The sequence below is a fragment of the Arctopsyche grandis genome, chromosome 8 (genome assembly GCF_051622035.1).
Source record: "Arctopsyche grandis isolate Sample6627 chromosome 8, ASM5162203v2, whole genome shotgun sequence".
Taxonomy (NCBI): domain Eukaryota; kingdom Metazoa; phylum Arthropoda; class Insecta; order Trichoptera; family Hydropsychidae; genus Arctopsyche; species Arctopsyche grandis.
In genome coordinates, this window is record NC_135362.1 from 27226994 (window position 1) to 27299082 (window position 72089).

The 72089-nt window shown below is 34.9% G+C and overlaps 5 protein-coding genes across 7 annotated transcripts in view; 3 read left to right on the top strand and 2 right to left on the bottom strand.

Moving 5' to 3' along the window:
* Positions 1 to 10426: 10426 nt before the first annotated feature.
* Vamp7 (Vesicle-associated membrane protein 7) lies at positions 10427 to 14157 on the bottom strand. Of its 2 annotated transcripts, none has more exons than XM_077436033.1 (5): positions 13952 to 14157; positions 13633 to 13842; positions 11755 to 11983; positions 11477 to 11544; positions 10427 to 11402 (listed from the first exon to the last, which is right to left on the bottom strand). In XM_077436033.1, the coding sequence occupies exons 2-5, from the start codon at positions 13834 to 13836 to the stop codon at positions 11247 to 11249; spliced, it is 657 nt and encodes a 218-aa protein (XP_077292159.1). In that variant the 5' UTR covers positions 13837 to 13842; positions 13952 to 14157; the 3' UTR covers positions 10427 to 11246. The 2 variants fall into 2 exon arrangements, with proteins under 2 accessions (XP_077292159.1, XP_077292160.1); XM_077436034.1 differs by having other exon boundaries at positions 10429 to 11402; positions 13633 to 13863; positions 13952 to 14115.
* A 1304-nt stretch (positions 14158 to 15461) lies between these two features.
* LOC143915220 (uncharacterized) lies at positions 15462 to 17021 on the top strand. The gene is made up of 3 exons (XM_077435759.1): positions 15462 to 15632; positions 15706 to 15910; positions 16055 to 17021. Exons 1-3 carry the CDS (start codon positions 15580 to 15582, stop codon positions 16691 to 16693), a joined length of 897 nt encoding a protein of 298 aa, XP_077291885.1. The 5' UTR covers positions 15462 to 15579; the 3' UTR covers positions 16694 to 17021.
* Positions 17022 to 22843: 5822 nt separating this feature from the next.
* LOC143915697 (kelch-like protein 12) lies at positions 22844 to 30311 on the top strand. Of its 2 annotated transcripts, XM_077436444.1 has the most exons (12): positions 22875 to 22990; positions 23472 to 23561; positions 25598 to 25740; positions 25812 to 25972; positions 26050 to 26252; positions 26324 to 26521; positions 27753 to 27929; positions 28008 to 28160; positions 28231 to 28391; positions 29205 to 29412; positions 29488 to 29668; positions 29740 to 30111. In XM_077436444.1, exons 2-12 carry the CDS (start codon positions 23535 to 23537, stop codon positions 29853 to 29855), a joined length of 1728 nt encoding a protein of 575 aa, XP_077292570.1. In that variant the 5' UTR covers positions 22875 to 22990; positions 23472 to 23534; the 3' UTR covers positions 29856 to 30111. The 2 variants fall into 2 exon arrangements, with proteins under 2 accessions (XP_077292571.1, XP_077292570.1); XM_077436445.1 differs by lacking the exon at positions 23472 to 23561 and having other exon boundaries at positions 22844 to 22990; positions 29740 to 30311.
* Positions 30312 to 32102: 1791 nt separating this feature from the next.
* Positions 32103 to 42702, top strand: snz (sorting nexin snazarus). Its single transcript, XM_077435471.1, has 17 exons — positions 32103 to 32258; positions 33076 to 33304; positions 33387 to 33697; positions 35135 to 35307; positions 35382 to 35568; positions 35643 to 35910; positions 35982 to 36191; positions 36267 to 36441; positions 38130 to 38293; positions 38376 to 38549; positions 38619 to 38753; positions 38834 to 38974; positions 39052 to 39185; positions 39265 to 39576; positions 40663 to 40796; positions 40874 to 41022; positions 41820 to 42702. The coding sequence occupies exons 2-17, from the start codon at positions 33077 to 33079 to the stop codon at positions 41874 to 41876; spliced, it is 2952 nt and encodes a 983-aa protein (XP_077291597.1). The 5' UTR covers positions 32103 to 32258; position 33076; the 3' UTR covers positions 41877 to 42702.
* Positions 42703 to 48372: 5670 nt separating this feature from the next.
* The window catches only part of Lrp4 (LDL receptor related protein 4), a 31652-nt gene continuing 7935 nt past the window's right edge, over positions 48373 to 72089 (bottom strand). Inside the window, exons 6-30 of the mRNA XM_077436740.1 lie at positions 62546 to 62652; positions 61841 to 62000; positions 61610 to 61760; positions 61212 to 61534; positions 60954 to 61140; positions 59821 to 59974; positions 59360 to 59751; positions 59014 to 59177; positions 58693 to 58933; positions 58470 to 58620; positions 58229 to 58390; positions 57928 to 58143; positions 57566 to 57852; positions 57332 to 57494; positions 55946 to 56079; positions 55777 to 55864; positions 55596 to 55701; positions 54011 to 54655; positions 53817 to 53940; positions 52557 to 52654; positions 52237 to 52480; positions 51817 to 52075; positions 51517 to 51744; positions 51255 to 51430; positions 48373 to 48622 (exon numbers count right to left, since the gene is read on the bottom strand). Of these exons, the coding sequence (XP_077292866.1) occupies positions 48458 to 48622; positions 51255 to 51430; positions 51517 to 51744; positions 51817 to 52075; positions 52237 to 52480; positions 52557 to 52654; positions 53817 to 53940; positions 54011 to 54655; positions 55596 to 55701; positions 55777 to 55864; positions 55946 to 56079; positions 57332 to 57494; positions 57566 to 57852; positions 57928 to 58143; positions 58229 to 58390; positions 58470 to 58620; positions 58693 to 58933; positions 59014 to 59177; positions 59360 to 59751; positions 59821 to 59974; positions 60954 to 61140; positions 61212 to 61534; positions 61610 to 61760; positions 61841 to 62000; positions 62546 to 62652 (5125 nt within the window). The 3' untranslated portion in view covers positions 48373 to 48457. The remainder of the gene's footprint in view (positions 48623 to 51254; positions 51431 to 51516; positions 51745 to 51816; positions 52076 to 52236; positions 52481 to 52556; positions 52655 to 53816; positions 53941 to 54010; positions 54656 to 55595; positions 55702 to 55776; positions 55865 to 55945; positions 56080 to 57331; positions 57495 to 57565; positions 57853 to 57927; positions 58144 to 58228; positions 58391 to 58469; positions 58621 to 58692; positions 58934 to 59013; positions 59178 to 59359; positions 59752 to 59820; positions 59975 to 60953; positions 61141 to 61211; positions 61535 to 61609; positions 61761 to 61840; positions 62001 to 62545; positions 62653 to 72089) is intronic.

Sequence of the window (72089 nt, forward strand, 5' to 3'; positions counted from 1 at the left end):
TTATTTTTGAAATGTTGAAGAGTAATATTATTCGAATCCAATTATTCTATATTTGGACGTAGGAATTGAAATTTCCAAAAAGTCAAAATGATCGCTTTATTTGTCACAATGATCCCGACATTCTTAGAATACCGTTCAACAACAATTTCAAAATATTTCAATGACATCAAAGTCTCTTTAAAGTTCTAGTTAATTGGTTGAACATGTTTGATAGTACAAAGCGAATCTTTTAAATCCAAGTATAAATATCAACTCAAAACAAAATTAAACAGATTTAACATAAATGTCGCACTCAAAGACCCTTATGAGATTCAAACGCTGAAATTTTCCGTCATCACTTAGGGGCGAAACGAAGTTTATAATTGAAAAAGTTTTCCCGAAAATTCTTATGAAAAACGATTTCGGTCAAGAAACGGTCGCCTTTTCATTTTTTTTTAGACTTTCAAGTCGCTCTTTAGGGGTACGGCCAAAAACGAATTCTTCCATCTTCCAAAGGCAAAAAAAGGTAAAAGCTTTTCACATAAACCATAATAAAAGTATAAGGAAATGAGAAAAACGCCCGTAAAAGGATTCCGCACATGAAATATTAACACATTTATATAGATTTGCGAGCCGGAACGCTAGAGTACGTTATTTAGACAACTCAATTGACAAGTCGGTTATCGAATATGCATATTGCAAGTTGACGTATGTGTGTAACCCAACTCTCATATCTACATATGTTTGTAATAATGTAGTACCTACAATAATCCTGTCTGAACTAGCCAATGCCAAGAGCTATCGTATTTCGCGTTCCCTTTCCTCTAGTTGCAGTGTCTTTGGTTAAAGATTTATCGCTTGGAACGGATACTCATTAATGTTCATTCCAATAAATCCAACAAGTAACAAAAAAAACCTCTCCAGGTCTTATCCCTGTTCCTACGTAGGTGGTCGAAATCAACAGACAGCTTTTTGTAGCCTTTCGTAGCTACATACATACATATATAGCTGGCTGGCCGTGATATATGTGCTCTGGAATATAATTGAAAATCTTCAAAGAAGGATATTTACTGCCCTATCAATGGAAAAAGTCTCCAGTGACCGTCGTCCTTTCCACAATATATTACAGTATATATCAAAAAAAAATCTACATCCATACAATACACTTACATACATATATGTATAAAAATATGTGCCCTAAATAGGGAGGAATTTATTTCATCGTTCATAACTTTCAACCTTATAATGCAAAATTATAAATTATAATTCATATTTTTTATTTTATTTCGTAAAATTTGAACACTCGCCTTTACAGATCGATCCAATATATATGTACATAAGCATTTAATACAATGAGAAAATTGTAAATAGGTTTTTGAGCTCTTTTTCCTATTATGCTGTACATTAACATTAGAATAATATAATACTATGATTACTAACCAAATTAAATTTAAATTGTAAAATAGAAAATAATCAGTAGATCAGTAGCTATTAAAATAGATATAAGATGTAGTGTGAACATAATTTCGTAATAATAAAAACCATTTAAAAATCAAAATACAATGAAGTACAAGCATCCACAGTGATATCTATAGAGAAATTTTTTCAGCATTTTATAATCAAATTGCCAAACCCCAAGACGCTGAATAACTTAAGATTAGCAAAAGAGATAGAAAAGGAGAATCCCATTTTACAGGAATCGTTTCAATTAAAACCAGAAAAATTGGCAAACTCTGATAAAAAGTGATCGACCTTGGAGTCACAAACCAAGGTCTGGCCTGCAGCGGAACTCTAGTGGGACTCGAACCCGTGACAATCTGCTCGAAAGCATAATATGCTAACTACTAGTCCACGCCGCTGATTATTTGTATTTTGTGTATTATTCGTCGGGGTGATCGGATACAAACTTTCAAAGATGCTCAAGAGGACCTAATGCAATAGAATTCCACGAAAAAGCGTCAAAGGGTATCTTTACATATGTTATCCCAACCTTTTTGCGGAAATCTATTGCGTAAGTTCTTCTTGAGCGTCTTTGAAAATTAGGATTTCTCGAAACTGCGTCACTATTGAGTGCAATTCACTGCATTATTCCGAGAACCATTCATCGGATGTTCGAATAAAATCGAACACGAAAAAGGCGGACAAGAAAAATGTAGACATCGAAAAAACGAACACATAAAAACACGTGCAAAAATACGGATATAAAAAATTTTCTGCACACGGACAAACCGCGTGCAGAAAAATCCTCATTCATTTTTTCATTAAAGTGCGAATAAATGCTTTTGTTTTAAACCTTTTCTTCAAAATTATGAATTGCATTGATTTCTAAACTATATATGTACAGTTTTAATATTGTCATTGTAGAAAGCCTCGGGTGAAATGTACTGGTCAACTTGTAATGTAAGGGATGTAAGGTATTTCACGCTCGAGGTTATTATCACTAGCGGATGATTAATACACACAAATCAGAATATTCTTAGTGAAAATTCCATAAATGCTTGAAGAGAAAAATTAAAGAGTGTTTTGCCTTCAACAAAACGCCTATACATAACAATTCGCCATTACTGCGAAGGGAACAATATTGAGACGGCGTGTCCGTGCAAGCGAACGACGCGGCGCACCATACCATACATTCCACTACCACTACCTCAAGTAGGGCCGATTTCCGAACTTAATTCGCAAATCCGGGTGAACAATATCAATATGGACAACGATTTGAATTTATTGTAGTTGAATTTTTGATATTTATTGTATTAAAATTTTAGTATACTAGCCGAGTCGCGATAATACATCTTATATATAATTTCGAAAGAGACTTTATATTACAAATACTGAGCGAAGCCGGGTAAAACAACTAGTATACAATATTATATTAACACAACAAGAATAAGATCGTAAGTGAAAGTAAGAAGAGGTTAGTAAAAAATAGGCCAGCTTTCAATTCGGTGCGAATTCATCAAAACAAAGGATGTGAAAGATATTAAGTTTCTCAAATGTGTGTACACATAAAATCGATATTCCAAACATACATTCAAGTAAGAAAACATCTCCTTCCTTCATATATATTATATATATTATAGAATTACATTGTTGACTTTTATTTAGGTATTATATTTAAATTTCTATTAACAAACCGCAAACTCAAACCACCGATCGTTAGTTAATTACTCAAAGTCTTCAAAATAATTACATACATACTGGAGATGAAATATTATATAATACATAAACACCAGCCTCCATTAAAGAGAGGGCACACGCGATGACGAAAATTGATTCCGACATCAATTTGTTTACACTCATCATAAAAACACACCCTCGACAACAATAAAACAAGAACGTTATCTAAAATTGAACCCCCCAACCTTTCAAAAAATCAAATGGAACCATTTTAAAGCTGTACGAAACACGAATAATAATAGGAAGAGTACGTAGGTACATACATACATATTATACATATATCGGGGGAATGACTAAGTGCTATAACTTTTTTTTACATAGCAGTTATACAGAATAGGATGAGTCAGGACATCGAATCTGTACGATCGTACCATATTCCAGCTCGTATCATAGACGTGTATCTCAAAATACCAAGAAAAATCAGCGACTTGCCAAACTATGCAAGTTTTACTATCGAAAGTGTACAAGTCTTCAGTGAGTCATACGAAAAGTTGTTTTTATAGAAATGTATAATGCGGAATTTGTCATAGTATTCTCAAATAAACAACTATTTATATATGGATATATGGAAACGGAAATTGTAAAATTCCTATTGAATTACAGAGTAATGCTTAACTTAATTTAAGAGTTACCCCTCGAGTTAGCACGTTTACGGATTGAGTGCCACTACTATTTGTAAAAGAAGGGAGGGGAGAGGTTATTTTTTATCATTTTCATATTTTTTTCGTTTTACTATTTCGATTCACAGATGTTGGAGTGCGAGATCCGAATCGGTTTCGAGTGGCTCAAGAGATTCGAGACGAAACAAGAACCTTTACAGTAATGGCGAAATACACTTAAGACTGCACGAAAATTTCGATGGACCAAACGAATGAATGCTTTTAGTACGAAATTTTGGTACGATTTAAAAAAAAATACACATCAAATTTTAATTTAGTGTATGTATGTACATATGTTTTATAATTTTGTTAACATATTATTTTGAATCATTTATTTATTTACATATTAGAATACAGAATACTCTAACGCATCACTGTGACCAGACATATAAGCATAATACAAATACTATATATAAGAAAATCAGCGAGACATCTACATATATTATAGATAAGAAATCATATTCAAATAGTGGTGACATGGTGAGTAGGATGGTTTTTGCCAATTCGATGGAGGAACCGCTTCAACAATGAAATCAGATAAATCGGCAAACTCTGATATGAAATGACCGACTTTGAGTCACAAATATCTAAATCTGATCAGCAGCATTAAAGATTATACTCAGAATAAATTATTTTCTCAGAATTTTCACTCCGATTTTTCTTCTGGGGTTCCATTAAAACTGAACGCATAACAAAAGAGCACACGACTATTGAAGGCACGACAACTAAACACATGACTGTTGAACACAACGACATATGACATGTGAACTTATGTACATACATACATACAGCCAGCAGTTTGGCTTAATGGTAGCGTATATATTTAGCACCACTGCGATCGATGGATCGACTCACCAAACTGCTGGTTAGATTTGGGGTTTTGTGACTCCAAATCGATCGTTTCGCTATCAGAGTTTCCCAATTTTATCTGATCATTGTTGAAACGATTCCTGAAAATTGGTACTAGATCATTTCCTGTTGTCACAAATATCTATGTGTATAATTTGTAGAAATTATGCACAGAAATCTAAAATCTATAGATGTCTCTATAATTTCGTGTTTATTATGTGTATAAAAATTGTAATAATAATTGTGCACAAAATCTAAAAATAATCCATAGATGTCTCTATGATTATTATTTCTGTACTTGATTAATTATTGTATTCGATGTTTATTGAACGTACTGTATACGTTGTCTGACCGTTCTCGTACGCTCGTCGCATTGGAGCGATCTGTAATGACGAGTGTACATTGATTGTAATAAAAATAAAAATAAAAAAAATTATATATATACCACAAGGTAATTGGACTATTCGTCACATTGGGGTGGTCACAAAGACAATTTTTGCCATGAAAATCGCGAATACACAATATTTGGCACTCAAGTTCTCGTTACTATGATAGTTATCGTTAGTATGATTGACTTTTCGGCTGCCAAATGTTCCGTTATAGAGATTTTAGTGACTTTGTGACGAGTAATTTGTGACCAGTAATCACCGAACCATACCACAAATAAAGCCCGCAAAAAGTTCGAAATTGTACATTTAAATACTCACGTTCTTTTGACATGCGTTCAGTTTTCTGGTCACCATTTTTTTTAAATTAATTAATTTAAGAAGCCTGCTATTAAATTTATCGTGTCCAAAAATAAAATAAAACCATTGTCAATTTAAAAAAAGTACTTTGAATTCGTTCTCTCTCTAAAACAATACATATTTATTAAACCAATAGCTATTATTTTCAAAATAAGCCAACATTGAAGTAGCAATCAAAGGACTCATAATAGGTAAATGAGATAAAAAAACCCTAGAATATTTATTATGAAGGAAGCAATTCCGACCAAACCGCAACAAAAGCCAGCCAAAACTCTCAAAAGGGGAAAAAATCACAAAAAAAATAATTAAGCAGCTTCAATCGTAAAGCAGAATAGCCTTCTATTATTACATCTAACATCGACGATGTTTCCCTAAATGGAGGAGAGCAGTTTCGCGAAATAAACGAGCTTTCGTTCGCGTGCTTTGCTCTTCCGAGACCCAATAAGGACTCTCCCTCTTCCATTCCCACCACCACCCCCTATCCGTTCAGTATCCTTGCATCAATCTTCCCGACTCGGCTTTGTTTTGTCCCGGTTGGTTAAGGGAAATGCGTTTTCTCCCGTTTTATGTTTGTATGCTCTGGGTATTCTGGGTACATTATCCCGTTATTTATCCAACGAATTGTAGCCATCGCGTGTTATCGATTTCAACACGTTCAAATTGCTCTCATTTATGATTTGACTTCTTATATTCCACCTGCCAGTTTCGTGAATCATTTGAAGAAACAAATCAAGGTCATGCTATTAAACCTTCGACTGCCAGCCAACGCCGATCGGCGTTTTGCCAACAAGTCCATGGGCCTGAAAAACGCCGATAGGCGTTGCATATTGAGCATGTACAAAGTAAACAAGAATACTACTTGCTAAGCCTTTAAAGGTAGCATTGAAAAAAAAAATGCATTGAACATGGGTCATATAATCCGTGTCATTCATTTTTCAACGTTTATAAAGACTCGTTTACACCGAAATTTCTGAATTTATAACCATAGCAGAATTACCCGATGGAAATCCCTAACTGCCGAGTATTTTAGATTGTGGCTTGGCATTTAGATTGTGCACGTTACATTTTAACAAAAATGAACTAGTTTTGGAAAAATACATTCATTAATAGACTTCTTTTGTTTATTTTATATTGTTGCAAGATATATTAGAGAGTCTAAACACACCTTTACAAAAGTCGAAATTCTCGGCGGTAGTTAGCCTAGGATAATGATATAGGGTTTGTTTGAATTAGCTACAGTTTTTATACCTGCTTTCTATTGGATTTCTAAATAATTCTAGTTGGAAATACTGGCGAAATTTTCAGCATGGTGGGCTTTCAACGGAAAACACGTCAGCACTCAAAGGGTTAAGAAAAACTGAACTTTAACGTCTTATAAGATTCCGTTATGCTAATTGGAATGTCGGTTAATGTCACCAAACTTGCATATGTACATATGTACGAAGACTTTTGAAAACTAGATTGCAGCTTAAGTTCTAAATTTTTAAGTTACAATTTTTAAATTATTTTGCTGCATTCAAAAATTGACAATTTCCGGTAAATTTTCAATCCATTGTGGAAATTTAAAGTTTCTGGATGTGTTTGGATAGCCAAGTTTTATGATAGTCTTTCATCATTTAAAAACAGTAGGTGAAAATGGCGTTTTTTATATCCCAACATAAAAAATCCCATTAATTCGAAATATTGCACAATTTCAAAACGCCATAATCTGAAATCATAGCTACTAGTAAGTATTTACTTTTCAAAGTTTGAGCTTGCGGAAGGTCAAGAATTGAACAGTCATCCAAATTGAGTAAAAATCTTAGGAATTTTAGTTTTTATCTTCACATACTATACTCAAATTTTGGGTATTTCGTCATAGTCGAGTACCAATGAAACGTAAAGGAGGTATGTAAAAAAGAAGTCCATCCATAACCCTTTGAATGCTCACCAGTGCTGATCGACGTTTTGCCAACAAGTAATACACCGACAGGCGTTGTATTTTGAGTATGCTAAGACCCGCTACTTTCTACTTTCCAGGTAGATTAAAAAAAAAATGCATTGAACATGTAATCCGTGTCAATGTTTATAAAGACTGGTTTACACCAGAATTCATAACTAGTCACCGGACCCAGAAGGTGCCGCGTATTGTTCAAAGGTTGTAAATGCATTGTTAAAGGTTTGCCGAACCTTTTTTACAAAGGATTTACAACAATGGAACAATGGATAGCACTGTGACTATCCTACCTATATTCATAACCATAGCAGAATTTCTCGATAGAAATCCCTAACTGCTGATAATTTTAGATTGTGGCTTGGAATTTAGATGTGAGCATTAAATTTTAACAACAATGAAGAAGATGGAACTAGTTTTGGAAAAATACATTCATTAATAGACTTCTTTTGTTTATTTTATATTGTTGCAAGATATATAAGACAGTCTAAACACACCTTTACAAAACTCGAAATTCTCGGCGGTAGTGATATAGAGTTTGTTTGAATTAGCTACAATTTTTATACCTGCTTTCTATTGGATTTTTAAATAATTCTAGTTGGAATTGTTGGCGAAATTTTCAGCGTAGCGGGCTTTCAACAGAAAGACGTCAGCACTCAAAGGGTTAAAAATACTCTTAGGACAAAATAGATTTAAAAATATAACCAGGATTTAGAATGTTAATGGAATGTCACAATTATCTATATTATATATTACAATTAATAATCGTTAATTGTCTAACATTCAAAGAGAATGCAAAATATTAATTGGAGTCGGCTTGCAGTAAGATATCGGCAGTAGCAAGGAAATAGTCACTCCAACTAATTTGGTTCAAACGATTTCCCATACAATCACCTGTGTATATAATTTCTCTGAATTCTCCTATGGCATTTTTAAAACAAATCCAAAACTCAAAGAGTTAAAATTCATTAGAAATCTCCTTCAATTTCTACATCAGCACTTCCTGATTCGAACGACCGTCCCCAAAACCAAAGAAATACAAGATAATCTTACCATTGCGTGGGGAGTTCTTTAGTCTCGTCCAATCCAGAGGGGGTGGCCAGGGTATCCGTGTCTCCACCGTCAGCATTGGAGATATCCTGAAGCCTGGGCCTCTCGATAGTGGTGACTTCTTCTATATCGGAGTCGATGCCCTGAGCAAAGTCCATATAGAAGGAGTCCCTGGAGTCGCTGGAGCCGCGCCGCAGCTTCAGCGACAAGTCCGGCGAGCTGTCCTCCATTCCGGACTCTTCTCTTATCACATATTATTTCAATGAACACATAATAAACCTAAAACTAGTGGTGTTAGTGGTAGTGGTCGCGGCTTGAAAGAAACGACGGATCCACAAAGGCGGTTGACCCCCGAATCGTAGGAACCAGTTGTAGCCCGTAGTCGTAGTATCAGCAATAGTAAGCGCGCGAAAGAGACGGCGATACGTCCAGTCAATGGAGCGACACGTTGCCGTCCCTCTCTAGCGTACTAGTGTTTACATTTTCCGAGTGAGGTTAGGTTCGGGGGAGGGCGGCGGGGGTGGGGCTGCGCCACCGGGGCGGGGATGGGGGCGCCGCGCCGACATCCGGTTTCAGTTTCCGGTTCCCGAGCGGTTCCGGTTCGAAGTTATTATTCGAATTGGTTCGACGCGCGACAACCCGTCCGCCCTCGTCGCGGTCTCACTCTCGTGTGAGACTGAGCTTAGCCGAAGAGCCTGCCGGCTGTCAGCGAGGGCGAGTCGCCAGGGGTGCCACACTAACCGGCCCACACCCAAACTCACCCCAACTCTCACCCTTACCCTCGTCCTCACCCTCGCCCTCACACCCACTCTCCCTTTTCTCTCCCCGCCCAGGGGTGAGCAACCGGTTGTTGCGTACAATGTGGACAGAGCTTTCGCGTAAGCTCCGTGCAAGAATTGCGCTGCTAATTCAATACGGCTTGCTAAATTGCGAACTTCTTCTTTTGCTTTTCCCCTTTTCCCTATTTGGTAAATGCAAAACTTCACGTTTTCTAGTCGTGCAGAATTTCAGTACCGGATCACGTTTTAAGGTCTGTTCATACCTATCCAGCACGACCCGAATCCTGCAAGTACGGACAGTATTCTTTAGTACATTCTATATGGACGCGCATGAATGCGTAAATGCGCATGCGCGAACGAAATATGAATACGTCCATATAATGTACCAAATAATACTATCCGCACTTGCAGGACACCTGCAGGATACGGGTCGTGCTGGATAGGTATGAACAGACCTTAGATTCATATTCTATTCATAATTATTAGAATACTAATTATTTATCTACTAGCTGAATCCGGCTTGCGTTGCAATGCCATAATAAGCGCTGGTACACACTCGGCCGAGTGTGTACGCGTTCGGGCGCTTTCATACGATATCCAGTATCTCGAAGCGCGCACTTTAAAAGCGCCGAGTGTGTACGGGGGGTAAGGCATGCAATTCCCGTTCCCGTTGCGTTCCAGTTCCCATTTACATATATGTATAGTCGATCGTATATAGCATGCTGTCGCATTCGTGCAATGCGATGTTACATTGTAAGGACGTAAAACAATTTCTTCATTTTTAATTTAGGTACTAGCTGAACCCGGCATGCGTTGCAATGCCAGAATAAGACATGGAATTCCCGTTCCTGTTCAAGTGATGGTTGGAGCTCAACTCATGTCTCTTCAAAGCCGTGTAGTCATCATAAACCAACTGGTAACATGGTTACCAACGAACACATTTCCTTAACACAACTTCGGTTCGATCGATCACTCTTTTTCTTTTCAGATTTTTTCTATTTGAAGTTGCCGAGTAGATTGACTTGAAAAGTTTTGTAGTTAATAAGAAAGTGAGGTTTTAAAATCTTTCTTCTAAAATCGTATTTTGAATAAAAAATTCGTCAACAGGATCATTTTCTCGGAGATACCCTTGATTCTCTTTTTTACACCTTCTTAATGTGTCTTAAATTCAAGATAATATTAATTTAATTAAGTAGCCAGAATTGATAATAAATAATGACTTTTGGAATTTGGGTTTGAAAATAACAGATGTATGTAAATATGTAAATGTTTATTATTGCGTCTATCACTTGCGTAAAGTAATCTGGTACCTATACATTCGTTATCTGTTATGTTCACAATTTCTACATTGTTATCCACCATTAATTTAAAATAATACAAAAATTATTTTTTAAGAACATTGTAAAAAGAAAAAAAATACCAAATAATATTGCTCATATTATATTTTACATTTTTACAAAATTATATATTTACATACGAATTTTTTTATCGAAATGATGAAGCAAACGAGATAAATTTAATAACATATGCGAAGCAATTGCGTTCCTCAATATCAATTGTAGTATAAAATGATCAAATGTAAGATTTAATACATATAATACGAATATATCAATACATACATATAAATTTAAATAGTGAGAGATTAATATAAAAATATGTATATAATGCAAATGTGAATGTCCATTAAATATCACTCAAAATTTTATCATACGCTGATATACATACGTATTATGAATGAATATGTATAATTTTTAACCATACAATTTTTATATCATGATAACTTTAATACTCTTTCCTACTGCAAATAACGGTACAATATGTGAATCTTCATAGGAATTAGCCTAATGTATCATATGTAACGTCTAATTTGGTGATTATAATGCCGTTTTATTAAAAATTAATAATTAATTAACCATCAATGCATGGATTTTTCATATAAACTTAAAGTTGAGATAAAATTAGAGGTAATACAAAATATTAAAAAGAAATCATCCCTACCAACTAAAAAACTTAGAGAATACATACAACTAAAATAAGTTTATCACTTCGTAAAGCTTTGAGTATATAAGGATTTTCAGACACACGATTTCCACGCTAACCCTCCACAAGCCATTGATACAATAAAATACATAATGACAACAATAACCACTGCTAGAATTACATACAGCTTAATATTCTTCCAAAACATTGATCGGGCCAAATTCCTGGAGGTGCTTCGGAATGACACAGACTGAAAATTAAAAATATAAACAGTCAGAACAATACATACATCTTAATACAATATTTTCGAACTATAGGACTCACATTGTTGGCCAAATTTTCAGTTTTATTTACTAATAACTCAAGTCGTTCACCACGTAGAGAAACATTATCTGAAAAAGCAAACAAACAACGAACGATAACATTAAAATCATACAATCTATACCTTGCATGAAACAATGAAATGTATATTTAACATGCCTTATGAATATGCAATTAACTTTTATGTTTGCATGTTTACTTTCAAGTGTGTATGTAATGAACAATTGCATGTTGATCAAATATGTAATTAAATCTAAAATAATCCACACAAACAATCATACCTATATTCTTCACCATTATACTTTTTAGTTCGTCCAATTCTCCGTGTACCCTCGATATAGTGTCGATATCTCTAGATTCACTATAGTGTTTCATTTCGGCAGCGAGTACTCTTGAAAATTCACTATTCATCGCGTAAGCTATGGCCGTAGTGGCCGTCTCACCGAATGATGCATTGAATCTTCTTTTAATCTCGTACAAGAACAGAAACGCACGAGATCTTTCAAATTGCTGCAAATAATGTATGATCACAATTAATTCAATTTTCCTTGTACGATATGAAACATATGATAATTAGATGGTTTACCCAGTCAATTCACTCTAATGAAAACAATCACATAGTATGAAATCTACAGTGTAATATCTGTTTGGCTTAATATTGTTTCACAAAGACTGTTTTTTTTTTTTTGCTTTATAAAATGCTATAATATATGTTCATATGATATATGTATGTAAATGCAAACCGATATATGTATTGATTTCAATTCATAATATTTGGTAACAAGATAATGTATGTACAACAAAAAGAAAAGAATTTCAAAGGTTAAATTGGTTATCAAAATGAGACAAAAGTTGGCAGATATAAACTATTTAAACTAATACAATGTTATACATTTTTAAATACAATGAATTTATACAATTTATAATGAACAGGGCCGACTCAAAGGTGCAGCAGATTAGGCACGTGCTTAGGGCGCCATAGACAAGGGGCGCTGCGAGGCGCCCCCATTTTTCTTTTTTTGATTATTAAATTGAAAAAATAAAAATAAAATAATATGGCTTTCTTTGAACTTATAAAACATTATATATTCAACTTCATTTTTCTACTCGAAGTAACAAAACTGATTGCAAAATATTATAATTTACGAGGAACGCAGGAAGTTGACTGTCAAATGTCAACGACTCGCGAATAAAACTTGTAAAACAGCAAACTGTCGTCAGTACAATTGGTAATTTGGAATTGTATTTTATATAAAATACCGATGAAACATATGTATATATACATATACATATATCAGGGATGGATTTGTTTCACAAAATTAAATATCTAAAATATTTAAAAAAAGAAATGTAACTACAAAATTCTTCAATTCATTGTTGAATATAAATTGATGTCTTAAATATACCGAATTTATTCATAGTTACCCGTATTTTATTCATTTTTATACTAAAAATAAAAATTTTAAATACGATTATTTGTTTTTGTCTTAATATATTTTTCTTCGAAATAAAATTTTAAACACATCCATGAAATTTATTGTTTATAAATTTAAGGGGGGGGGGGGCTGAAATCAATCTGCCTAGGGCTGCCATGTAGCCTCGGGCCAGGCCTGATCATGAATATGTATTATTATTTAATCAACATAATCGTATATATAAATGTGTATTTACTAGCGTTTTGTCTGTTGATATTAAACGGGTAGTTTTAAAAAAATGATAACGTGTAATTTGAAATACGAAATGAATTATTTTGTAAAATGAAACTTTTCGATTTAATTTTCTTATTATTATAATTATATATATTCGAAAATATTATGGTAAAAGCCACAAAGAAAATATTACCACATACATATGTACATATATACTGTTCTATAATAAGTTTAAACTTACATATAATCAAAACAGTTGAAAATGCTATTTTAAGGGAACATTTTTGTTTCCATAAAATTTATAAATAATTAAAAAAAAAAATTGATCATTCAGACATTAAAAAAAAATGTTCATACATATGTATATATAATAGTTAAGAGTTTGCATAATTCTCGATAATTTACGTCCTATTCTGTTTGTGGGCTTATCTGGACTCATTTAACAATGGCCCCTGATTGGCCAAACGTCACTGTTCATAATATTATGAATCATTCAAGAACGGAACTCACATCGTCCGTAATGCAGAAGTAAATGATGCCATTCTCGCAGACGTAGTGGAAGAGATAGTTTCCATGGGAATATGTGAGCTTATCGTTGTGTGGCGCTATCTTCGATAAGATTTGCTCGGTGACCTCAGCGAAATTACCAGCGCACGACGCGTACTTGGCCAAGACGACCGTCCCTCGGGATATCACACTATAGAGGAGAGGCATTGTCACCTGCAATTACAGAACAAAGGACTACTTGACATATACGCATTACAATGGTGTGCACGTTCAGCGAGCACTCCTACACGGAGATAATTGTTTTGATGAGTTTGATTCTCACGTTTGGGAGATCGAGGGTTGTGTTGTCAGTTGAATGGCGAGTGACGAGTGGCGAGTGGCGAGCGGTCGACGTTTGATGCGCGATTCGAAACGCGACTACGCCAATTCCAATGACAGCGACGACAGCTAGTAATGACAGCTGCTGCGCCTACACTTGTTGGCCATAAGGTCATTGGCCGCGACCAATGCTTTATTGTGATATTACTCATCAGTTCAATGGAATTTACGATTTACGTCCAGTTGCTAACAACACTAAATCTAAATTATTTGTCAATTTATGTAATTATAAAATAAATTAATTGCTCTTTTTTTTCTCACATTCAATTTTAGCTTAAGCTTTGAAAATGATTTTTTTTTATTTTTGGGTAGGGGCAGTGGCGCATTGGTGACCGGAAAAATGCACTCGAGATAGTGGCACTCTCAAGACATTCAAACTTTCAAATATGCTCAAGGAGAACTAACGCAATAGAATTCCACAAAAAGCGTCAAGGGGTATTTGTATGTTTTCCGAGGGTGCTAATTTTTTTTTTTTTTTTTGAAGAATTCTATTGCGTAAGTTCTTTTTGAGCGCCTTCGAAAATTAGGACTTCTCGAAACTGCGCCACTATTCAATGCAATTTAGTGCATTTTTCCGGGAACCGGCGCATTATAGCAAAATCGCATAGACGTTAGAAATGAAAGCCTATAGCCTCTAAGTACCCGAAGGGGCTCAAAATATATGCCTATTTTTGTTAAACGGATTATTCCGCAAAAAGCGATCTCGCGCAAGTCACTAAAATCTCATTCACGGAATATCTGGCATTCGAGTTCTTGTTAGTACAATATTTCGCATCCGTTAATATGACGGGCGGGATGGTAGTAAAACAGCGGCAAAGATACATGGCCAAATCAGTCCCAACTTGCAGGATGGTGACCGAAACTCGACCATGTCGGATAGGATAGGAAAAGTGGAGAACTTGAGAATATTTTGTACTTTCAATGGTACACTACTAATTTATAGGGTTTGGTGATTACTAGAGGTAGGACCGGAAGCGCGTCTATTGTTCCATTATTGTAAATGTTTTGTAAAAAAGGTTCGGCAAACCTTTAATAATGCATTTACAAAATGTCAACAATGAACTCTGGGTCCGCTCTTTAGTGACTACTGGTCAAATGTGAACCGGTCACAGGACAACGGTTCGCTCTAGATCGGTCACACGTGATTACCCGTCACACTAAAACTGGTAACGAGAAAATATTAAAAATTGGTCGAATTTTTGGGTGTGACCAGTTTTTTCGTGACCAATTTTCGGGTGTAACCAGTTTTAGGGTATGACCAGTTTTCTCGTGACCAGTTTTAGGATGTGACCAGTTTTCTCGTGACCAGTTTTAGTGTGACGGGTGATCACGTGTGACCGCTCTAGAGCAACCGGTTATCCTGTGACCGGTTCACATTTGACTAGTAATCACCGAACCGAAAAATTTGTATTAGGTGGCATATAGCTGTAAATTGTTTATAATCTAGACCAAATCTCAAGAAAACGAAGAAGCGTAATTTTGTCACTTGCGTAGTTTTTGCAATAGCATTTTGCACGATGGAGTGCAGACTTTGCCTCTGTTCTTTTACAGTTGAGTCATTGGTCTCAATCTATGACAACTCTCATCCAATACTTCAACTTATTCGAACGTGCTGTCAACTACAAGTCGGTTACAGTTACTGTTTACTTATTGTATGAAATTTAAATCAATTCCCACTTCAACCTTTCTAATTTTCAGATTAAAAATGATGACGGGTTGCCAAATACGATGTCTTTCGTGTGACAATAATCTGGAATTGTTTAACAATTTTCGAAACGTTTGTCATAAAAGTTACGAAACATCGAAACTGAGGTTAAACCAGTATTCGGATATCAAGCCAGAAGAAGTTTTACTGGAAGATTTAAAATGTGAACATGAGCAGACCGGTGGTTCGCCAATAAAAGTTTGTAATTACTCCGTTAACAACGAGATTCTACACAAAATGGCTATTTGATTAAACATATAAATTCATCAGTAAATTGGATTCTCGTCCCACTAATAATATAACATCCATTTCAAGTTATATGACGTTCGTTTTAATTTACAGATCCATGGGAGAAAAGTTACTTCATGTAATTATAAAACTGGAACATTTGACCATATTGAACCTCCATTACCGCAAACTGCCGATTTACAATTACATCAAAATAATCATGCACCACTCAAATGTGAATTTTGTTTCAAATCATTTGCTTCCAAATCCAACCTTATGAGACATTTGAAAGTTCATTCAGAAGAAAATTCCTATAAATGTGATATTTGCCTAAAATCATTTGCTACAAAATATCACCTTGTAAAACACAAAATATCCGATACTGGGGAAAAGCCATACAAATGTGACATTTGTTTAAAATCATTTCCTACAAAGTATTATCATACAATACATGAAAGATCTCATGCCGGAGAAAAGGCGCACAAATGTGAAATTTGTCTAAAACCATTTACTACAAAACGTAACCTTATTCGACATTTGAAACTTCATTCTGGAGAAAAACCGTACAGATGTGATATTTGTTTAAAATCATTTGCTGATAAATCCAACTTTGTGAGACATGAAAAATCTCACTCTGAAGAAAAGCCATACAAATGTGATATTTGTTTAAAATCATTTGTTACAAAATATCACCTCGGAATACACGAAAGGTCTCATACTAGGAAAAGCCATATAAATGTGATATTTACTTAAAAGTATTATTATACAATACATGAAGTTGTATTGTATAATAATACGTTGAACACTGACATTAACAATACCCTTTCATTGTTTTATGAAATTGTTTACTTGTCATTTGATATGTGTTTTCGTAGGAAACGGTTTTCTTTTAAATTAATTAATATACTGAGGGAAAAGCAGACTAGTCACAAGAGATGGAAAAAAATAAAAATCCTCTTGATTTTGAAGAGTACCGACGACTTTGTAGGGTCACAAAAAGTTTAATTACATCTTGTTATAATATATTGGTTGAAAGATATGAAAACTCACTGCCTAAAGCATTCTGGAATTATATTAAATCAAACAAAGTTTTTCTTCTTCTCAATGCCCCATCCGCAGCCGGACGTTGGCGACCACCTCATCGATTATTTGAAGATATCCGCATCGGTCTTCAGCGGCTCGGAACAGATCTTCGGCGCTCATATCGGTCTACATGCGCATGTTTCGAAGCCAAGACAACTTCTTATTGCCAATCCATTTTCTTCCTTCTATTTTTCCCATGGTTATCAAACGGAGAAATTCGTATTTTGGACCCCTGTATCATGTGTACTCCATCTTTCTCCGCTTGATGACAAGCAAGTTCCCTGCCTCTCCCTATCATGCCGAGGATAGCTTCATTCGATATTTTTTTGGTCCACAGGATCCTCAGCATACGCCTGTAGACCCACATCTCAAAAGCTTCGATGCGGCTAATCATCCTGGTCTCCAGAGTCCACGTTTCACATTCATATAGTAACACTGTCTAGACGTAGCTCTTCGCGAATCTCAAACACTTATGAAGATTGAGTTAAAGCTTGTTTGTAAGCGCTGCCTTCATTTTGCTGCTGCTGTTCTAGCCATCTCGATGCGGATTCTTAGATCTTCATCTGGGTCCATATCTTCATTTAGCCAGGTACCCAGGTATTTGATTCTTTTGACTTTTTCTAACACCTCTCCATCCAACGTTAGATCACCGGTGTCTGTTTGCATTCTATCTACTATCATAAATTTTGTCTTTATATTTATGCGCAAACTTCTTCGATTGCTTTCTTGATGTACACGGTCTAGAGATCTTTGCAGGTCTGCTAAATCTTCAGCGACTAGTGCCGTGTCATCAGCATATCTTATATTGGTGATTGTCTCGCCACCTACCCTCTGCTTCTTGGAGAGCATCGTGGAAGATGGATTCGGTGTAGGTGTTAAAAAGAGTAGGTGATACGATGCATCCTTGCCTGACGCCCCGCTCTATAGGAATCTCATTAGTGAATTGATCATCGACGCGCATTACCGCAGTCTGAATCCAATAAATATTTCGGAGCAATCTGACATCTCTTCCATCAGGCGAGCGTGTTGGACGGTCAAAATCCTTTATAAAATATCTATAAAGCAGATGTACACAGGTTTATGGACTTCTCTGCGTGTTTGGAGTAGTGTTTTCATGCAGATAAGGGCCTCTCGGGTACCCAACAGCTCGTCTGAACCCAAACTGCTCTCTGCCAATCGCCTCTTCACACCGTGAGTAAATTCTGCCCTGTATTACCCTTAGTGGGATCTTCAATGTGTGACTCATTAGACTAATTATTCTGAAGTCGCTACACGTCCTCGCGTTACTCTTTTTTTGCAACGGGATAAATATGGATTGTAATCAATCGCTAGGTAGTTTGCCTGATAAGTTTATTTTATTGAAGAGTTCTGTGAGATCTTCTATGTTGTCGTTGTCCAATAACTTGAGGAATTCGGCAGGAATCAGATCCAGTCCATTTGCTTTCTGACTCTTTGCTAATTTTATAGCATTTCTGGATCTTCAATATGCCCTCCGGTCTCTCTATTGTCTTTAAAGAGCGATTTTGTGTACTCAGTCCATTCTCATTTTTTCTCATCCATATTAAAAATGATTTTTCCATTTTTATTCCTAAGGAGTATGAAATCTTTTTTTCTGAATGATCCTGTTGCTTCTTTTATACACTTTTATTGAGATCTTTTGTAAATTGTTCGTGGATCCTAAGATTTTTAAGCAACTCTAAATCCAATCTTGGTTTAGGTTTTGATGTTCTTAAAATCTTTTTCAATCTTGTTTTCAATTTTCCACAAAGTAGATTATGATCGGAAGCCACGTCCGCACCAGGGTAGGTTTTCACCGATTTTATACTATTTTTAAATCTGCTGTTTATCAAAATAAAGTCAATTTGATTTCGCACAATATTATCAGGACAGTTCATTGGGGATTTCCATGTGTATAATCTTCTTTTGGGTAGCTTAAAGAAAGTATTCAAGATAACATACTGCTCTTCCTGGCAAAACTGAACGAGTCTGTCTCCTCTCTCATTTCTTTTTATCAGTTATTTTCATTGTTTCTTCGTCTCCAATTTTGGCGTTGAAATTTCCCATTATAATGTTAACATCATGTTTTTTCGTATATGTCATCAATTCTTTGATTTGTTGAAAAATTTTTTCAATCTCATTTTCTTCTTTATCGAAAGTGGGGGCATACACTTGTATTATGTTAACATTTATCGGTTTTCCGGCTAATTATATCATCATGACACGTTCATATGACGGAATAAAGTTTCTCACACTTTTACTTATATCATCTTCCAGAATCACAGCAACACCATTCTTATGAGTACCATCAAGAGATCCCGAGTAGTAAGTCGTGTATCCATTGCAATTCCTCGTTTTTCCTGCTCCAGGCCATCTAGCTTCGATTGTTCCGAGCATATGTATTTGATTTTTTTTCATTTCTAGTTGCAGAATTTGAATTTTACCTGCTTGATACATGATCCTAACGTTCCATGTACCAATTTTTCGTATGTTCACCACTTTGAGTCCGGGGGTTCTTAACATCCCTGCCACATTGAAGGAACGCCGGAGACTCGGGGTCACGGTTTTAGGTTTTCTCTTTATGGTGGTTATACTAGGGTTATGAGAGCTCAGTAGTTTTCCCCAAACCTTCTGCTCCGCAGAATTCAAACCGGTTGAGTGGCTGCCATGTCGCTTTGAATCTTCCATCTTTTGCCGTTTTAGTATATTGCATATACTTCCACCGTGGATGGTACTGACAGAGCTGCTACTCACTGCTAGGGATTTATTATGTAGTTTCCCTCTCTGGGAAGGGTGGTACGGTACCTTTCAAAACCGTTACCAAAAAAAGTTACCCAATTCCAATTATCTGAAATGTATAATGAAATTAAGTCATTTAAAGGTAATGGTGAACTCGCATTTTGGTTTGCAGATCATTTCAGCTCTACATTTGATGATTTTTTCACTCAATCTTCAGTTAGCTGCACTTATGAATGCAATTCCTCAACATCCCCCTTGATTTCCACCTTGGAAATTCAAATCTGATGATAATCTTTTAATTCTTCTGGACCGAACCTCATACCAGATTTTGTTTTAACGAGCTGTAAAATGAGTCTGCTATTTCATTTAGGTTTTATTTTTAATTTATCACTGAAATCGTCGTCGTTTCCTGATTTATGAAAATGCACGAAAGTGACTCCAGTCCACAAATAAAAAGGAGATAAAACATGTATTGGAAATTACAGAACAGTTGCTATTGTTTGAGCACCTGATAAATTAATGGAAATAATTTTACATAAATTTATTTATAGACATTCTAGTCAAATTCTGATTGATCAGCAGCATGGCTTTCGTCCTGGTGGTCGTTCAACGAATACTAACCTATTAACATTTTCAAACTTCGTTACTAGATCTTTAGATTCGGGGCTTATCTTTCAGAAGAAATATCCAATTAATATCTCACTTCTATATACTATTAAGAGGTGAGATAAGCAATCTGACGGTGCTTGAAGAATTGAAACTATGGGCTCCCATACGCTGCCACGATTATGGCACACGTCCGTTGTTTCAGGTGACGAAGGCGACAACCAGTATCCTTGCTGATTCGCCTATTGCTCGAGCCATTCGTCTACTCAACTTACTTTCCGGTCACATAAATCTCTTTACCATTACACCAGATCATCTGTCCACTTTCTTGGGTTTTTTAAATTCTAACTATTTAAATGCTATTTCTTTAATATATTGATGTGTATGTATATACTTATGCATGCATCTATATTTGATTGTGTGTATTTATATGCATTTATGTTTTTATTCTTTTTTTTAAACAACACCTTTTTTTGACATACATATAACAAGAAGCAAAATTTTTAACCAATTTTATTCATTGAAATATTAAAAATTAAAATGTACAGTGAATTTTCCTGATTTATAATATGTATTTATATTAAACTATTGTAGGATATTAATAAAAAATGATTACAATTATGTATAATGATGTGGCTCATGCCGAACAGTTGGTCTTGTGCACTGTATGTATTAATGTTAAGGTTGGTACTACCGAACCGTGTGCGGTAGCGACAGTAGTAGGCGTCGCGCCTTGACGCGCCGGTTGCGTACGCGCATCGATTACCTATTGTTCTAAATAAACATAAGATTGAATTGAGATCGTCTTTACTTGTCTCTCTCTCCTGCAATCCTCCCTACTACCCAGCGGACTTCCTATACTATTATATATTAATTATTGTTTTTATTTTAAACTAATGTTGTGCCCGTTGAAATTTCAACAGGTGGTTTTGGAAACAAATTGATACTTGATTTAAAATAAAGTTACAATACATATAGTAATAACTAATCGGAATCGGAACTAAAACAGAAATCGGGAATCGGAATTGAAACAGGGATCGGTATCCGGAACTGAAAATGGAGTCCGTATCTGAAACAAAAAGGAATCCAGAACCGGGAATGGAAAAGGAATCAGGATCCAGAACTGAAAAAAGAATCGGGATCCAGAACTGAAACAGTAATCGGGATCCGGAACTGAAACACTACTCGGGATTCGGAACTGAAACACTGCTGGGGATCCGGAACTGAAACTGAACAAATGAAAAAATTCATTTGGAAGAACAAGGAAAAATATGGGAATATATGTAGGTATAGTAAAATTCGGTAATTGGATTATTACGCACATTGCGATCGCCCAAAACACAATTTTGCCATGAAAATCGCGAATACGGAATATTTAGCACTCGACTTCTCGTTAGTATGATGGACTCTTCGGCTGTCAGATGTTCCGTTATAGAGATTTTAGTGCCTTTTGGTCGAGCGCATTGTGAGCAATAATCACCGAACCGTAAAATTCTTATGTGCATCAGTGAACGGTCAAAACGGGACAAATCAAGCAATTGTACGAAAATTACCGGACAAACCTAAGAAACGGGACTGTCCCGGCCAAAACGGGACGCATAGTCACCTTATATGTACATATCTAATATATAATTTCGAAAGAGACTTTGTATGTACATATATATGTAACATTGGTTGGTTGGTTGGTTCGTTCCTAGACGACACGATCGATTTATTTTTTTTCGATTCATAGGCGCCAATTCGATTTTTTTCAATTCAAAGGATTCGAAGTCCCCGGGGGCGCAGGCGCCGGATTCTGGTATACATATAATTTCGAAAGAGACAGTATATATGTTTGTTTGACAGAATATAGTAAAAAAACAAACAAATGAGTATTCAAATAAATTTATATAAAATAAAACTATTCAAATAGATTTAATAAAATGTTTACTATTAGATTTGTCATGTTTAAGCGGTTTATATTATAAATACCGAACGAAGCAGGATAAAACAACTGGTTCGGTGATTACTAGTCAAATGTGAACCGGTAACAGGACAACCGGTCGCTCTAGATCGGTCACACGTGATCACCCGTCACACTAAAACTGGTCACAAGAAAACTGGTCACACCCTAAAACTGGTTTACACACTCTAAAATCGGTCACGAGAAAACTGGTTGACTGATTTTAGGGTGTGACCAGTTTTCTCGTGACCAGTTTTAGTGTGACGGGTGATTACGTGTGACCGATCTAGAGCGACCGGTTGTCCTGTGACTGGTTTACATATGACTAGTAGTCCGTTTACCAAAACAACTAGTATTGTATAAATGAGAAAAAATGAAAAGAGGCCTTGACAAGTTGGACTGATCAAATTTGATAATATACAAATTACTCGTGGAGCAGATTCTAGAGAACGTTCATCGGCTAGAATACACCGCAAAATACTTTACTATGATCACATTCCTTACGAGTAAGGTGACAAAGATAAGATAAAACTAGAGATATATATATTTTAGAATGGTCGTGAAAGTAGTTCTTATTAGCCAATTATTCGGGGATGTCTGCATACGAAATATAATCAATAGTATCGTCGTCACTCGGCGTTGTGGTTTGGTCGGCGTTGGTTTTGTCAAACTTTACTCCGAAAGTACGTATTTAGACAACCTTTTTTTACTCTAATTATATCTTTCAATGGCTTTTTACTATAATATCATTAAATTTAACCTATTGAAAGTGAGAAGGAACACGCGTCAAGTGAGAATGAGTAATGATGTATGTATGTATGTAGGTATCGCCAATACCGTACCGGCTATCGCTCCCTACCATTGTATCAGATGTCTGTGAAATCGGAGTCGACTTCATTAGTGCAGTGAGAAGTTTTCTCATTTGGCTAATTCTACAAAATTTACATGTTTTAAACCTTATCGTTGCATTACCTCGTATTGTTATTTGCATTCTGCCAGGCCGGCCCTATAATATTCAGCCCTCCAGACCAAAACAAATAAAATTAAAACACCAATCAACTCATTAAAATTTTTTCCTAAGTAAATTCTACATCACATATAATATTTCCTGTGAACGTGATAGCAAACATTTTAAGACATTCTACATTTTTTATATTATATCAGAGTCTCCTTGATTATCAGCTGTTATAAGCAGTCAACAGAAAGGTATCGTCCTGTATATACAAGATGGAGACAATATTTACAAAATCAGCCGTATGTCTGTATATGAATATTAGCTAATTATAATAAACTAACGTGAACGCATGTTTGTATTTACTCGGAATATTCGCTTACTCACACTTTCTATTTGGTAAATTATTCTTCAAAAGCTTTTTATCGATATTTAAACATTTGGCATGTTTTCAAATAGACGAAATTAATTTTAATTCAAGCTGCATGATTATTGAACCATTTATTGTTTCCTCAAAATGGGATATCTACCAATTTTAAGTTATGTATGTACATGTGTGTATTCAAGAAAACCCACATATTTTGATAGTTTCTACTTATTAATGAAAAGAACAGGATTGAACACGTGAAAATAAATCATTTATGTGGTCTTATATTTTTCTGAAGAACAAATTTGCAAGTATTTTTGGTGTTGATTTCAAATAATGAAATTCTTTGAAGGATTTCTTAAAATTTACTTTGGTAATTAGCATTGCTTTAAGAACTGCACTTACAACTGTATTTCGCTTGTCTGCAACTTTTTCATAAGAGAAAAGACCCTTTCTATGGGTGCATTAGTGCCGGGCAGGCATACAAATTGCTCTCTTTTTGAAAACGGGACATTTTGACGTCCCGAAGCTGTGCTTGGGGACAACAGGATATGCTACCTGAAAACGGGACGGTCCCATTCAAAAGGGGACGTATGATCACGTTACGCATGATAGACTGAATATTATTAAATTGATAATGTATTCTTCTTTCTCGTTTGCTCGATGGTACTGGAGCCAGATCTCCATCCACAAAGAGCTGACAATTTCAGGAAGCCTCCACACATGTAGAAAAAGGATTTTTTCCTACTTTCTCCATAATGCCAAAAATGTGGAGTGTCTAGAGAAACTGGTAGTCTCCGGAACACTAGAGGGATGGCAAGTGAAAGGACGGTCTGCCATAAGGTGGTCAGATAGTTCCTAAACGCTAATTCGCTTCACAGAATTTATTCAACGATCCCAGAGGTCCACACGGAACCACCGCTCACTCCAGCATAATCTGATCTACCGTGTGTACCACCTTATAAAGGACAAGTTGCACAGCACTGCTTCTCTGATCCTTTAATGTGTCTATTGCCTAGGCACGTAAAGTACTACCCTGGCGAGTCTATTGTTTACGCATGCACTCACCCAGGTGTGTGAGAACTCCAGCGTATCCTTTGTTCGGGCACTTACTGAGTCCCGTTAGTCTAATCTGGGGTCTATATTGTTCATCTACGAATGCACTTGGACAGTGGATACTATTTCATGTTCCCATGTTTCAGTACGTTTGGATAAAATAAAAAATATCGACGTGAAAAACCAAAACTTCTAAACATAGTAAGTGAAAAATTCGCGAAATTAGCTCTTAGTATTATGGAAAAAACAATATTTTCAACTTTTAAAATTCTCTAGATAATGTATTTTAAAGCAATGAAAAATCACACTCAATAGATAAAACATTTGATTACACTGATCAACAAAAAATCACATTTTTGAGTTACCAGAGCGGAGACTAACCAATCTTTACTAACTTTGACCCACTGAATTCGAATATGATAATGATTTTTGTTGGTCGGTGATCGTTTACGAGATATGAGCGTTTAAAAAAATGCGCGATTTTTTCAGTTTTTTGGCTTCATTATCATTATCAATTATTAAAAAAGATCATCAAGAAACAAAAGTCATTATCATATTCGATTTCAGTGGGTCAAAGTTAGTAAAGATTGGTTAGTCTCCGCTCTGGTAATTTTTTTTGTTGCTCAGTGTTACTGATTCCAATACTCACTTCATGGCACAGCAATACTAGATTTCGAATTAAATCTAGTAAAATCGGTCATTTTTTAAAAAGCTTATATCTCTTAAACGAGAGCAAGCCAACAAAAATTATTGTTATATTCGAGTTCAGTGGGTTAATAATAAACCTAGTAAAAATTGATTAAACTCCGCTCCAGTGAGTAAAAAATGTGATTTTTTGTTGCTCAGTGTTATTAGCTCTTCATTGTTGGCCCGTATAATCAAGAGCATTGATGAATTTTAAATGTTTATATTTAGGCTTTAACCATGGTAAAACCACCAGAAATTGCATCGCCATGTGAAGAGGCAGTTATCAACTCAAAACATGCCCTGCGTATTCTGAAAAAGATGAACGAAGATCAGTCGGTGTATGATGTAATCCTCTGCATTAAAGGAGAAGAGTATGTAACCCAACTATGAATTTGAATCCGCTATCAAAACCATTTCTAAAATGTTTTAAAACTACTTTCAGATTACCAGCCCATAAAATTGTGCTAGCCGCAGCAAGTCAATACTTTTATACCATGTTTACCTGTGGCATGAAAGAGTCGCAAGAAAGATTTGTAGAATTTGACGACACAAGCATGGAGACAATGAAAAAAATTGTAAATTACATATATAATGGCACTCTAGGTGAATATAAGTTATTCCCAGGTTGAAATGATCGATTTTGATATTGAAAATAATTTTTTACTTCTTGTTGTTTTCAGATGTGACCGATGACACGGTGGAATCACTACTGCAAGCGGCATATCTTTTTCAATTAGAAGATGTAATTGACAAATGCTGTGAGCGTCTCAAAGAAAACTTGGCGCTCAACAATTGCATAGGAATTATGGTCATGGCTGATCTACACAATTTGGTAGATCTCAAGATAACAGCTCTCGATTTTGTGAATGAGAACTTCCTGAATGTATGTACTGTATTCTTTGCTTATTTATATTAAAATCAAACAGCCAATGTGATTTTAATTTTTTTACGCAGGTTTTTCAACAAGAAGAATTCATGAAGCTCACTATTGAACAGCTTTCGACAATATTAAATTCACAAAATATTGCCGTTGAAGCGGAAGAACAAATCTTTATATGCATAACGACTTGGATAGATTTTAAAAAGTCTGAAAGAGAAAAACATTTATTACGTTTATTAAAATTGGTGAAAATTCCTCTGATCACTCCCAAGGTTTGTTTGTTTTCAACTATTATTAAAACATAGTTCTGCAAAGTGAATCTAAGAGCTGGGTCACACCGTGCGTCTTGCGAGCGACTTGGTTGAGGGCGACCAGACCAATGTATGCAGTTAGATGGGGCATGCCACACCCATCAACTTGTTTGTAGTTCACATTTCCATACGTTTTTTCTGGTCGCGCAACTAGTCGGTCGACAATGTTGCACGGTGTGGTTCGGGTCTAACTCATACCAAGTAACATTGAGCATTATTTTTCTCACAATTGGGTCAGATCCTCGTAATGAACCTGCATTCTGCTGTTTTAAGCATGTATTCTCATTAAAGTGGCAACTTTTCACAGCTTGAGTTCATATTTTAATTTATATCAGGAAGACCTAACAGGAAACCCCAATACGCCTTCTTGGCCAGAAAAATTGTACATTTGATACAAGTATTATTATTATTAAACAAAAGTAAATAAATATCAATTAACACCCACAGAGACATCTATTGATTTAAAAAAAAAATTATTATTACTAAATTATGTTCAAAATGCATCTTATTTTAATAGCCTAATAGATCTGATCATTTTCTATTTTATCATTTTATTTTTGTTAATAATAATAGTATTATATTATTCAAATGTTAATGTAACAATAGGAAAAAGAGCTCAAAAACCTATTTAAAATTCTAACAGAGACATCTATGGTCAAATTTGTAAATTTGCAGTATTTTATACAATTCAGCGAAATTTGAGATTGCTGAAAACTCGAAATTTGCGAGATAATTGGTAAGGTTACTAATTTGTTGGGATAGTTTCAACGAAAATCAGATAAATTGGCAAACTATGATAGGAAACGATCGACCTGGAGTCACAAATCCAAGGTCTGGCCAGCAGAAGTCAGTGGGATTTGAAGCCGTGACCACTGTGCTCAAAGCATTATTTGCTAACCTCTCGTCTATTCTGCTTGCTAGATTTTTTGATTTTTTGTAATCATTCTGGGTTGATCTGTATCCGACATTCTTTTAATATCCAAAATTCTTAGGGTTTTAGTTCTGAGTGGACTCTTTCATTAGAACACAGCTGTAAAGAATTTATATTATAGATTGTGAAGTTTACAAAGTTGCATTTGTCAACATGTTACTCATATGAGCTTGATAATTTTTGCAGAAATATATCTGTTTAATTTATACATATATGCAGAAAGTTTAATTGTAACCTGCAATGGGTAAATTTTTGTTTTAGTTTATCTCTAATCAGATAAAAGGTTACTGTCGATCGTCCCCCGAATGTATGGACGTCATTATGGAATCGTACGAATCCCGTTTAATACCAGATAATTCACAGTTGATGCCGAGTCCGAGACCACTTCCAAAATATTCTCTCGAAAAAGTTGTCATTGTTTGTGATTTTGGCCGTGAGGTAATATTTACATGCCATTCAACCGTCTTTATTATGATCGTGACAATCTCAAATTATGATCGAGTGCTTTGTTTACAGAAATTGGATATTAAGAGGCTTGATCCGATCGCCAATTCCTGGTCGTATTGCGCGTCATTAGATTACCGTAAAAGTGAATTCGGGGTGGCTGCCATTGAAGATGGTAAAATTATCGTTCTCGGTGGATTGATTAGCGGTGCTCCGACTGATACTGTATGTATTATATTATTGTCATTTCTAATTCTATTGTTGCCAATTTTTTATTTGTTTCGTTGGTTTTTAGGTTGAATGTATCGATTTGAAAACGACTTGTACCTTTGAGCTTTCGCCTATGCCGAAAAGTTGTCATAATTTTGAAGCCATTTCTATCGGCGAAGGTAGTTCATTGGCTGTGTATGCCGTTGGCGGGCAAAATGGAAACGAAACATTAAATACTGTTCAGAAGTAAGTATATGAGTATTCCTACTCTCAGTTAGTTATTAAATATTTATTGTTCAAATAAACTGCTCATATAATAATCGTGTAATAATTTATTTTGGGTGCAATTTAGATTTAGAGCTACTTAGAAAATGGGTACGATTTAACTGTACATTGAGAAAAATACTTTGTCTTAAAAAAAATGTTTGTGCATTAAAAATTTGCATTATTTTCGGTGCATTAAACAATCTCGTATTGTGCATCGAATAAAATATGTTGGCATTATAAAATGACCATTAAAAAATATGAAACTATCATTCAAAAAAATAGATTTTAGCATTAGAATGGATACAAAAAGTGGCAACGTTGCAGTCTTCCGCTATTGACATCTGTCAACTGTCAAAAGTGTTTACTTTTGTTTTCGTATGAATATGAATGATGCCTCAACTCGGGAATTGACAACTGATTGCATAATGATGGTCATGATGCCTCAACTCGGGAATTGACAACTGATTGCATAATGATGGTCAACTGATGGTCGTATTGCATGTTAATGTCTGGTTGGTTCGTATTTTGGTATTCGCGACGTTGCTGATACAGTTCATCTGTCATTTTAATACACATTTCATCCGGTTTTAAAGTAGCAAATACTTTTTTCAATAATCAAAGCATAGTTTCTAATGCAATAATTTAGAAATGTACACAATTTTTTTGTAATGTACAGAAACTTTTTTTAAATGCACATTTATAAAATGGATGTTTAAATTGTTCCCATTTCTTTCACCCACCTCGCTAGTATATTCTTCTGAACTTGATTTAATTTATTTTGTTGCTTTGTAGATGGAGTTCTTCAATTCAAGTGTGGTCTTTAGTGGCTTCAATGAATCATAAACGCCAAAGATTTGGATTGGCAGTTCTCAATGATAAATTGTACGCTGCTGGAGGATGGAGTGACTCCAACACATTACAGAACGTTGAAGCATACAATCAAAAGACAGATAAATGGTCAGATTGTCCTCCCATGAATGAGAAAAGACGTTCGTTTGGAGTTAGTGGTTTTTTTTTTCTTCGTTTGTATTGTAATATTTTCACAAATACAAAATAACACTTATTTAATATTTAGATGACGGCTGTCGGGGGATGTATATATGCCGTTGGCGGCCTGAACGATGATGGGAAAACACTTTCGACAGTTGAAAAGTTCGATCCTAAGACTGGTCTGTGGAGTTTTGTTAAAGATATGCCGAGTGGACGTCAAGGGGCACGTGCAGTGGGACTCACAAATGGAAATTTGATTGTTTTTGGTGAGTTAAACGATTGAATGATCAATTATTTTCAATTTATTTTTCTTAATGGTTTTTTTTTATTTTATTAGATGGATCTGATAGCTCTCTTGAAATCTTGCGATATTTACCAGAGTTGGATGAATGGAAACAGATTGCACCCATAAACGAAGCTTATCACAGTATCGGAGCTGTGCTTGTGATTTAATAAACTTTATAAAATATATACATACATATAGATATAGATATCAATATGAGATTTGTGTCTTTATCAGATAATAATATAAAATTTTTCTTGCTATCATTATTATGTATGTTTCGAAAATTATTATGTATGTTTCGAAAATGTACCTTAATTTTTAAAATCCAAAGCTATTTTTTATTTGTATTTCTTGTTTAAGTCTTATAAAAACCTGAAATGCTAAATAAAATATGTAAAGACAAATAAAGGAGAAATCTAATTTACCATGTAAGCCATCACCCACTATCCAAAATATATATATACGTGCATATGTAGTAGTATGATCATACGTGCCATTTATTTTCATACAATACGCGTTGAAAGCCTGCAAACTAATGAATATGATGCTGCATAAAATACTATGTCTCCAATGAATAAAACGCGCCATATTGGTTTAGTTAATAAATTACATCTTATGTACATAAATATTATGTTTTTGCTTGTCATTTTATTTGCAATGGTAAGCGTCTCGCATGCAAGCAGACTTTTAGTTAGCCATTTGACAGAAGAGAATTTGGCCACTATTTATAATTCCAGCAAATATTTATCACTCAAATAATATTCATATCGTAATTGCTATTTCAGTGAGGTGGTGAAAAGTTGATAAACACAAAGTACGTGTCGCGATTTTTACGCTGCCCCTTTTCGCATCGGTTCTTAAGAGGCTTAAAAAATAAAAACCCGTAAAATTAAGATGCTATTGATATTTTACCCTTTGACGAATGATAAAACATTAATTAAGTAAAAACAAAGCTTCAAAATTCATTGATCAGTGGAAAAACGAAGCACTATAAGGCAGGTGGTTACATTTCGACCGTTTCCCGATTTGTGGAAACTCGGTTGAGTTTTTAGGAAGATCTTTATTTATGTTCAGTTGATACATATGTTATTGTATGTACGGTGAAATACATATATAGTTGCTCGACTTCGGAGGAGCAGGCAGGCTGAACTCCAGAAGCTCACCCATGTCTGTTGCTGGTGCGTTGGTTTAAATCCTGGTTGGTTGTGCAATGCCTAGCTTCCTGCTGAGATCGTGTTCTCGAAGATTCCTACGGGCTCGAGGTTATTCTTTGTTTGGCTGTGCCTCAAGTTTTGGTTGGTGCGTAGCTGTATGATGAGATTATGCTCTCGGGGTTTATCTGGAGTGAGTTGGTGATGTTTTTGCCGGAGCGCCGGGGGACCGCCGCCGCGGGGGTACCGGATTCTGAATTCCTTTTTGTTTCGGATACGGACTCCATTTTTAGTTCCGGATACCGATCCATGTTTCAGTTCCGATTCCCGATTTCTGTTTTAGTTCCGATTCCAATTAATTATTACTATACGTATTGTAATTTTATTTTAAATCATGTATCAATTTGTTTCCGAAACCACCCGTTGAAATTTCAACGGGCACAACACTAGTTGGTACTAAAAACCAATCAAGCAGAACGACGACACGCAGACGCTGAGAACATTCCACGTACATGAGCAAACGGGAAACGATCCGGAACGCGAACGACATTATTTGCACACGACCTTTAAGTGCAGCTGCACCACGTAACCTCTGGACAAGGACATTTGCTCACAGCCGCGTACAGCGTATCGTATATAAGCCACCGCACCAGCTCCAGACGCCAGAGTGAACATTTGGAGTTCAGCCAGCTCACTTCTCTGAAATGAGCAACTAGCTCCTTCGTACATACAATAACTTTTTTATAAACTGAACATAAATAAAGATCCTCTTCAACAAACACAACCGTGTTTTAATATCTTCTTCTTCCAATGCCGCATCCGTATTCGAACGTAGGCGAATTCTTCCCTATCATGGGCAAGCCGAAATAGCTTTTTGAGACCAAGTCCCATCCATGACCTGATGTTCCGGAGCCAAGAGAACTTCTTTCACCCAAGCCACCGTTTTTCTTCTATTTTCCCTATTGATTTAATATACCGGGATACAATGAATACACTTTCCCTGCCCTATATCCGTATTCGTGATTTTCGTGGCAAAGATTGTCGTTTGCGCGATCGCAATGTGCAAAATACTCCATTTACCAATTTTACGCGGCTTTTTACTCACGAAGATAAATATGTAGAAAGCTTAAGTAATATAAAAATGCTGTTGTCAGATATTTAAATGAATATTTACGTGGATATTTATATTTTAGATTTTGAAATATGTAATACATAATTTTTAAGAAAATCATAATTTCGGCATTGGCTGTCTTGTGTGGGGTTATAGTCGAATGGAAATTTTGAAAAAGCGTTAAACGTCAAAGTCCCGTGCCGTAGTTTGTGTTGAAGAGCGGGCAGGGGCTTCGGGGGCGCCGGGGGGCGCAGCCCCACCCTACCCACACCTCTACCCCCCCCATACACAAACCGCACACCGCAAGAGTGAGCTAAACCCTTATCTGACACTACTTACTATGAATCATGGGTTTCACCCCTAATACGCCAGAATTATATTGGTGCTTTCAAACAAATTACATTTCTATGTCGTTAACGTATTAGCAGTGTCGTTTCATATTACAAGTATGAAATGAATTTCCCGTACTATTGACGGTTACTGTATATTTCATTTATAATTATTATTCTTCAAATCGATTGCATTAGTATTATTTGCATTTATTGTAATGTAAAATTTTCAATACACATTCGTTTCTGTCATATGCTATCTCCCAATATGAAATTAATCTCTGATTAAATTGTATTATTTAAACATATGTTATCAAGATTGTTTGCAATGCATATCTATACTGAAATAAGTTAACTGATTGTATGTATTATAGATATCGTTTTAAATTATTTGACTCACACTTTAAATGAATTTACAAATAAAATACACATCAAGTCTCATCAAAAATTTAAAAACATAAAAATATCTTTTGCAGTATAGTTTTAAACTACGTATAATTTTATATAATATACCTATCTTGTATAATATCTTTCTTAAAAGCAAACCCAAAAGTTTATTAACAACAGCATATCGCTTTTTAATTTCAAAATTATACATATTGTACATATGTACAATCACTTAAATAGCGAATGTTAAGGTTAGATCTGTTATGTAAAATGTTCATACATACATACATACAAAAGAAAATGATAATTTTCTAATATGAATATTTAAATAGAGCAAAACTATTTATGAATATATTACTATGTAGGTCTGTGTATGATGTATAATATATTATTCTTTTATTTATTTCAGAATGGAATTTTTGGCAACCAGTATTGGGATTGCTGTATTCGCTCTTGCATTCTTATTTCCATGGTTTTTCACGTTGCTGAATCTTTTCTTTGTGACTATCCTTTCTATATTTCTTGGCGTGGCATCAGCCATATGGGCTCATATATATCTCTCTTCGCAGCACCAAACTCCTGCCGGTTTGGTGGAAAAAGTTGAAAAAAATCTACAGGAATTGAGGGATGACATCAATGTATGTAATTTATACACATGTACTGTCATAAAATTTACATTATCGATAACCGTATGTTGTTATGTTGCTTTTATCTTTATAGGGTGGAACGGTGAAGCTTCTAAAACCGCCGAATCCACAATCTCATCTGCCGGTTGTGTTCGGTCGGACTGTTGACAGTCTACTGCAACAACTCATAGAATTGATACTTAGAGATTTTCTATTCGTTTGGCTTAAAGATTTTGCATACAAACCGGAAGTCGTTATTGAAATTTTTAAAGAAAATTTATGGGAAGCAGTTCAAGACCTGTACGAGAGGATTTCTAGAATCGATGCAGATAAATTAATCGCTGGCGATATGATTACCAGAATTACGATGCATTTTGAAAAAATAAGAATTGCACAAACCACTGCGTTAGTTTTTTTTTTTATACAATATAACTATTAATTATTACGATGATTTTAGTATTTGATATTTGGATATACATACATACGTACATATGTATATATGTATGCTGAAACTTAATTTGCACAAGCTATTGATTAAATTTCGAATTATTTAATATTCTATCTGCGTATAAATGCATATAAAATTTAAAATCTATTATACCTAATTTTGATCTCAACATGTTTGTATAATATTTATGTATTTAGAAAATATGTTTCAAATGTACATATTATCAGTGATGGATTTAATTCGCAAGGGGCCCAAGGCGTTACAAATTTTTGGGGGCCGAGTTCTAAACCTACCATTATAAATAAAATATTTTCCGATTAGCACGTATATTTTTTATGTTATATGTCGTGCATAAAATATGATAAATCTCTTCTTTGTCAAAAAGGTTAATAAAAAAAAAGATCTCTATGAAGATCGTGAGAAGCTAGAATGTCCAATTTAGATTGATTTAAATTAACGATTTTCAATCGTCGTTCATGGACCAAAAATTTTCTGTTGTAAAAATACCAAATAAAGACAAAAGTCGTGCACTTGCCGCACTGTGATGGATAGCGAGTAACCAGGACTTATATTTTATTTTATTTCTCCAAATATAATGAATGCAGGATCTTCTTACTTTATGTATTCCTCGTCAAAACCTCTATGATTAGAATTATATCATTACGAAATAAAAACAATTCTATTCGCGGGAAGCCCCTTATACACGTGCCTCACAGATGTGAGAGAGAGAGGGGGAATTCAGTACGCGTCGCGCTCAACGGTCAGTGTGAGAATGATATCCGCCTTGAAATGATGATTGATTTGTTTCAGCCATTATTTTATATTATTCGACATTTAATACACGATAAAATGATTTTTATAGCTGATTATAATAATTGGCCTCGATGATGTATTATTTTAACTTAAAACAAACATTTTTCATTGGGACGCTTCGCGTCCAGCACAGTGGCTAGTGGATTTTTTTAGCATATTAAGGCAAGTGTTAATGCATTTTCGGAAATGCGTACGTGCACGCATACACGCCCCTTTGACTTTAATTATCGTCTGCGATATTTTGAAAAAACAAAAGTAAAACGTAATTTATTCACCAAAGTTTAAGGTGAAGATGCTTTTATTTATGAAAATTCCTTTTATAAATAAGCTCTGACCTATGAGTGCAAATATGGAGCTTGTGATGCACTTAATAATACAACGAACGCTTTTTTTTCTTCAGAAAGTGATGCAACTTTCATGATAACATGGATTAGTAGAGAAAAACTATATATAATAATTCATCAAAAATATTTTTCCAATGCGTAAATTCGCCATTGTTTTATATTAGGAATATATTCAGACTTTCTAGTAAGGCAACATATTTGAATACATTTGAACGTAATTTGATTATATTTTTTCAGATTTGAAACGAACAAATCTCCAGAATTCGTAGTGTCTCCATATTTAATATCAAGCGATGCCGAAATCTTTTACATACGTCATTTAAGCGAACTATTCATCATGTTCCTACTTCCTAGATGCTATTCTCTTGCACCAGCTACACATTTATTAAGAGAAGTTCTAGCGTGCAAAAGTAAATATAAACAATTAAAATTTTCACTCATGCAATTGTATTGAATGTTTTTAATATAAAATTAAAATTTTCAGTATTATATCCGGCCGTACAAATGATAACCGAACCCGATTATTTAAACCAAAAAATATTGAATTACTTAGAAGCGCAGAGGGCGGCGGCCGCCGTCCACAATCGCACTCACGAATACGCCAAAAGCTTCGAAGACTTCATCAAACTCATACAGAATTGCAAAGACATCGACGATCTCAAGAGGATCAGGTGGACATTTCACAAAATATGACCGTTGGCAAATGTTTCAGCGGTTTTTTTTTGACACTTTGATGCGCTTGCAGGTCTAATATAGTCAACGAAATAATGCAAGCCACCACTTTGCAAAACATAAGTCGCGCTAGAGGGATAGAAGCCGATGTCGGAAGCGACGGAGGAGGATCGACGATCCGTCCCAGCGGAAATGTGGTGAATCGTCGACAGATCGTTGCAGCTAGAAAACTCAAACGGTACATATCGCAGCTGTCGTACGCGAAGAGTCAATGCGAGGCCAAATTAACAGATCTGGGCTGGGACGGGCCGTTTCCGGCTCACGATTCTGAAAATGCCAAGGTTTTATATTAGATTTGTTGTGTTATTTTGTTACGTTGAAAGAAACTGGATGTAATGTGTTGGTTTTGTAGGTGTTACCGTTGAACGCTATCCTCGAGAGTATTTTAGGAAGACGCTATCTGTCGTTGTTCCTTGAAAATTTGTGCTCTCAAGGGCTGGTCGGTTATTGGATGGCTGTAGAAGAGTTGAGGTCGAGTCGTAGAAGCAATTGGCATCAGTTGGGTGCTGAGATTTTCTATACGTATATAAGATCTCCCAGTGCCGAGATTAAAGTTGATAAGGTATGTTTTTTGTTAGAGAGAAATTGGAAAATATGTTTTATATTAAAATAATTCAAGTATTATTACATTTAATAGGAAACGCGTAAACGCATGGAAGCGTTTTTGCTCGGCGATAAAGGTCCCGAAGTGTTTTATGAAGTTCAACAGATGGTTATTAACACGTTGTACGATAAATATTATCAATCGTTTCTTACTAGCGAACAATACCGATCGTTGATCAAGGCTTTGGCAACTGATGAAGATAAACCTGGTTTGTTATACATATGTGTACTACTTTTTTGTAATTGTGAATATTTTGATTTAACACTTTCAACCCGGCGTGTACCACCGGTGGCCACGCGGATAGTGCTATAGCAGACTATAATTTTACGGTTCCACTTCATTGAGCACCCCAACACTAAAATTCCTATAAAATTCTAAAGATTTAGGGACAACTCATTATATAAAGTGATTTAATGCCGTCACGCGTAATTAGGTGCCGATACGCGTGACAGTGCCGCCACATGGGCAAATGTATGAAATCACGCGCCGGGCTGAATGTGTTAAGTCATTGTATGACATTTTTATAACGTTTTATATCATATTTTAGCCTATATATGTATATATATATATATATAGATCAATGTTTGTCTGTCTGTCATGTATGCGTTCCTATACAATTCAACCGATTGCGATGAAACTTACATGAGTTATTGATGGTGTCTGTAAAGAAAATCACCAAAGAATGGGAACGGGAAAACAGGGATGAGTGGCATTGCAATGCAATAATTTCAAATGTGTTCGCCGCCTGCGTTTTTTCGACAAATGGGAACGGGAATTGCATATGTTATTGTGCATTGCAACGCATGCCGGGTTCAGCTACATAGTTAGTTATAAAACTTGTATGTATAAAATATATGAAAATTTGATACTGCTATAAGGAAAATAATACATCCTTATAAATAGAAAATTTTCTCTTCCTCTTCGTTTGCTCAATGCTCGTGGTCATTGATGACGGTCAATGAGCGTCGTGGTCATTGATGTCGGCTGGAATTTGATAGACGATCTGTCTCTACTTTTCCCAGTTCTGTATCATGTTAGGGACGATCCCGTCAGTACTTTGATTTGGTCTGACCATTTCTTGAGAGACTGTCCTCTTGCTCATCTTCCCTCCACAGTGTTCCGATGACTGCCAGCCTCTCCAAATATTCTTCTTGGCAATATGACCAAAGTAGGAAAGAATCCTTTTCCTACATTTTGTGGAAAGTTTCTCTGAAAATTCACACTCTTTGAGGATGGAGATGTTCTTTCGTCTTGCAGTCCATGGGATGCGCAGCCTCCGTCTCCAACACCACACTTCGAATGCATTTAGCATGTCCTTTTCTCTCTTTTTCAGGGTCCATGTCTCGACTCCATATAATAAAATGCGAAACACCAGAAATTGTACCAGATGGATTTTCGTTCTTCTCATAATAGAGTGCTTCTTTCATATCTTTATCAGACTGATCATTGCTATTTTCGCCATTTCTACTCTTCTGCGGATTTCAAATTGGCATCCTCCTTGAGATTAAAGCATGTGTGTAGATAAAGTAGTCGACTTCCTCATAGTCTTTCAAAGCATTGCACTTTATGAGAAACTGAAATCTATCAACGAATAGGATTTTTGTTTATCTCTAGACTCAGACGTCTACTCTCCATCTCTATTCTACGAAGTAGTTAAGTCATTTCATTCTCATTGCTAGTTGTGATGTTATGTCGTCCGCTAATCTTATGTTTTTTCCACTGCCTGTTATTATGCCACCTTTCCATCTGTCCAGTACTTTTTTTTAATTATGTATTCCTCATATATGTACATATATTAAAAAGATCAAGAGAGAGTAAAGAAGATAGACATATGCAAACACAGACTTAAAAAATCAGAATTAGTCGATACTTAACCGTTGATTTGCCGTTATGTAGATCAACAAATCGTGGAAAACTCTCCAATGGAAGAAAGGCAGCTCTCTGGTGACTCGGTATCCTCGAACGAAAGTGCAGTAGGTGCCTTAAACGTCGGAGAACACTCTAGCTATGCACGTAAAAAATTGGATCAACTTCAAGAAAGACTCGAAAACAAAACTCAGGTTCGATAAAATAACTCTTCAATAGTCTTATTAAAATGCTTTCTTATTGTATGTAATACATTTGCTATCATAAAACGTTTAGGCATTGCAAGCGTTACAAGCATCGCTCAAACCGGAGTCAAAGGTATTGCAACTGCTACGAAAGGAAGTGACAGTTTTAACCGAGGAAAGACATCGTGTGGAAGCCCATTTAGCCAGAGCTCACGCGTGGGCTCAACACCTCGGCAAATGGAGAGCTACAGTTCATAATGCCGAGGTATTTTCTTCTTAATTAGGTCTCGTTGAATGTTTTTGTGGAATTGTTCTAATCTTTTTGATGCTTCAGTTCGATGTAGACTCTCAAATTCCTCAATTTGTACTCGTCGTTCATATGGATGAGTCGTGCGGTGAAGGAGAGGCCAGCGAAAAAGAAGGCATTTCAACTGGTTGGGTCCTGCTTAGAACTTTGGCACATTTTCAGGTGTGTTTTATCATCGTTATAAGAATAAATGAAATTAACAATTGTCTTGGGATGTATTTTATTTTTGTTTTGTTTTTTAGGAATTGCATAGAAAACTTCGCCCACTGTGTTCTGGAATTAAAAATTTGGAATTGCCTTCGAATACGTTTAAATTTTTATTTAGTAAAAACGATAAAAGCTCATTAGATAAAGCCAAAATGCAAATTCAAAAATATTTACAAGTAATTTTTACAATTCTTACGTATATTATTCAATCAAATTTTATTATTAAAAATGTTATTAATTCATATGTGTTCAGTTCATATTAGAAGACGAGCATTTGAATCAAAGTGAGGCCATTTATGCGTTTATGAGTCCCAGTTCGGAGCATCTCAAACACAATACACCATCACCGAAGAAATCCCGTTTTTCATTCTCTACGCTATTCAAAAGGTCTTGTTTTAATATTCAAAAATATATATTAATAATATTCCATGTATGTATTTTAAATAATGTCAAATACTGATTGCAGCGGAAGTAACGAAAGCGGTCCTCGCAATTCGTACGAAAAGAACGATCTCATCATAAGAGAGTCGGGTGAAGACGATGACATATCGTTGTATCTCGACGGAGAAAGCGGCGAAGTAGGCAATAAGAACGTAGCTGGCAGTGGAAGGAATATCTTAGGCGTACAAACGAGCAATAACGAAGATGGTAAAGACGGCATAGCTGAACCTCTCTATACGCTGATGGGAGAAGTATTCGACATGCGAGGAGTCTTCAAATGGTTGAGGAAGACTTTGATATCATTCGTTCAAATAACATACGGCAGGACAATAAATCGGTATGTTGATCTATGCATGTTTACACCGAATCCGCGACAGTGCCTATTGTCTGAAATCGGCAAAAAAATGACCGAATTCATGAAAAGTGCAAGCCCGTTGCTTTATTCATCGAATAGGCAAGTTAGGTGTCGAATGCGTGCATTAAGTAGTGTATAGAATTCTTAAATTGTCATTTTGACAGTCGAAGAAATAATTTTGAAATTTAGCCCCTATCAGTTAAATTACAATTATCTAACCCTTAAATAAATAAGTGTTGGCTGTTAAGATTTGATGGGCGAACACCGAATCTGTCGTGACAGCTATTTTAGAGAGGTTCATTCTTTTATTTGCAGTTTAAGAAATGAGCATTCGCATATAATATTGTAGCGTGGACTTGAAGAGGGGTTTCCAGGATTGGAGAGAAAGACGCAGTAGTGATGTGGAAGTAGTTTATTCGTCTGCACCCATCGGCTCTCCAGCTCGGAATGCTTTCCAGTTAGATAGCGCCCAATATGTATACTCATTGGGCGCAATACACATACAGACATAAGCCTATTGGTCGATGAGTCGCGCGATCATATTGGCCGTAACATACGGCTCCCCTATACGTCGAGGCCATTTTGGCGCGAACGAGAGATCAGGTGATTAGCGCTGGTAAACCATCGGTCCACGAGCGCCAACTAACCTAATCTCTACGTTACAATATGTTTAGATTTGACAGATCCAGACAACACTGCACTGAGACGAGTGAGGCGCCCACGTGACCAATCGACGGTGTCGCCATCGAACGGCGCACACGTACAATGGATTTTGCCTTTACTTAGTGGAAAACGTACTTTGCTCAATGCATGAAAAAGGCAAGAACATTTATGCCCAATGCACGCATTCGGCAGCTAACTTGCCCATTTGATGAATTTAAGCAACGAGCTTACACTGTTCATGAATTCGGCAATTTTTTGCCGATTTCACGAAATAGGCAATTTCACGGATTCGGTGTAACACATATAATGATGAAAGATTTTGGCTTATTTATGTACTATAGGCGAAAAATCCACCGGATGAATCTTCGCCGAGTGTTTTTTTGAACATTTTTTTTATTATTTTAGACAAATACGTGATACTATAACTTGGGTATTTTCTGAACCCATGCTTCACTATTATATCAATATTCTTATCAAATCGTGGTGGCCCGGTGGTGTTCTAGCAAAGTCGGCCGAACATCGCACTCAAGCTATGAAAGGTATGCTCTTTTTTTTATTATAACATGAACTTTTCTTTCAAACTGTTATAAAAATGATTCATTTACGTTTTGCGCAGATGAAACGCGAAAAATAGCTCGGCAACAATTCATCAACAACATACCAGAAGTTCTCACCAGTCTCGTCGGAACGCAATCGGCTCAAAGAGGAGCGCAAAAAATATTTGATACATTACAAAATCATGTACAAAATAAACAGTTGTTTTACGTGAGTCGTTTTCGTACTGTACATATATTTCAAATGCAATGATGTAATATTATACGGTGCTACTTTAGTATGCGGTCTACCTTTGAACGCAGTCGACTATTTTTTTTTTATTTGTATCGTAGCAACGAAGTGTTTATTACAATTTGTGTTTTTTCCTGCCGCCCCATAATGTTGTCGAAGCATTTCTATCAAAATATCGTCAGCAGATACATATCTCTTAACCAAATCTTAAATTAATAGAGCCAACCTTAACTTAACCTAACCTATCCTGACCCTTAGATAAATAGGTGTTGACGTTAAGATATTTATTTATTTATTTTTAACATATATGTATACCAGGAAGGCCTTACAGGTAAACCCCAATGCGCCTTCCTGGCCAATTACAATGCAGCATTTTTATATAAGTCACTGAATTACGAGACACCGAAAAACTCGCAAATCAATGAGACATCTATCAAATTGTACACAAACATATTTATTGCACATTAATCAATCACAAATTATAGGTGACATATTGTATAGGAAGGATTTTAGCCAATTTTTTCCGGGAACCGTTTCAACAATGAAATCAGAGAAAATTGGCAAACTCTGATAGGAAACGATCAGAGTTTGTTTTTAAACGATCATTTAAGATTAGGTTGTTAGTGTCGGTATTATTTAGTCTCAGTGTCAGTGAGACCGCATATTAAAGTAAAAACGTGAAGGTAGATCGCATACTAAAGTAGATATGTGAAGGTAGACCGCATACTAAAGTAGCATCTATTATATACTTAAACGTGTGTATTTTTTATTTGCAGGATCTCTTTGAATTATTTCTGATGGAAGTGTTTCCGGAATTGAAGCAACATCTATAATGAATTATTGAAAAAATATATATGATTATTATATTTGTGATTTATTTTTATAGATGCATATTGCCAAATACGAATTGAAATTATTGTGTTTAACACACGCCAGTATAATTGTGTGATTTGAATACGTATATATATACTTATGTAATAAGAAAGATTATAAATGTATATTATAGTAATGTGGTGTACGTTTGAAAGGCAAAAGAAATGGTTATGATTTTATTTCACCGATTGGCAAATGAATGGCGAATGAAACGAGGCGAATGCACGTTAGCGTATGCGCAGCTAATTGTTATCCGAGTACCTGTGAATTATTGAGACTTAAATAATTTATGAAATATTTATATTGTTTATCGTACCTTATACATTGAATTTTCATATCTCTCTAATCGGAGCGAATGTTATTTTACCATTTTTAATGTGTGTACATATATTTTTCCTTTTCTACGTTCAAAAATGATCAAAAATGAAAGTGTTTAGACCAAATATTACTACCTATGTATGTATATGTACTTGTATTGAAATTTTTATGACAATATTTTGTACCGAAATGTGATTTAATCATTATCGTTATTTTTCACTTTAATAAATTGTGATTCGGTTTATTAATGTTATTGAAATGGACTACATTCCATATATATATAATACAGTGTAATATGTCAAATTATAAAATATATATATGTATATATGTATGTATATGTATAAATTTAAACTGAAATTGTTCTGCAAATTATAAATCGTAATTATATCAGCTTTAATTGTGTAGCTATAAAATTTAAGCAAAAAAATATATACATATTCAAAAATGCTTTTAATATTTAGAAACATTCCTGTTTTGTTTTGTTTTTTTTTTTAAATTCATCCTTTTTTAGTAGTGTTAATTATAAAGATACTTCTTATTAAAATATAAAGAATAAATAGATAAAATATAAAGAATCGTAAGATATAAAGAGTTAAGCATGGTTAGTATTGTTTTCAATTATCCAATCTGGATTCGCTTTAATATTTTTAATGAATTTTTTCATATCGTTTGAATTATTGAATGCAGAGAAATGTTATAATAATAGAAGCGCCTTTACGAATAAATAAATTGTTTCAATATTACGCAGTACGTCTGCATAACTACGCTAAAACGCACGGAATACAATCAGGGTCATCACATATATTTACTACAGAAATTAAAGTTTTATTTTGATATAGATTTATTTAACAAAATTGAGTATATGGTGGTGTTGGGCGTTGGTGGCCAATCCGTTTCTTTTCTCAGTTGGCGGATTATTTTTATCCACTTTTTTCGTATTTGGAACTCAAAATTAACGTGTAATAACAAAAATATATATAATATAAAATGAACGATGTTTATATTAATTAAACTTAAATAATTGGTCATTAATATAATTGAGTATTCGGCGCCACCGAGAGAAATGTTTTTACATTTATTGAAAAATAATTTTTACGTTTCTCTGGTGCCACCCCTGAAATTTTATGTAGAATGCGGGCGATCGCCATGACACTTTTAAAAACTGTCAAACTACGATGTTAATCGAATAATATGTTACTTAAATGATAAATTTACTTATAAAAATGTATCCCACGTTGTTTATTGTGTGTTTTTGAATGCATTGTGCAATTTTTAACGATGCACTTGCCCAGAGAAGTTTTTATCGGACATACGTCGAGAACCAAGCATCAAATACGACTGATGCGAAAATTATTTAGGAATGTCTGTGGACACTCGTCACTTGACAACAATATAACGCCTAAAGCCACTTCTATTATCATAACATTTCTCTGGTTGAATGTATTTATTTGTCGTATTGAATTCAATTCAATTAAAAAATCTTCTCGCTGTACATAAATAGTGTTAAAATTGGTTGGAATTGATGGACTGAAATAAAATCAAACGTCAAACATTTAAAATAAATTTTATTTATATTCAGTAAAAATCTTTCATACACTTCATGGAGGCAATTAAAAGTGTTGAACGATTTGTGTTGCATTATACATGTCAAGTGATAGGCAAACGAATACATTTATTTATTTATATAAATATTTAAAATATTCATCTGCATATCAAGTGACTTATTTTTTTTATACATACATACATACACATATGTATATATATATATATATATATATATACATATACGTATATATATATATTTGTTACATATATATATTTATCAAATTAAAATATGAAATACATATAATATAATATCGTAGATATGCAGTTTCAATAATTAAAAAATATAATTGATGATTTTTAATATTCATATTTAGTGGCATTACATATCAAAATTATACATTTTATATATATAGTACATAATATCTATGAGATTGTTACTCTGTTCAAAACCAAAGATTGAATCTTAATATTATTTATTTGTGTATATCTGATTTTGATTGATGTGATCCAAAACGTAAATTTGTTTTAAAGCATTACTTAGATTCGTTTTACAGTCAATATTAATAACATCATTATTTTTAATTATTGTGCATAAAATAATTTAGAATAAATTATTTATTGACATGATTATGTTTATGTATAGTGTTGATTTTTTTGTTTTTGTATGAAAATACAATGCTCGGAGACGAAATTTAAATCCCGCTAAATCAAATAAAAAATGCGATGTTTGTTTGAATTAGGTTAATGATTTTGTCAAATATTCCATTTTTAATTGTATCGATGTTTTATGGAATAAATTGTGTTTATTTAATATACATATGTATGCAATGTACGGGCTTTGATTATTTTTTTTCTTCGTTTGAATCACACGTTCAATTTTGAGAATGTTTCCTTAAAAAATACAATTGAACTATATTTGTTAATGCAATTTAAAGGTTTTTAATGCAATCATTTCTTCCGCCCAAAACACAATCCCTGTTTCCGACAATTATTCAAAGTGATCAATTGCTATGCATGATTATGATTCAAACTGTTCTACGACAGTCAAAGAATCGATCAGTTTTCATAATGTTCTTATTTTTTTTTTCTTCCAGGGGTCATATTTAGACGAACGCCAGTTCCCTGAGCAAGAACCGATCCGTCGAAACGATTGCCTAGAACCTTATCGTTAAAATTTACAAGTAATGGACTCAAAGATCTCACTTATTCGGAACGAAACGTTTAAAATGATTCAACGAGAAAAATGTAAAAATTGTACAAGAGCTGCCGTAATTAAATAACCTTTAGCTTAACTAATTGTTTTTTAATACTTAAAATACATATATAAATTTTGTAATACATAATTATGTGTGAACTAACTATTTAAATACAATCACGGCGTTTACCACTTTCACAATCAATTGAATTGATTGAAAATTAATTATTACTCTATTAACTTGAAGAGCGACTCGTAATAAGAAACGATAAATGATTTCAATCAAACCTTTTTGCACAACCGTTTCAAATATTTGTAATCGACATTAAAACATATTTTTTAAATAAATCCAAACGTATGCGTTAAATAATAATAATCATATATTTATATATATATAAATGTTTACTTAAATTCGATAAAATTACAAATTGTCGTTTAATTGAGTTTTGCGAACTGCCGCATTTCCAAGCTTTCAGTCTTACCGTATCATAATGCGTTTAACATTCTCGGTGTATTTTATTTTATTTTTTTAAATTATTACTGAAAATACACCAAATATTTTGTAACTGTTTCATTATATATATATATGAATATAAAAAAAAAGGTTGTGGCTATTTGCAGGTACTATATCTGCGACAGGCGCAAAGCCTTCTGCGCATGCGCGTGAACTGTCACTGTCAGCGTGTTTATTGATAAAATTTTGTTTTAAACCTTTTAAAATTTAATTGGAACTCGTAAAGTGACGTAGTATGAACGATTGATTAAACATATAACATTAAAATAATGAACGATTGATTAAGCAAGTCTAGCATACATTAAATGTAAGAAATTATAATCGGATTATAAGTTCACGCGCATGCGCAGAAGGCTTTGCGCCTGTCGCAGATATAGTACCTGCAAATAGCCAATAATTCGCAGATATAGTACCTGCAAATAGTCAATAATTCGCAGATATAGTACCTGCAAATAGCCACAACCATAAAAAAATGGTAAAAAATCGTCAATCAATAAGTTACTAAATGAAATAAATATAACACAAGACGCAAGTACGATGATTATCGTGCGAATGTCTCAACAGTGCGATCAGTCAAAATGAAAACTTCATGTTTGTCATTCAAAGTATACATATATATATATATATATATATATATATATATAATAAATTAATGATATTTATGTTCCGTCACTTTTCAAGCCGTCTCTCGGCCAATTTACGCAAAATAAGTAATACAGATAACAATTATCTAGTTTACTTGTGTTTATTGCTGCTTCGTAAATTGCTTTCAATGAAAAAAAAAACGTTAATTTTTAATCTTTGTCATAACGCAGAGGTATATATGTACAGGCTTTTGTTTCCATTTGTGCGTTTGGATGCCTAAGTAATAACACGAAAGTTCACAGGGGTTGAATTTGGTGATTTAACCCCCCCTTAAATTAGCTAAACGAATGTCGAGGTCGGCTTGTAAGAGTAATTTCATCAAAAAGATAAAATTGAGAAGTACAATATATACACATAAACATATTACATGCTCGATTAATAGTATAGATACAGTTCTACTTTTTTTTTGCAATTACATTTATCTCTCACAGTTAACATTTTACACTGATCGCCCGTTATGATGAAAATGTGCAGATGATGATGTCAATGTTTGTCCGTAATCAAATAGGAATTGTTTTTTCACTCACATTAAAAATATACACTCATCAAGTTTAACGTTACGGTTTTTTTGTTTTTATTAAATTTAAATCTTAACATGTTTCTGTTCAAAATGAAGAAACACTCAAGATGTCCACATTATAGCTATCACACTTTAATATTTTAAAAAACTATCTCCAACTATTTAGCGTACAAAGTCGCAGTCGTGTGGTTCGGAAGTGTCAAATAAATTCAATTGGTATATAAAATCACAGATTTTTTTTGGTGAATATACACAATACATATTATTTGGGTTCAAATTAATACATTAATCGCGTGCTGTTGTTAGTCTCGGTCACTACGACTTTGTACGTCGCTTCGGTGAATACCCGTGTGTGCACATACATTTATATATATATATATATATATATATATATATATATATATATATATATATATATATCAATATTTACACTTCTGTTGATATATCTACATATATGTGCAGAAATGTATATATCTGTATATAAATAGTATGTGGATATTATAATATTTTTAATAAAAAAATATTTTACTTTTATCCAGCTTCCACCTCTACTTGGTTCACCGATTGTGTATTTATTATTAGTTATATACTTGTATTTCATTTATGTATGTATTATTGAAAACTTAAATTTTTCTCTTGATGTCTTTATATACAAATGGATTCAATGTTCATTATCATCATAACTGGAAGAATTTTTTTTTTCATTATTGTATATATATATATATATATATATATATATATATATATATATATATATATATATATATATATATTTATAAATTGTCAAATTTATGTGTCTAGGGAGAAAACATTTATGTCCAATCACTCGTTCACAAGCGAAAGCACTATCGTGTCACAATCACAGCCTCATTTACTCCAAAACCTATTTTTTATTATGTGTAAGTGTGTATGTGTTTGTGTTATAAACAGGGCCGGCCCTAAAATGAATAATTCAATATCATAAACCCGTAAAATCCCGTTCAACCGGCCGGCCCTGATTTTATTATTAAATATATAAAGTGTCACTATTAATATCACTATGTTTATTACTCTTCATCATCATAATAATAATAATACACATTTTTAAAATCCAACAAATATTTTTGTAAAATATATATTTTCGTGTACATATATATATATGTATATATGTAGTATTCTGTATTAAATCGAAAAATAAAATAAATCAATACTCTCAGGCTTCTTGACGCATAATTGCATCGTCCCATTGCATATTTTGTCATATATAGAAAATAATCGTCAATTTATTTGTATCAATTAATTATATATTCAAAACAAAATATGGATTCATTTATACTTGATGAAACAATACTGTGCATTTTTATATATTTTATTAGAAATATCTAAACCCTGTATCTAATTATAGCAGAAATTCACAAAATATATTAATATTTTATTGATAATCCCCACGAATGAACGTTTCTTTTCAAAATGTCTACTTTTTAAATAGAAAAAGAAACGCTAAACAAATGAAACATTTTATTCAATGAATCGTCGTTCAAAATTTTTGTTCTTCATGCATGATTATTATATTAAATAATATATTGTATATATATATAGTGAGTCTTGTCTTACAAATTTGCGTACTTATTTGGTTTTTTCCTTATTTTTTCAGCTGTAAACCTAATTTTACCCCGTCGTATGGCACACCTTCCACGCACGCTTCTAAACACTATGTGTGGGTATTCAAATTTTCGGTAATGTGCTGTGTTTCTAGGAGGTAGGTTAATACATTTATTTTTCTTTCATTGTAGTTTGATTGGCCGGGCTTAAATTAATTATTTGCTCATCCTATCGGATTCAACGCAATCGAGTCGAAGCCGTCGTGCTGTGGCGACGGGTGCGAATCTGGAGTCACCGTGCAGTGCGACGAACTTGGAGTGTGAGTGCCGTTAGACGGTGTCGGTATGAGGCTGGTGCCCTCGGCTGAATATACGTTTGTTACTCTTTCCTGAAACCAAATCGTATATTTGTACATAATAGACAATTACAAAATCAAAGCTACCGACAATTCCTAATAACATCAAGGGCGAAAACACACAGTGGTATGGGACGTCACGTGTCCTTGGCTTAACATTGGGTGTACTTGCACGTGCAGAATGCGGGTCCACCTTACAGCACAAACTATGAATTGATGAAGACTCAAAAAATGAACTCGCACCAAAGCATTATGATTAGGATTGGAAGTAGACGGTTTACGGGAAGAGTACGCGTGTATGCGTGAGATTCATGAGAGAAGCCTACGAAACCGTCTACACCCACTCCTAATCTTAATGCTTTGGTACGAGTTCATTTTTCGAGTCTTCATCAAATCTAAGTATATGCCGTAAGTAAAGGCCACCGACAGAATGCAAATGTTTGGTAGGTCGCACGTGTATGCATATCCATATGCCACCGACAAGTTTCTCCTACATTTCTTCAAATATGGGATTCACCGTTATCGATCACTGTCAAGCAAGGATAAAATATCACCAAAAACACTCCAGGGGGTGATTTTTGGGACTGTGTACCATGTATATGGAAGAGGGATCCTGCGTTTTTTCACATGTTTAAAAGTACCTAAAAAATAAAGCACGTACCACGTACCACTCAGTGTGTTTTCGCCCTAATAAATCATTAAATCTATGGGGGGGGGGAAGAAATGAAGTGACGGTGTGGTTTGATGCACGACCTTATAATGTCTCTTCATACTGGCACACAGTCAGGCAATTGCATATAAAATTATTTGCTACATTGTATATGGACACATTCATATGATCCGTGATGTGTACGTGTACAGCAGTGGCCGACAAAATCTATTCATACTTTACAACAGTACATGTCACCGTAACGTATCAAGCAAAATCGGTTTTCTATGGCCACTTTGGAAATATTCACGCGTACTAACGAAAGCGCGCATGCGCATATGAATATTTTCTGAAACGTCATATTGTAACATTATTGATTCGACGATACGTTGCAAGCAATATTGCGCCGTATCGTCGCGCACTCGGCCAAAACGAGTCTGAATGTGCGCTGCCGTATAGTATGAATAGAAGTACTCTTTTTCGTGCATTGCTGTACTGAGCTGTTGTCTTACAGTGCTGGATAGTATTAATAGACCTGTAATGCCAGGAAGTCAAGTGGTAGCCACCAACTTGGTCAGATCGGTCCCTATCACGCTGGGTTCACTAGATATGGAGGCGAAAGGAATGAAATGATGATGAGGTTTAAACCACAACTATTTAATATAACGAGGAGAGATAGGAAACGGAATACGTGGGTGAGAAGTATGACATTTTTAGTTGATATAGTAGAGGGAGTGAAGAGACAACAAACGAAAGGACGACAGCTGGACAAAATAAGTGCTAGAATGATACCCGATAGATTGTAAAAGAGTGAAAGTGATGGACGAAATTAGAAAAAAATGTGTGGGGAGAAGTAGATGAAAGTTGCCCAAAATAGAGACGAATGGAAGGGTGTTGAGAGGGGGGGCTTCATCCAGCAGTGAATGGTGAATGGCTGTAAATGATGATGATGATGATGCTCACATGTGATTAGTCGTAATATGATTGTATTAGAGAATTTCCTTAATATTTATTTTTAAAAATACCATCTTTTTATTTTCTGCATCGTATTTCAAATCGAAAATAACTTTTGATAGTAGAAATGTTTCTAAGGAGAAGGTTTGATTTCAACTGGTTTTGTTTGAAAAATGCCATAAGAGAATTCAGAGAAATTATATATACAGGTGATTGTATGGGAAATCGTTTGAACCAAATTAGTTGGAGTGACTATTTCCTTGCTACTGCCGATATCTTACTGCAAGCCGACTCCAATTAATATTTTGCATTCTCTTTGAATGTTAGACAATTAACAATTATTAATTGTAATATATAATATAGATAATTGTGACATTCCATTAACATTCTAAATCCTGGTTATATTGTCCTAAGAGTATTTTTAACCCTTTGAGTGCTGATGTCTTTTCTGTTGAAAGCCCGCAACGTTGAAAATTTCGCAAACATTTCCAACTAGAATTATTTAGAAATCCAATAGAAAGCTGGTATAAAAATTCTAGCCAATCCAAACAAACCCTAGATAACTACTGCCAAGGATTTCGAGTTTGTAAAGGTGTGTTTAGACTGTCTTATATATCTTGCAACAATATAAAATAAATAAAAGAAGTCTATTAATGAATGTATTTTACAAAAACTAGTTCCATATTCATTGTTATTAAAATGTAATGGTCACAATCTAAATGCCAAGCCACAATCTAAAATACTCGGCAGTTAGGGATTCCCATTGAAAAATTCTGCTATGGTTATGAATTCAGAAATTCTGGTGTAAACCAGTCTTTATAAACACTGACACGGATTACACGACCCCTGTTCAATGCATTTTTTTTCAATGCTACCTGGAAAGGCTTATTTGGTAGTTTTTCATCGGCGTTTTTCAGGTCCATGCACTTGTTGGCAAAGCGCCGATCGGCGTTGGTCAGCATTCAAAGGGTTTAGGATATACCTGAACTTGAGTCAAGCCTATTTTTTTTATACCCAATTTTGAAATGAATTTGAAAATCAATAAGATATATTTTGCATTACCTGAGAACGGTCGTATTTGAATATCTGGAAACGATTGTTCCGACGTCTATCAGTGTTTCCTATAGGTATACCAGTTCCATCATTATTGCAGCTGTAATTCGGATTCGGGAAAGAAATTACACGCTTCCCCCTACCATTATACTCCTTCACTGACTGTTGTTTCTTGTGGAACAAAACTAGAGTAAACATTCAAAAAGTGATTTAGACACAAGTTGACCATCAATGCGATGCGTATGAAATGCAAATTATACATTATACTTACTGAAAAATCCGATAATAATGACTATCAAAAGCAACACAGTCGCCACCATCGTGATTATGACAATTGACATTGGTATTCCAGACTCTTTCCTTTGCGTCGGCTTGTTGGGTTTGGTTTGATTGTAGATTTCGGCCACCGTGAAGCGATCGTCGTACTCCTTCTCCTGGTCGTACTCGTCCGGAGCAATGTCGGAACCAGGCCTCGTCATCGGTACCCATTTTACAGGTACTGTTAAAAATAAAAATCATTCACAGAACAATATACATACATAGGATCATAATTTGACTAAAAATATATTACCTGAGAGGCACAACTTTCCATCTGGAATATCAGGACATGCACAAGTATAATTTTCACCGCCGAATAAACACAAATGACTGCAACCTCCGTTGTTTTCCTTGCATGGATTCCAGCCTTTCTGCCTCGACTCGGACACAGCTTTTATTTCCATCACTAGCTCTAGATCCGTCTTTATGGCTGTTACATTTTTGCCGGTGGTTTTATGAGCTCTCATCACAGATTTCTTAAACCAATCCGTCCAGTAAATGTGATCGCCAAACTGCAAACATTAAAACATTTCAATTACATGTGTATATTAGTAACAATATTTGGAAAAATTTAGAATCAAAATCTTGCTGACAGTGCAAAATAACATCTGTGAAACACAAATGTTGGAAATTAGACCGGAAATTTGGTACATTCATCCAATATTTTAATTACCTGTGTCAATCCGAATGGATGCATGGCTTCCGGCACCAGTTGCACTCTATTGCCGCCGTGCAAATCAGCTGTTTCTATCCTATCCTTCAGTGCATCAGCCCAGTATAAACGTTTCGCTTTGTAATCCAGTGCTAATCCATTTGGCAGGCCGAGATCAGTGTTGATTATTATCCTGCGCTGCGAACCGTCCAACATGGCTCGTTCGATGCGAGGTGTATCTCCCCAATCGGTCCAGTATATATACCTTTTTATTGATTTAATAAAGTATTATCATCATTTCGAATGTAAATACTGTTTATTCTAATTGTTTTTATACATACCCTTTTCTTGGGAATACTGCTAAAGCTCTCGGCTCGTCCAAATCTTTGGTTATTAGCTTTTTCCTGCACGATCCGTCGATTCGAGCCACCTCCAGAACCTGAATAATTTTATAAAGTTTCATCTTTGTTCCATCAATTGTTGGGAAAATACAAAATATGCACTTTTATAATGCAATGTTGGTCAATTTATATGGTAACCAAGTAAACCGATACCATTCAGCCATATTTATTTATTTATAAAGTTTGGACCATTGGAGAATTACACGAATTCTTAATGCGCCACAATGGTCTAAGATGTATGTGTAATAAAAAAACAATAACATCAAAAGTTCAAACAATAGAAGTAGTCACAAAACATATAATAATAATTAAACATAAGGAAAAACTTGAATAAAATGATGATGACCAAACCGAGCAAAATGGCAAAGTTTGAAAATGCTCGGATAAGAACTCAAACTTCGTCAGACGACAAAATCGATTCTGAACTAAGAAGAGGTTACTAAAAATTGGGAATGTCTTGCATCAACAGTCAGCACCAATATATGTATGTATGTACATATGTACAAGAACCAGCAGTGAATACAAATTATCCGCATGAGCCCCGAATGGAAGAGAGAAGATCAAAATTCACTCATACGTCACATCAATTATGAAAATAATGATGAGCGCAGGCTACCATACAAATAGGTTAAAATAATATCTGATAACCTACGCTCACTGAGGTGGGAAATATCACATTCGGGCTCAGCAGCAACGATTTCATTAGGTCGGATAGCTCTTGGAATAGGAGCCATCTGATAAATATCTGTGCGGGCAGGAGGTACAACCATAAAATGATAATGTCTACCACGCACATATATAAATATGAATTTTAGAGTTCAAATCTACTTACATAGTTTGAGGTAAATTTCATCATTTTTTATTTTTGTTTTGACCCACTGTTCTAGTTTTATCTAGATTATGAGCCGTTATATTATATTTGAAAGTGATATAAGTTCACTTTTCTTCATTTAAAGAAATATTTCGAGTTTAACAGTATTTAAAAATACTGGTGGCCTGTAATACATTTATTCTGCTTGTCTGAGATGCTGGACATATCGAATTAAAAGAAGTGATAACAATTTGTGAATTAAGCCAAAAATAAAAGTGTGTTTTTGTAATTGAAAATTGGACTTCCGCCACTTTCAACAGCTCATGCATACATATGTATGTATATAAAAAAAAAACTCATCAAATAAACTAATACATTTTCATACTTACTTTGATATCATTATCAGTCCAATATATATTATTGGCAATCCAATCAATTCCCAAGCCATTCGTAGTTTCCAAACCTTCCGATATGATAGTCCTCGTATCGGAATTATTCAACATGTTAACACTCCTAAAAATTATTAACACATTATTAAAAAATCCTCAAGAAATTATATCAAATAATTCACATTGATTAATACTTGATAAGATTTGCGTTAACATCCGAATAGAATATCAACTTCTTCTCCCAGCTGAAGTCCACAGCTATAGCACTACTGATTCCGGTCACCGGCAGAGTGACATCCCACAGCTCGATCGTGTCTAATGATATCCTCGCTAGAGTGGTCCTTGTAGCAAACACCAGATAGTTGGAAGGATGCGGCTGACATTCGGTAGTGGAAACATTGCTGGTATTATTCACGTGTCTGACAAAGAGGGTTCCGGTCGGACATACGCAGGTATAGCCCTCGGGTGACCTCAGACACAGGTGGGAACATCCTCCGTTGTTGTTGCCGCATGCGTTTTCAGCGATGTTGTCAGCTTGGATCGATCTCACGTCCATCAATCCTTCTAGGTTTCCTCTGATGATGGTCCTTTCACTTCCGTTCTTCTTGTCAGCCCTGTGCAGAGCTTCGGTCTTCCAATCCGTCCAGTAAACGTGAGAACCGACGACTACTAAGCCGTATGGATAAGGTACGTCTTTGAGGACCACTCTTCTGTCTTTTCCGTCTAGGTCTGATGATTCGATGGTCATTCTCTTGGCATCGTTCCAGTACAGTCTTCCAGCCGGTCTATCGATGGCTAAACCGTTCGGCCATTTTAAATTGTCGCCCACTATTACTTTCCTGAAAGTTTATTCGACAATTTTCAATAGGAAATTCTTATTTGCATTTTCTAAGGGAACGATTTAAGGTCTGTTCATACCTATCCTGCAGGTGTCATGCAAGTGCGGATAGTATTGTTTGGTACATTATATGGACGTATTCATACTCCATTCGCGCATGCGCATTTACGCATTCATGCGCATCCATATAGAATGAACTAAAGAATACTATCCGTACTTGCAGGATACGGGTCGTGCTGGATAGGTATGAACAGACCTTTAAACGTCCATTTAAAAAAAGTTTCTGTGCATTACAAAAAAATTGTGTGCATTTCTAAATAACGGATACAGATTGCATTCGAAAGTTTGCTTTGATGATTGAAAAAAAATATTTGCTACTTAAAAAGTTGATGAAATGTGCATTAAAATGACAGATGAAACGACAGATAAAACGAACCAACGTTTGGTTAGGTTTTATTTATTTATAGTTTGGTTAGATTAGGTTAAGTTAGGGTTGGTTTTATTTTTTATTTTAGTGAGAAACAAAAGTAAACACTTTTGACAGTTGATAGTTGTTAATAGTGGAAGACTGGAACGTTACCACTTTTTGTATCTATTCTAATGCTAAAATCTATTTTTTCGAATGATGGTTTCATATTTTTTAATGGTCACTTTATAATGCCCAAATATTTTATTCGATGCACAATACGAGACTGTTTAATGCACGGAAAATAATGCAAATTTTTAATGCACAAACATGTTTTTTAAGATACAAAGTATTTTTCTCAATGTACAGTTAAATCGTACCCATTTTCTAAGTAGCTGTAAATCTATTTTTACATAATAAAATTATCTATTTGTTGGAGTGTGTGACTTTGCACTAAAGCAAAGAACCAAATGGTAAAAGGAAATGCAAATTGTGAGCTCTAAAACAAGTCTTACAAGGAATATTAAAGGCATACCTGTTTTGTCCGTCCATGTCTGCTTGTTCGATACGAGCATGAGCTCCCCAATCCGACCAGAACATAATGCCACGGTGATAGTGCAAGGCAATTGCTCGAGGCGAATCTATTCATAAATGATTACCATGTTATATTGTATATAGAAGATTTACTCATATTAAAAATGATTTAAAATACATACCAAGTCCTGACCATATCAGCAATCTCTGGTTGCTGCCGTCTAATTCGGCCACTTCGATACTGTTACGGCCGGCGTCCGTCCAGTATATCTAAAATCATTTCATTGTTATAAATGCCATGTGTAAACTTGACCTTGGAGCTGTTTTTTATATAATAGTATTTTCGTTTACTTTTCGACCCGTTGAATCAATGACAATCCCGTCAGCGGTGTGAAGTCCGTTTGTGATTACGGCTGAAATATTCCTTCCGTCTGGTGTTGCTTTGTGAATTATATCTTCGGCTGTGTCAGTCCAGTAAATTTCACCTGTAATACAAAGTCATAGTTAAATTAAGAGAGTTAATCAAAGAAGATGACATAAAAAACTCATCATCATCATTTTATTTTTATTTTTACTTTATCTATGTATGTAGTAACAATAGATGAAGTTTTGTGAACATGCAAAAACTCGAGATTTTGACCGATTCCAACTCAGAATCGATCACTGATCACATTTCCATGATCTAGAAAAAATGTGTGTGTGTGTCTGTGTATTTTGGGGATTTTTTGAACACCTTTAATCCTATCGAACTGAAACTTAGTATCGGTTACTGAAATTCTTATCGACACGACATGAATTTTTTTCAAATTTTTAAGTTGACCGGAAATGGTATCTCCCCTTATAGGTGTCCTCTTTTTTTTAAGTTTTTGAATTCAATTATCTACCAAACCGGCAAACCAAATCGGACTGAAAGTTTTTTACATGTTATAGAAATTATAAATTTTATACCCGAATATTTTTTCCTAAACCTTAACTAGTACTTTTACTATAGAGAATCCAGGTTTTTTATATTTTTTTCAGAAATCCTTTGGTTTATTGAACTGAAATTTCAAATCTAGAAGTTAAGCGTAATACCAAGCTATGTATAAAATTTGGTAAGCATCCATCAACGGAAAGCGGCAGTTTACTCTCGTTCGATTTTTCTTCCACTATTTTTTTCGTCCCCTTAAACATAATTCTTGTACCAATTTTATGAAAATAAAAAAAATCAGTAAATTTAACAAACCGGAAGTGGAATTTTTTCCTCTTAGAAAAGTCAAAAACGCTGTGACCACGAATTCTTCCACACCCCTGAACATATCAAGCTGAAAATTTATATTTCTATTCTTTATGTACTAACTTAGAGTTGATAAGGTTTTGGTCAGAATTCGTAAACCGGAATACATAATAATTTTTTTTAAAACAATATTTAATTATTTTATTGTGACCTTTTAAATTAATTTAATTTTTTTGACATTTAATATTTATAGTGATTTTAAATAATAATAAAATTTTGAACAACATCCAATATCCAGAAGTAGAACTTTTGTCTTGTGTAGGTTTCCCTACATTTGCGCTCAATTTGTATCGAAAATTTTCTAATAACCGGTATGTGTGAACGTGTATGTACGTTTAATTATCGAATTTTGTTTTGTGACCTTCTTATATTCCTCAAATACGTAGATAGAGTCATGGGTTGGTCACATCCGAATTTTTTTTCATGGACGCAAACAACAGATATAAAAAGTTAATACATACCCGTTTTTCTATCAACGTCCACAGCTAGAGCATTCTTCAAACGTGGCAAAGGAAGCACAACGTCAATAACATATGGAACATCTAATGAAATCTGCCTGATATCAATGCGATGAGCGAAAATCAAGAAGTTGGTAGGACCGTTAGCACAATTCTTCTGATCTTCCTGAAATTTTAAACAAAATTTAGACCAATAATCCATTTGACATGAGCAATTTCAACTTGAGCAATCCTTACGCCAAGTTTAACACCAATGGGACACCGACAAGAGAACCCAATCGGCTTTAAGAGGCACAAGTGAGAACAACCACCATTCCTCTTTCCACACCGGTTTGATCCAACAGGAGATTTTCGCTCTTTATGATAGATTTGGACATCATTCAGCAACACTGTGTCGGTCAAAAGTGTCTTATTTCCTTTGCCGGTCATCTTGTTGGCCGAGTGAATGGACTCGGTCTGTAAATCTGTCCAAAATATTTCCTCGCCGTAAATATCCAAACCAACCGGTTTTTGAATGTTATCCCCTGAAAATTATGGATGGTTATATAAAGAAGCCTTACATATAAAAAAACCCACAATATTTTTGTACTATTCGTTACCAATTAGTATCCTTCTATCTGATCCGTCATATTTGGAATGTTCTATTTGCTTCGAACCACTGTCGGCCCAATAAATCCTCCCCCTAGCGTAATCCAGAGCCAAACCTTGAGGGATTGATAACTTTGTGTAAACAATCTTCTTCCTCGTGCTTCCATCCATATAAGCGCTGCTAATGCAAGGAGTTTGTCCCCAATCGGACCAAAACATCATCCCACCTGTAATACGCCAATGTTCAAGTGAATCAACTGCTTCTGATTTTACACACTTCTTAAATTAAGCTCAAATTCTTAAAATCCTTACCTAGCGGATCTACAACGATGTCTCTGGGTTTGTCGATCTGATCCCAAATCAACACGGTCCTCATACTGCCATCAGATTTGCAAACTTCAATCCTTTTAGTTCCTTCGTCGACCCAGTAGAGCTTATCTGTGATCCAATCGTAAGCCAAGCCGGTTGGACTCACTGAAAAGTTTCAATGTGTTAAAATGATACTCCATATCTATCAAAATTTAATTTTAAAACTAATCGTATATGTACTTACTCAAACTAGTGCTGACGATTGCTAATTGATGACTTCCATTCAGAGAAGCTCGATTTATCGTATATTTTTCAATGTCAGTCCAGAAAATCGTATTGCTCTGTTGATCCCAAGCTAGTGAGAATGCTGATTTTACTCCATTCAATGGAATAACCTAAATAATAAATTACAATTAGACCAAATGTTGGACAAAAGGTTTAGCATTATATAATAGAAAGGTGGGTACCATATCAATGTTACTCTCCGGCTTTTTATTTTCCAAGTGCTTTATTTTAATTTCCCTCTTCCTGGCAAACAGCAGTAGTTTATCCGCAGTATCTTCACAAGTCCTTCTATCTGCACTTAGGGTATTACCCAAAGGACAGTGACAAGAGTACGAAACCCTATTTGGAAGACACAAGTGTGTACATCCTCCGTTATTGTTGCCGCAATGGTTACTATAAGGTGGCTGTCTTTGAGGATGGAAACTGAAAATGAAAACCAAATACTTAGAAATGTACGAGTTTTTAATTGTTTTCCACAGCGAAAGCAATGGTTTAAGCAGTACCTATGAATATCCATGGGAAAACTCAAGCGGCTGTGCACAGTTTGGAATCCAACACCAGTTTTCTTATTAACAGTTGATATACTCTTTGTATGCCAATCTGTCCAGAATATAGCATCTTCGAATAGGGTTATAGCATAAGGGTGAGGTAAGCCTTTGCTGACAACCTTAAAATTTCAATAAAACCGTAGTGAACCCAACAGATTTAGAGCAGTGTATGATATTAAGACTAAGATACAGAATAAGATAGATCTGAAGAAGTAGGCGGAAGGTGAATATAAATGCGAAAGGAAAGGGAGGAAGTACTTTCAATTGGCAATTATGAAGAACAGTGTTTGATAAAATATACCTTCTTCCGATCACTTCCATCAAATAGTGCGCTCTCAATCACATGATGTTTAGCATCAGCCCAGTATATTCTGCTTGTAGTATAATCCAAAGTCAAACCGTTGGGCCAGTATATGGATTCGGTCACAATACTCTTCCTATTAGAGCCATCCATGTCAGAGCGTTCTATCTTCGGATTTGGACCCCAATCGGTCCAGAATACGATAGCGTCTCCTGGATGAACCGTAATGGCTCTCGGTTTGTCCAAATCGCAAGCAGCTATGACAGCTCTCCTTGTACCATCCAAAGTCGAAACTTCAACTCGCCTAGTTCCGGAATCAGTCCAGAAGAGCAAGTTGTGGATCCAATCTACTGACACTCCGGCAGGGGAGTTCAGACCCCATTTGATCACATCTGAAAATTGGTAACCATTAGTAAATAGAATTCGAATTTGGAATGACTTGTATCGCTGTGATTCTTCACCTGTAACGTTTGTTCCGTTGACGTTAGCTACTCTTATGGAATCCAGCCTCACTTCAGCCCAGAATATGAGCTTCTTCTCGTAATGATAGTCTAATGCCACTGCATTGTGGAGTCCTTTCAATATGGAAGTGTATTTTTCACTGTTCAAGGAAACCTGAAAGTATTAAGGAAGTACATATGTAAGTGCACCTTTTATATTATATAATTTCTCCATATGTCTTTGATCTTTGAAACTATGCCAAATTTACTCTTTCTTGATAGTTTTATCATAAGTTGCCAATTGGGTTTCAACCAAGGGAGACTATAACCATATACAAGTCAAGTGTCTTTGGCCACAATTCAAAATTAACGACTAAGCTTGTACTACATATAAAGTTCTGTTGAACTTAAAAAAAAAGAAAGTGAATTCTGTTATATGAAATGTAAATCTTATCGGTTTCATTATTATAATATGGGGGTAGGGCGAGTGAGACGACTGTGTTGGTAATGTACAACTGTTTATTTCAGTAGCCGGGAAGGAAGAGAATGCTTACCCGCGAAGCACTAGCGAACCGATGGTTTTACGGTTAGTACCTCGGGGTTGCCACAATAACAATAATAAACCAGATTGGTAATTTTGGTAGATAGAGAAATATGTACTCCCTTGACCCTTATTGTTTTAAGCAAATTTTGAAATCGGTTCCTTATAAACCAAACTGTAGATCAATATTTTCTAATATTTTCCTTTCTTTTTATATTCTTTATACATATCTCAACAAGAATCGGTATTCTTATCTGAATCTCATATTTTTGTTAGTTCAGTTACATTTCTGCCCGTCTAAAAATCGTGATCTGATTTTGAACCACTTCCACTGTTTAGATCGCTTTGATATTTTACCGACGTACGAGAGTTAGCTAAAATTGGAGAAATTTTATATCTTCGATATGTTATGCTAGAACTCATTAAAGATTACTTCGGAATCTTTTGTCAGATCGAAGCGATGACAGCTAGCTATTCGAACGTGGTTTTCTACCACCCCTTCACAATTCTATTAAACAGTGGTACAAACTACTTTTTTCACTTTCATTTATTTATCCATTTTACACACCACTGCCAGTGAATTGGAATATATTATACAAAACAATTATTTTACCTGTCTAACTTCAGCTCGATTTGTGAACAGCAAAGTAGGCGATGCACCCAGAGCTTTGCAAGTCCTCAAATCAGGTCTCAACACATATCCAGTCATACATCCACAAGTGAATGTTCCAATGGTATTGCTGCAAGTTTGAGAACAGACCGGATCTTGCTCGTACATACACTCGTCAATATCCTTACACCTGTCAAAAGAAACGAACATTACTAAAAGAAACCGACAGCATATTATATTGTATTTATGCTTGACACTAACGAGTATCCGTCATCGGCCAGGATGTATCCTGGATTGCATCTGCAAGCAGATTTCCCAGCTGCGGTTGTAATGCAGGCGTGTTCGCACTTACTGTCGGATTCGCAAGTCTTCTTCAGAGGACAGTTGTCTTCATCATCACCGAGAGGACAATCTTTTTGACCATCACACACGTGCTTTCGATTCACACAAGTACGGAAAGCACTGCTCAAGGTGTTGTTGGAATGAGCTTTGCACATGAATTGACCCACTTCGCAAGACACCTCGCACTTGGTCTCGTCGTCTCCGTTGGAACAATCTGGAGCACCGTCGCATACCCAAGTGTGCTGCAATTAAAAAAGGAATATGTTTCAACTGTTGATTTAATTTAATCTTGATTTGAATTCGATCAATATTTTTACCAAGATGCATTTTCCATCTAAGCAGGTGAATTCGTCTGTAGTGCAAGTCCTGTGATTGTTGGGTCCACAGCCCTCCTCATCTTCTCCGGTGTCACAATCTTTCTGCGAATCGCATCTCCATAGTTGAGGCAAGCATTTTCCGTCTTTGCATCTGAAATTGCGGTTTAAAATCGATCATGTTTCACCTGTTGGTTGGTGGTTTGATACAACGATTCGAAGTTTTAGACTTACTTGAACTCTCCAGCTCCACACTTCTCCTTCACCATAGGACATCGATCTTCGTCGCTCCAATCTTCGCAATCGTTGTCGCCGTCGCAGTTGAAGTCTTTCCTTATGCACTTTCGGTTCAAGCATTGAAATTCGTTTTCGCTGCATACGGGTGGGCCAACGGCTGTAATTTAAATCGTGATTTTAAATATGAATACTATTCTTTACCGCACGTTTTAGTTGGTAATTGGATTATTAGTCACATTGCGGTGGTCACTAAGATAATTTTTACCATGAAAATCGCGAATACGCAATATTTGGCACTCAAGTTCTCGTTAGTATGATATTTATTTATATTTATATTTATTTATTTTATTCTAAACAGACCATTGTGGCATAGCAGGAATTTCTAAAGCGCCACAATGGTCAAAAACATAACACAAAAAAAACAAAATAACAATTAAACACAAATCAATACACAACGAAAATAATACACCCATCAATTATACATAAAAAAATTACATTTGAACATAAACATAAATACATCCATACATAAACATAAAAAACAGCATTTAATAATAACAGATAAAGTAAAAATATCAAATTGGATTAAATTAAATGATGGACTTTCGGCTGCCAGATGTTCCGTTATAGAGATTTTAGTGACTTTGTGACCAGTGCTTTGTGACCAATAATCACCGAACCGTTTCAGTTACAGTTTCTACTTACAGCATTCTGATTCATCTGATCCATCGTCGCAATCGTTTTCATTATCGCAACGCCACGATACAGATATGCATTTACCATCGTTACAGCGAAATTCATTCTCATTGCACCTGTTGATCATGCAACAAATAAAAAAGATTATTTATTACGCTGTATGTAAATTAAATCATAACGCAGCTTAACCCTTTGAGTGCTGACGACAATTCCAACTAGAAATATTTAGAAATCCAATAGAAAGCAGGTATAAAAATTGTAGCTGATCCAAACGAACTCTAGATCGCTACCCTAGATGACTACCGCCGAGGATTTTGAGTTTTGTAAAGGTGTGTTTAGACTCTCTAATATATCTTGCAACAATATATAATAAACAAAAGAAGTCTGTTATTGTGACATTCCATTAACTTTCTAAATCCTGGTTATATTTTAAATCTATTTTGTCCTAAGAGTATTTTTAACCCTTTGAGTGCTGATGTCTTTTCTGTTGAAAACCCGCAACGTTGAAAATTTCGCAAACATTTCCAACTAGAATTATTTAGAAATCCAATAGAAAGCTGGTATAAAAATTCTAGCCAATCCAAACAAACCCTAGATAACTACTGCCAAGGATTTCGAGTTTGTAAAGGTGTGTTTAGACTGTCTAATATATCTTGCAACAATATAAAATAAACAAAAGAAGTCTATTAATGAATGTATGTATTTTTCCAAAACTAGTTCCATCTTCTTCATTGTTGTTAAAATGTAATGCTCACAAACTAAATGCCAAGCCATAATCTAAAATACTCAGCAGTTAGGGATTTCCATCGAGAAATTCTGCTATGGTTATAAAATCAGAAATTCCGGTGTAAATCAGTCTTTATAAACATTGACATAGATTTCATGACTCATGTTCAACGCTACCTGGAAAGGCTTAGTGGATATTATTCTTGTTTATTTTTTACATACTCAAAAAACAACGCCCATCGGCGTATTTCAGGCTCATGGACTTGTTGGAAAACCGCTGATCGGCGTTGGTCAGCATTCAAAGGGTTAATATTTCATATATTCGACAGGTCTGTAGTTCAAATCTTGGCCGAAATTGAAAAAACATATCCAAATTTGATTGAATTTTGTATTTTATGCGTTTCACTTGGTTAGTTAGAATAAATTCCTAACCGTCCAAAATTTGTGAGCTGATTTTGAACCACTTCCACTACTCCAATTGGGATTAGTTCTCATTAAAGCAAGGTGACCGTTTTATATGTTTTTAGGTTATGTGACAAAACCAGGACATGTTTTTCCAAAGAATGTTTCCAAATACTTGTATTATTAAAACATTAATAAACATTAGAAAATAATGGATGCGCATTTATGAAAATATATAAATCGATTTCAATATTAATAAACAGGCCTATCCCAAGGATTTTGCCAGGATAGATACCCAAAAAATCAGTACAAATGGTCACGTTACATTAAATTAAGTCTAGATGAATTTAATTATAAAAATTACATCAAAACCATCTGTCAGATCCACGTGATGACAGCTAGCTATACAAACGCTCCTTTCTAGCGCCCCTACTTAACTTCACGGTTGTATATAACAGTAACTTTTTTCTATGTTTATATTAAAAGCTTTTATTTTATATCTGCTCACAATATTTGTGTTACATTATTTACATATGTATATTAAATTTAAATTGAATCCAGATAGTTCGTCATCCTATCCTAAGAATCATTATTTGCTCTCCGGTGGGCAGTTGGAGTCCATTCTTTCGAAAGCATTCGATTGCATTTATACTGTATAAAGATGAATGTTTGTTTTTTTTTCTCTATGCAAATCTACAGTTTTCAATCTAGAATCATCGAATTACACATTTCATGTCGTTGTCACTTAGATCAATATCACGGCAGATCCCAGTATCACGGCCATATAATATTTTTTGAAAAATGTTGTATTTTTTACCGTTCCTTTAACTTTCGCCGGCCTGAGAAACGCCGGGCAGTTCGGAAATAATTATATAAACTTTAACAGTTGCCTTCGGAATCAAATATGCACTAAAAATAACTAATATGTAGTCGAATAGTGCACAATGCTCGACTTCGTGCGGAACATTTTCTTCAAAAAATGACTTAGCATAATGTTATCCTATGGATATAGTGTATAGAGTGAATAGATTAAAATGGCAATGGGCGGGCCACGTGGCAAAAAGAATGGACGAAAGGTGGACAAAATAAGTACTTGAATGGTACCCGAGAGAATGCAAATTGTAAAAGGAAGACTGCAGGGAAGATGGGTAGACAAACTTAGGAAAATGAGTGGGGTGAGATGGATGAGTTGCGCAAAACAGAGACGAGTGGAAGCGCGTTGGAGAGGCTTTCATCTAGCAATGGATGGTTAATGGCTGTAGATTATAATGATAATGATGTAGATGATGTATAACCAGCAGATAGACTAGTGGATAGCATGTAATGCTTTGAACAGAGTTGTCACGGGTTCAAACTGGCTTCTGCCGGCCAGCTGTTGGATTTGTGACTCCAGGTCGATCGTATCCTATCAGAGTTTGCCAATTTATCTGATTTTCATTGAAGCGGTTCCAACAAATTGGCAACCTTACCCATTTTCATGCAAAATCTTAGTTTTCAGCAATCTCAAATTTCTCTGAATTGTATAAAATGCTGCAAATTTACAAATTTGACCATAAATGTCTATGTAGATGTTAATTGATATATATTTACTGAATTTCGCTGAATTGTTTAAAATACTGCAAATTCAATTTGACTATAGATGTTTCTGTGAATATTAATTTAATGTATTAATGTACTTATATAATACTTATGTATGTATATAAATCTCGAGTTTTCAGCAATCTCGAATTTCGCTTAATCGCATAAAATTCTGCAAATTTACAAATTTGAGCAAGATGTCTCTATGGATATTAATCGATATATATATATTTTTTAATACACATATGTATATACCAGGAAGGCCTTACAGGTAAACCCCAATGCGCCTTCCTGGCCAATTACAAACAATGCAGCATTTTTATTACACAAGTCAATGAATTACGAGACACTGAAAACTCGTAATTAAAGAGACATCTATAAATTGTACATACATTTTATTGTACATTAATCATACTCAAATAGTGGTGACATAGTAGGTAGGAAGGTTTTTAGCCAATTTAATCGGGAACCGTTTCAACAATGAAATCATAATAAAAAATGGCAAACTCTGATAGGAAACGATCGACCTGGAGCCCAAATATCCAAGTCTGACCAGCAACACTACAGATATATTCAGAAAAATTATTTTCAATCGATGTCAGCTCATGGGATCGAACCCGGCGCTTCTCGGTGATAGGCAGAAGCTTAACGACCGACCTGCTGGCTACTTTGTATAATACTAATAATATTTGTATCAAATGTGCAATATTTCTGGCCAGGAAAGCGCATTGGGGTTACCTGTTAGTAGGTCTTCTTTAACTAGTCAATATATGTACATATACATATTTACTTTTCAATGTGTTATTCTTCAGGATACAAATCGTCATTATTTATTTTCCACCACGTATGCACATGGCAGTTCCAAAACATTATTAATCTTTTCCGCAAACAAGTTCAAAGTTCGACCGATCAAATTTTCAACCAGTCGTCCGTTGAAGGAATCACGAGATCCCCTCGATTTTTTCCAACCCCTGGCCAGGTATACTAAGTATTCTGGTGTGGCACGTGTCTGCCGCCCCCTTAGTGTCGTTTTTATAACATCGGTGTGTTTCTATGGCGACAGCTCAGCATCCCGGGGGCGGTGGGAGGTCGGAGCCTCCTATTGATCTGCGCCCCCCGCGCCTCCGCCCCCAACGCCCACGCGCCCCTCGCCGCCCAACGCTCATGCTACACCTAATTGCCGCCATCATCATTTATGTAACACATTGATTCACCTTTCTTGATTACGTTCTTGGTTTTTTCCACACTACTTTTCATACTCTCAGTCCATTAACTGGAACGAAAATACCATTCAAAAAATTTACGTACTAACACAACTTTGAGCTTCAATTTTGCTTTACTTGGCAACATGACGAATGTTTTTCAATTTTCATTCGAAATTTAGTGTCCTGAAAAGAATCTTCCTCAAATATGTAGTTTTCGGGTACCTTGTGTGGAAGACGCAAAAGAATGACATAAAAATTGGTGATTCAAAAAATTAGTGGTAAACTTCACAAGACCCAATTATTTAGGGCAGCGTTTTGAATATCGCATTAAGTCAAGGAGGCTGAATATAAAAATTCATTTTTTTCATAATTCATTCCAATTTTATAAGTTTCTTTAGATTTCAGTTTTCTCTAATATTTTTCCAGTATAATATTTAATATGCTGCTTAAGAGGGCTGTACACCTGAAACCTTAATTTTGTTACCGTTCCTTTCTTCGATATATATATTGAGTGAATGCGACAATATATATCAATATATATATTGAGTGAATGCGACAGTTGCGCTTCGACCAGATAAAACGTATTTTAAATTGACAAAATCGAGGTTTCGTATTCTACTATTTTCTCCTCCAAAACTGGACCAATTTTTAAAAAAATTTCATCATCGGTATGAGAAAGATAATTTCTGTGCATCTATCGGCGTATTTTTTTTAAAATCGACCGTTAAATAAGCACGCTGGACTCGTTTCGTGGGTGTAAAAAAGAGGCGATTTTATAGATGTTTGGCGGCTCCTAGCTCATATAAAAAATAATTAATCAAAAAAATAAAACGATAGATGCACCTCAATGGTGGATATCCGTAGCATATTAAAAAATAATTTCTGTAGTGCCATAATTGAGGAAGGGAGAAGTATAGTACGTTTGTATGGACAAGGCGCTGCTGTCCAGCCCTCTTAACGCTGGCATCAAATGAAATTTCGTTAAATAAACATGGTTTAACCACTTCGTCGCCATGCGTTTGTAGAAACCGATTTGATTATTTTATTATGTGTTTAGTGCCAATCTTCACACTACTTCTTGAATATATCACAAACTAACGAGAAATATTAACTTTTTTCAATTTCATTAGTATCACAGGATATGTTTAGATGTCACGGTGAAGAAATCAAAAGTAATTTCGAGTCATAGCCTTAAATATGAAGGAGCGCGCACTGGCGCGCTTATGGCGATGAAGTGGTTAGAGCGCTGAATTAGTCTCGTTGACTAGCCGTACCACTTGTACCTTCATAGATTGAATCCTACATACAGCCAGCAGCATGGCTCGGTGGTTGTGTTTATGCTAAGCACCGAGGGGCGCCGGGTTCGATCCCGTGAGCTAGCCTCGATTGAAAAGAATTTATTCCGAGTATAATCTCAAATGCTGCTGGTCAGAATTGAATATTTGTGACTCCAAGTCGATCGTTTCCTATCAGAGTTTATTTTATAGATCGATCAATCGATCGATCGTTTCCTATATTTAGCCAATTTATTTGATTTCATTGTTGAAGCGGTTTTTCCATTAAATTGGCAAAACCATCCTACCCACCATGTCACCACTATTTGAATATGATTTCACAAATTTATTATCTATCACATAGATGTCTCGCTAATTCTTATATATATATATAGTATTTGTATTATGCTTATATGTCTGGTCACTGTGGTAAAATACATATGTAAATAAAATTTAAAAAAAATAATATATGTATATATATTTTGACTTTGAACCATTCTGCTGATAATTCATTTAAAAAATACGCTCATATTGTTCAATTATCCGTGTATTTAATACGAAAAATTTGGTGGATGATCGAAATTTAAAATTAAAAAAAACCTTGTAAAGACGACATATTCAAGTACCTTATTCGACATATTCATTAAATTATCTAAATTAAAACTGCGATTTATAAAATGCCCAGCAATGAAAACAGAATTGTCAAAATCAATTTATGTAAAAACCGATTTTTCTTAAATTCGAACGCCATTTTTAATTCCGATCTTAATATACAATATGCCAAACAATATTAAATCACAAAATAAATACGTTTCTCGTTCATCCATTCATCATTTCATCGATTTTGATATTAGCCATTGTACACAAATGTACATAATATGTTCAATTATATCATCAGTACTTTCATTCAAATTCTGTCTTTGATTGGAAGCATCATTCAATCAAAGAATTTGAATGAAAGTAGTGTCGATTATATTTATATAGTCTTAGTATTTTTCATGCAGTGTTTCTGATTGAGTTATTTCCGGATAAAATTGTATTTTTTTTCCAACGCGAAGCAACCGTATGTTGTTCGGAAGCTGCAAAATCGATAGTTCAGGTGCCGGACGCAAAATTTGGGGTAGATCAGAATCCCACCCAATTTACCTTGCCATAGGCAATCTCGACACCCCTAGGGGTAGAATTCAAGGCCACTCATGGCATTTTCGCACGATGGGGGAGGGTAGGGTAATGTTTCAACCGAGGGGTTGGTTGCCAGACACCTAGGTCAGTATTATGACTTGTCACCGAACGAGGGGTCGTTGGTTGGAAGGGACCCAACGAATTTGGAAGTCAAACCCAAGCGTAAACATTTGCATCCAAATTGCATTTCGCAATTGGGTCATACGACAACTAATTTATAGGCGATCAATTTTTATTATTTTTGAAACTAGCGACATTTTCTATTCTACAGTACATATCTCTATTCAATACACTGGCCTTGAGCTGGTTTTCAGACTGCTGAGCGTGTTTTCGTCTTATGACGATGTATTTTATCTCAAGACATGCGCTGATAAAAGGGGCATACTTCATCCCTTCAAAACAGTGTCCATCCTCCATCTCCTCTTCATACTTTTTAAGGCACCTAATATTGTATATGCGGAATGTGTTTCTTGGACTTATCCCATACGTTGCAAGGATTTAATATTTAATTTAAGTTGATTGATAATCTGAAGACAAAATTCAGTCTTCCCACTTTAGTACACTATTCATCTACTAGTGGACTGGAGCTCGCATTCGTGCTGATAAATCGACAGTACGCGCATGCGCAATGTGGCTGTGATGTTTATCTTTTTCTATATATCTATATCTGCAGCGTACTGCACTGGTAGAGGTATTTCATACCAATAGAGAGGTCCTGGGTTCAAGTCCCAGCCAAATACGCTACTGGCGAGATCTTTTGGTTATTAAAAAAAAACACAGATCAACCGTCTCCTGTTAGAATTTTCCGATTTTTCTTACTTAATTGTTGTGACTATCTAATAAATAGTGTAACGTATGCCGCCAGTTAAGTGCAATAGGATTAGGCCGAGTAGCATCCCAGAGACTGTGCGACTGTTATAATTGGTTTCGAGGATTACGTCCGGACTAAGTGCAAGTCGGCTAAACAATGGATGGTCGACAGCGGCACCCAGCCACTTTCCACTAGAATTCTTAGAACTGACAACGCGAAAGCGTGGGACTGCATATCTGGTACGTGACCATAACAATAGGTAAACAAACGTGCGAAGGGCGAAGATGCCCTGAGCGACCTGTCCTTTATAAGGAGGTACTTAGGCGATATCAAGGCATTCTGGACGGAGGACTAGCAGTCTCTCGAAATTTTGAGTTATTAGTATCTAGAATTTGTTGAATCTTATGAAATACTACGTACTACATAAATTTGCTTTGCATAAAGAAAAAAAAAGATTTTCCATAGATGTCTCTATTGAATTTTATGTACTGTTATGTTTGAAAAATTGTTAGTACGTCTGTGCAAAAATAATCGAATCATAACCAACAGCATAGATCAATGGTTAGCGTGTAATGCTTTCAATTGGGTGGTCACGGGTTCAATCCCTAGCTGTGCTGCTGGCCAGACCTTGGATATGTTACTCCGAGGTCGAACGTTTCCTATCAGAGTTTGCCAATTTATCTGATTTCATTGAAACTGTTCCAACAAATTGTCAACTCTGTTCTATTTCTCGCAGAATTCGAGTATACTACGTCTTGAATTCGCTGAATTATAAAATGGCACAAATTTGTCCATAGATTTCTCGTAAATTTATAGTTTTTCGAAATTGATTTTTGCAATAATAAAAAAAATTTGACAAAGTCGATTTTTCGTTTTGTACGTTTTGTAAATTTTGACAAAGTCGTTTTGTATCAAGTCAATGATTCCATATTTGAGCAAGCTTTCTGTGCATTTTCTTATCAAAATTTATATAATATCAACATTTTATAGATAAATTGGAGCCATAACGAAGTCAGTCACATTGAGTAGACCACATACTACAATTATAACGAGTTATTGTATTTCATCGATTTTACATACATATGTATCATATAGAATTGTCATTTCAAAAAGAAAAGCATATTTTTTTAGTATGTTTACAACGTCGTTCGAGCATCGGTCATAATTTCTCATGGAAACAATACGTATCTATCGAATATTCGTATATCTAATATATAATTTCGAAAGAGACTTTGTATGTAAGTATTTTTGGTTGGGAACTTCGGAGACAAAACAAAATTTCTATGACGAAGATTCGATATATATGCATATATTTTTTCGATTAAAAAAACAAACGAATATTTACTAATTGATTCGCCATTTTTAAGCTGTTTATATTATAAATACTGAGCGAAGCCGGGTAAAACAACTAGTCTAATATATAATTACGAAAGAGACTGTATGTAATTTTTTATGTAAGTACTTTTGGTTGGGATCATCGAAAATATAAATCGAACATAGAAGTCAAAGTTTCTATGACGACGATTCGATTGGTTGAATATTATTGTTTTCGATTCAAATAAATTTAATAAAAAAACAAATGAAATTAAAAAAAAAAAAGACTATTAGATTCGCCATGTTTACGCTGTTTATATTACAAATACTGAGCGAAGCCGGGTAAAACAACTAGTATTATATGTAATATTAAAGTATTTCTGTAAGCTTCTATTAATATTTATTTCTTTAAGCTTTTATTAATAAACAAAATATGTATTTCTGTAAGCTTCAAAGTCGAATCGTGTAACTTTGTAACACATGAAAGGCAGACGAATAGACAATGGGCGCTTTCTTCGCAACGGGTTTGCCTAAAAATTACTCGTTATTGCGTCATTGTCGAATAAATACGCGATGTGGGTGGATACCAAAAATAAATCCACAGCATTTATATAATCACAACGAAGGCGTCTTGGTGATCTATTTTTGAACTTTTCCACCTTACATTTAATATGTGATTAAGGTTTTTTCAGGCGTAGCATGACGAATGTTTTTCGGTAATGCTGTAAAATTATTTTCGTATGTTTTGATATTTTAGGCGTTTGATGTTGTTTATAAAGGTATATTTTTGATGTTGTTTATAAAAGTATGCTATATAAAGGTTGTTTGTGCGGACTAAATATATACTTGAATATGTAGCTTACTTAAGAAATGTGAAATATAAATACAATTCTAAAATAAGAATAACGGACAGTTATCAGTAGCCAATTTTGTTTGGAAAGTGTATATTTATTTATTATTCCCACTATTAGTTAAGTGACATTTCTGCCTGTCAAAAATTTGTGATCTGATTTTCAACCTCTTTCACTATTTAGATCGCTTTGATATTTAACCGAAATACG

Bases quoted from the DNA above. Each gene is read 5' to 3' on its own strand.
- Vamp7 (XM_077436033.1), bottom strand. From the start codon at position 13,836: ATGCCTCTCCTCTATAGTGTGATATCCCGAGGGACGGTCGTCTTGGCC. The intron at 11,984-13,632 runs GTGAGTTCCGTT...CATTATTTGCAG, and splicing joins ACTTCTGCATTACGGACGAT to CAATTTGAAAGATCTCGTGC. The intron at 11,545-11,754 runs GTATGATTGTTT...TTGCTTTTTCAG, and splicing joins TATAATGGTGAAGAATATAG to ATAATGTTTCTCTACGTGGT.
- LOC143915220 (XM_077435759.1), top strand. From the start codon at position 15,580: ATGACAACTCTCATCCAATACTTCAACTTATTCGAACGTGCTGTCAAC. The intron at 15,633-15,705 runs GTCGGTTACAGT...TCTAATTTTCAG, and splicing joins GAACGTGCTGTCAACTACAA to ATTAAAAATGATGACGGGTT. The intron at 15,911-16,054 runs GTTTGTAATTAC...TTTAATTTACAG, and splicing joins CCGGTGGTTCGCCAATAAAA to ATCCATGGGAGAAAAGTTAC.
- LOC143915697 (XM_077436444.1), top strand. From the start codon at position 23,535: ATGGAGACAATATTTACAAAATCAGCC. The intron at 25,973-26,049 runs GTGAATATAAGT...TGTTGTTTTCAG, and splicing joins CATATATAATGGCACTCTAG to ATGTGACCGATGACACGGTG. The intron at 28,392-29,204 runs GTAAGTATATGA...GTTGCTTTGTAG, and splicing joins ACATTAAATACTGTTCAGAA to ATGGAGTTCTTCAATTCAAG.
- snz (XM_077435471.1), top strand. From the start codon at position 33,077: ATGGAATTTTTGGCAACCAGTATTGGGATTGCTGTATTCGCTCTTGCA. The intron at 35,308-35,381 runs GTAAATATAAAC...TAAAATTTTCAG, and splicing joins AGAAGTTCTAGCGTGCAAAA to TATTATATCCGGCCGTACAA. The intron at 38,754-38,833 runs GTGTGTTTTATC...TTTGTTTTTTAG, and splicing joins GAACTTTGGCACATTTTCAG to GAATTGCATAGAAAACTTCG.